This window comes from Oncorhynchus keta, chromosome 19, assembly GCF_023373465.1.
Source record: "Oncorhynchus keta strain PuntledgeMale-10-30-2019 chromosome 19, Oket_V2, whole genome shotgun sequence".
Classification (NCBI taxonomy): domain Eukaryota; kingdom Metazoa; phylum Chordata; class Actinopteri; order Salmoniformes; family Salmonidae; genus Oncorhynchus; species Oncorhynchus keta.
The window spans coordinates 72,017,442-72,084,484 of NC_068439.1; the positions used below are offsets into that span (position 1 = coordinate 72,017,442).

Below are 67,043 nucleotides of genomic sequence, written 5' to 3' on the forward strand. Positions count from 1 at the left end.
TCACTCTGGATGAACTGCAGAGATCTACAGCTGAGGTGGGAGACTCTGTCCATAGGACAACAATCAGTGGCAAGAAGAAAGCCATTTCTTAAAGATATCCATAAAAAGTGTTGTTTAAAGTTTGCCACGAGCCACCTGGGAGACACACCAAACATGTGGAAGAAGGTGCTCTGGTCAGATGAAACCAAAATTGAACTTTTTGGCAACAATGCAAAATGTTATGTTTGGCGTAAAAGCAACACAGCTCATCACCCTGAACACACCATCCCCACTGTCAAACATGGTGGTGGCAGCATCATGGTTTGGGCCTGCTTTTCTTCAGCAGGGACAGGGAAGATGGTTAAAATTGATGGGAAGATGGGTGGAGCCAAATACAGGACCATTCTGGAAGAAAACCTGATGGGGTCTGCAAAAGACCTGAGACTGGGACAGAGATTTGTCTTCCAACAAGACAATGATCCAAAACATAAAGCAAAATCTACAATGGAATGGTTCAAAAATAAACATATCCAGGTGTTAGAATAGGCCAAGTCAAAGTCCAGACCTGAATCCAATCGAGAATCTGTGGAAAGAACTGAAAACTGCTGTTCACAAATGCTCTCCATCCAAGCTCACTGAGCTCGAGCTGTTTTGCAAGGAGGAATGGGAAAAAATGTCAGTCTCTCATTTACATTTAAGATGTGCAAAACTGATAGAGACATACCCCCTAAGGTATTCGAATTACAGCTGTAATCGCAGCAAAAGGTGGCGCTACAAAGTATTAACTTAAGGGGGCTGAATAATTTTGCACGCCCAATTTTTCAGTTTTTGATGTGTCCCACTTGTTGTTGATTCTTCACAAAAAAAGACAGTTTTATATCTTTATGTTTGAAGCCTGAAATGTGGCAAAAGGTTGCAAAGTTCAAGGGGGCCGAAAACTTTCGCAAGGCACTGTAATTAGAGAAAATGGTTACACTTTGCACGCGTAAACAAACACACAACTAAATAGGTACATAACACTTACCTTGTCTTGAGGTCTTCTTAAACCTTTTTTGTCCAGGTATTTTGTGAATTATGTTGCCTCTGCTGTCCCTCTCTCTCCATTGGTCAGGGGCAAGGCTAGTGGCAGGAGCAGGTGACTGTTGCTTTGCAGCACGCTCCTTCTGATCCTAAAGTATTTATTCAAATCAAACAGAACTCGAATCTGTCTGTGATTAGAATTACAACACAATAACATTGTGGTTGGGCTTGTCACCGAAAACCCTCAAACTTTTACAGATGCACAATTGAGCGCATCCTGTCGGGCTGTATCACCGCCTGGTACGGCAACTGCTCCGCCCACAACCACAGGGCTCTCCGGAGTGTGGTGTGATCTGCCCAATGCAATACCGGGGACACACTGCCTGCCCTCCAGGACACCTACAGCACAGGAAGGCCAAAAAGATCATCAAGGACAACAACCACCCAAGCCACTGCCTGTTCACCCCGCTACCATCCAGAAGGCAAGGTCGGTTTAGGTGCATCAAAGTCTGTCACTCTGACATTGCTCATCCATATATTTATATATTCTTAATTCCATTCCTTTACTTAGATTTGTGTGTATTAGGTATTTGTTGTGAAATTGTTAGATATTACTTTGCTGCACTGTCAGAACTAGAAGCACAAGTATTTCACTACACTGGCAATAACATCTGCTAAACACGTGTGTATGTGACCAATAAAATGTGATTTGATTTGGATGTACCCACAATTCAATTGCCCTAAAAATATACTGGGGAAAAGGAAAGAAATATAACTTACAGCTAGCTACATGTTGAAAATATAATGCTGTGCGATAGCTTTCCCAAAGAGCCTCCTCAAATGCCACCCGTGCCGCATCGCGCTCTTTTGCTCAAGCTCATTTCTCTATTTGGTTGAACGTGAAATCAAATTGTATTTGTCACATGCGCTGAATACAATAGGTGTAGAGCTACAGTGAAATGCTTACTTGGGCTCCTGAGTGGCACAGTGGTGTAAGGCACTGCATCTCAGTGCAAGAGGCGTCCCTACAGTTCCTGGTTTGATTCCAGGCTGTATCACATCCGGCCGTGACTGGGAGTCACATAGGGCGGCGCACAATTGGTCCGGGTTTGGCCGTCATTGTAAATAAGAATTTGTTCTTAACTGACTGGCCTAGTTAAATAAAAAAAATAAAAAATGCACAAGCCCTTAACCAACAATGCAGTTTTAAGACAAATAAGTGTTACGAAAGTACTTACTAAAATAAACTGAAGTAAAAAATATATATATAAAAAATGTAAATAAAAACAAGAAAATAAACATTATTGTACGTTAACGTAGAAATTTTTTTTTACCAAAATGTGTGATCATATACTGTGAGACACAATCAAATATATAATAGTAGATTCACACATGATAGAAGTAAATTGGTATACATTGTGGATGGTTGGTTTTCATTATTGTGGGAACTGCGTTATATTGTGCAAAAGACAAAGCTTCCACAGTTAACGCTCAAATGTTTTTGTTAATTATCTGCTTTAATTCATTAACATCTCAGGATCGAACAAAGCTGGTATTATTATTTATGAACTAGGTGTATTCATATTTACACAATTTGGTATACAGACAGCAAAAAGATAAATACAGTTTATGGTTTAAAATGTGCAGACACCTGTGTAGCTATGTAATAATGTATATGGGACACACACACAGGCCATAAAAAAACTAGCTACACCATCAAAGATCTAATTAAAAGGCAAAATTATTTATTCCGTTATGTATTCTGTGCAGAGAAATAGTTTAAATTGGGTGCGTATTCAACACAAACACAGGTGTGATAAGAACGAACACAAAGGTCAGTTCCGGTAGAAATTATAAAACGTCAGTTCCGGTGCTACGGAATCATGCGATTGAGTTTCACAGTCTGTCACTGCCAGGCACTTTTAAATCATGAAATAAATACCTTAAATAATTCGCTAAAAAGTATTTCCATGTGCTTACACGATTGATATTATTGATGGTCTTTTTACATAATTAATAACGGCGAGCAGCTAGCTAAAAAGGTCCAATGTTCACTGGGGTTGCAACCGGCGGGAACCAAAAAGCTAACGTTAGCATACAAGCGACTGTTGTCCAGGGCGAATAAATATCACTTCCTGTCTACAAGATGAACGAATATACATAACTGATTGAAATATATTATTTAGAATTATGCGGGCCGAAAGACAGAAAATATACTAGATTGTGTAATGTATTGTCCAATAATTTACCTCGTTATAAATTTACCTCACTATAAAATAGCTAGCTTCAACCAAATAAGCATTAATGTTTATTTGTATTTATTGCACAAACTCAGGGCGCATCGAGTTTAGAGATTCAGAAGGGGCGTGGCATCAGAGGTATCTGGTGTTATTGCGCCATACATTTCTGCTATTAGTGCATACAAACATTGTACTTATTTTTTTACATATAGTACACACTTAATGAGAGACTGGGTTGCAACCCACCTATAAGTGTGATCGGGGATTTATATTGAAGAAGCAGTTTCTGTCTGTCTTTGACTGCAATGCATCATTGACACGGCATATACCTCCGCTACACTACTTTGATACGCATCCGTGGATTAAAAAGTGAGTATAAACAATGCCCACTGAAAAAAAGTGGGTATAGTATACGGCATATACTATACCTGCGTATAGCCTCCACCACACCACTGCTTCCTTTACATTATTTGTCTGTCACCTTCAGCAATGAGTTGTCTTTTAATTATAGAAAAGGCGTAGCTCCCTGTATTCATGTATGTTAGAATTTGGTTACCATAGTATTTGTCTGTGTTTGAACAGTTTGTGGCTCATTTGTGGTAATCCGAGTAGCCTGCTCTACGACGCGACCAATGGGCGCGACATCTGTGCGGTGAGGACTGCGTTTGACACGCACGTGACGTCACTTTGTAGGCGGGTTTTTCATGGAAAGTGCTGGAAAAAACGAAGTACACCCAAAAGAGCTGACTGATATTCTTCCGTGAGAGTAAAAAGACCCATCATTTCTACATTTGTATACATTTTAATTTGCGGCAATTTCTTACTCCACTGTCCGATTGATACAAAATGTGACATTATGGTTTCAAATCATATATGTTTCCCCATTCACAGTGTCCACAACTAAATGTTAAATATTTGCTTTGAATAAAGCTGTAGTCTGTCATCGTGCCATGTAATCAAAACTCAAAAACCGGCAGTTCAAACAACTATATATCTATTCCCTATCACGTCAATAGCCTTTCCCTAAGATATTTCAGATCATTTACAAAATATTCCACACGCTTGAGAATGCAGAGGCAATTCAAGTCTCAAGTTTTAATGTCACATGCACAAGTACAGTTAAATGCCTTTCTTGCAAACTCAAAACCCAACAATGCAATAATCAATAACAATGTAATACTAGAGAAAAAAACACAAATTTGAAGAACACAATAAGTACGTGTACTATAGACAGGGTAAATTCCAATACCATATGTACAATGTGCAGGGATACTGGAGTGATAGAGGTAGATATGTATAGGGGTAAAGTGACTAGGAATCAGGATTTAAGATAAACATAGCAGCAGCTTGTATGCAAGTGGGTGTGCATGGAGTCAGTCTAAATGTATGTGAGTGAGCAGATGGAGTGAGTGTGCAGGGCCCTGTGAGTGCATAAAGACACAAATATAAATAAAAATGTCAGTGAGGATACAAGGTTAACTCACAGTCTATGTAGCTATTTCATGATGGAAATGGATGAAGATCATTATGAAAGAAAGGGAAAAAATAACTATCACTTCAATGAAGTTATTCATATTTATTTTAACGTGACAAGCATTTACATGCAATTTAACTTAAGTGTTTGGTTCCTTCATAATTGTTGGAGATGCTGCACCCAAAGATGCCGCAACAACACAGCTGCGGATGGATACGTCCGCACAATCAAACACACAAGAGGGTATAAAGATATCGGTCTTTTAAAAGGAAATCCCTTTCTATTTTCCTGCGTCAGAGAGCAGAGGGGACTTGAGATATTGGCAGCATTTTATTCAAGACAAGTCAACGGAACAAATAAAGGTAGATATTTACGTCTTAACTCGTAAACGCAGCCATGTACTCATAGTTTGAATTATCAAATCACTGCTCAACTGAAGTATTATTTTTGTCTATCGTAACGCGTTAGCATCTCTGGCTTGGTCTGGCATCCATCAGTCGAGAATGTTCGATTCAGTAACTGACGTTACTGTAGCTAGTTTACATTCGTCTGCTACATTTTGCGTAGTTAGTTATATGATTAAATTCGTATTACTTACTTGTATACTAAATTATCTAACCGATCCACATATTGCGGCAATTTTGAGTCCCCACTCATTCGTCTCACCACACCTGGCTCTGTCTCATTCGTCCTCGTTGTGTACTAACGGAAGTTAGCTAGATTTGTTAACTTTTGGAGAAGCACATTTCGAGGCTAACGTGACTTTTAACTATATAATTTTAACTTGGTAACGTTAAATCGGCGTAGAACTTGACGATAACAGGATTGGCTATCGAACTAACGACTGTCAACGTTTCGCTCAGCAGCCATTTGCTAGCTTTCGTTTTCCGTCTGGCCAATGCAGCTAATGTTAGCTGGCACTGGGTAACGTTAGCTAGCTACACCTGCATGGTTTCTGATACTTTAAAAATTGTTGCAGTCAGTTTAGTGGCCATTTGACCTGCCCTGAAGTTGGCATTGGTTGTGCCATGCACCTTCTGAATGTAGTTAAACATTGTGTGCAATGGTTGACCTTGTCCTTTATGACTCCAGTAACGGGAATTGTACATTGCGGACACAGGCAGCATGACTTCGCGAGACGGTACGCTAGCTAACATTAGCTACTAACTCGTGCATTTCTAGCACTGCGGAATCGTCGTCACCTTTGATATTAGCGAGTCGATATCCACGTGCGGACTAATTCAATTTCTGTCAACGTTCTGGAAGTCAATTTGGAGTAGAATTCTTTATGCATTTCCTGAAAACCTTCCACCGAATTTGTGAAACACGTGCTGGCAACGTCTATTGTCTCCTGTATGTCGCCATGTTGGCTGCTAGTTCCTCAACCTCCAGTAGTTGGTTAATCACGATTAATTTACATTTTAAAAATGTAACTTTTTTTCAGCTATGCAAGTCCAGTTAAGAGCAAATTCCTTGTCACAATGACTGCCTACGCCAGATTTGGACGAGGCTAAGCCAAATGTGCACCGCTTTATGGGACTCCCAATTACGGCTTGTGATGCAACCTGTATTCGAACCAGGTTGTCTGTCGTGACGCCTCAAGCGCTGAAGAGCAGTGCCTTTGAGAGCCCCATGAAATGGGACTAGTTGTAGAGAACACTTGTTAATTCCCAAATTGGCATTTCTTGTATTGAGGCATTTAAGTCAATAATGCAGGCAGACTGGCATGGCCATTAACCCCGTTAGATTTGAGGACTACTATGGAGGTGTTAAATGACTAATTTGCACTGAAGGCAATGAACTCGCCTTGTTACTAATGGCACTAGAATATGCATTTAATTTAAATCTTTACTTCCTATATTTGTGTGTTTTCCATATTTCATAACATTGCTGCTTTTGCCCCCAGATGCCTGAAGAAATGCGCCAAGAGGAGGAGGCTGAGACCTTTGCCTTCCAGGCAGAGATCGCTCAGCTCATGTCCCTGATCATCAACACCTTTTATTCCAACAAGGAAATCTTCCTCAGGGAGTTGATTTCCAATGCATCTGATGTAAGTGAAGGTTGGCGTTTGGCCCCATGTTGAATATGTTATAAAACACCCCTCTTTGGACTTAGTGATATTTTTGATGCTGACATTTACTTCGTTCAATGTCTTTCAGGCTTTGGACAAAATCCGATACGAAAGTCTGACTGACCCCACCAAGCTGGACAACGGCAAGGAACTGAAGATTGACGTCATCCCCAACGTGGAGGAGCGCACCCTGACCCTTATCGACACTGGAATTGGCATGACCAAAGCTGACCTCATCAACAACCTGGGAACCATTGCGAAGTCTGGCACCAAGGCCTTCATGGAGGCCCTGCAGGTATGTCAATTGGATTACAGAAATATTTGCATATTGCATTCAAATACTATACAGGGAGAGAACATGTTGTGATTAATTATTTCCCTCTTTGCTAGGCTGGAGCTGACATCTCCATGATTGGGCAGTTTGGCGTGGGTTTCTACTCTGCCTACCTAGTGGCCGAGAGGGTGACTGTCATCACTAAGCACAACGATGATGAGCAGTACATCTGGGAGTCCTCAGCCGGAGGCTCCTTCACAGTCAAGGTCGACACTGGTATGTGACCCATTCAATGAAAGCTGGGTTCGGGGGCGTTGCGCACAACAGAAAAATGAGAAACAAAGTACATCTGCGTTGTTTTTATACAGTATAGTGGATTAAGTGTTCTTACACTGTGTATTGTAGTGGTGACAAAATTGATAAATGGATTGTATGGTGTAATTAATTTCCAGGGGAGCCCATGTTGCGTGGAACTAAGGTGATTCTGCACATGAAGGAGGACCAGACGGAGTATGTTGAGGAGAAGAGGGTCAAGGAGGTGGTCAAGAAGCACTCTCAGTTCATTGGATATCCCATCACCCTCTTCGTAAGTATATGTATGGAAGTATTTGACAAGTGTAATTAGTGACCACTTTCTGTAGGTGTGGCTGAGGGTACAGTAGTAAGGGAAAGTTTATTTTATATATTTTTATTGAATTATTCAAACTAATTTGCTGCTTTTCTTTGTGCAGGTTGAGAAGGAGCGTGAAAAGGAGATCAGTGACGATGAGGCTGAGGAGGAGGAAAAGGCAGAGAAGGAGGAGAAAGAGGAGAAGGAGGCAGAGGACAAGCCCAAGATTGAGGATGTGGGCTCTGATGATGAGGAGGACTCCAAAGACAAGGACAAGAAAAAGACCAAGAAGATCAAGGAGAAGTACATTGACCAGGAGGAGCTGAACAAGACCAAGCCCATTTGGACCAGAAACCCTGACGACATCACCATGGAGGAGTACGGAGAGTTCTACAAGAGCCTGACCAACGACTGGGAGGAACACCTGGCTGTCAAGGTATGAACATTGAAATTTATAAATTGCGACAATCAAAATGGTTTCCTGTGGTTGGCCTGGTCCCAGATCTGTTCGTGTAGCCAACTCCGGTGGTCTGTGGGAGTAACTATAAGCACACAGATCTGAGAACTGGGTATGGTGATGTGAGTATATTTAACTCTCCTGCGTCTTCCCTTCTGCAGCACTTTTCAGTGGAGGGCCAGCTGGAGTTCCGTGCTCTCCTCTTTATCCCCCGCCGCGCACCCTTCGACCTCTTTGAGAACAAGAAGAAGAAGAACAACATCAAGCTGTATGTCAGGAGGGTCTTCATCATGGACAGCTGTGAGGAGCTCATCCCGGAGTACCTGAGTAAGTAACCCAGTCTTCATGTCTTTTTCAGCCTTGGAGATCAAAAATGGCTGCCATTTTGTCCCCTGGGACATGTTTGGTTTGAGAAGTTCTTAAATGGTCAGTGGCTTCTGTAATGCAAATACCTCTGGTCACAGGCTATTGCAGGGCCACTGAATGTAAAGGCAGCACTGTCTAATGTCTTTTTGACACATATAGGATAATGGCAAGGGCTGACAATGCTACTCTGAAATAGTTGGCTACTAGTCTGTTCTCTTTAGCCATCTTATGATTTATATTAGTGTGTTTTACACACACTGAGGTTATTTCTATATTGAAGTGCTATAAAAGGGAAAATCATGTGTGTGTCCCTCCCCCCCTGCAGATTTTGTGCGTGGTGTGGTAGACTCTGAGGATCTCCCCTTGAACATCTCCCGAGAGATGCTGCAGCAGAGCAAGATCCTCAAGGTGATCCGCAAGAACATCGTCAAGAAGTGTATGGAGCTGTTCGGCGAGCTGGCAGAGGACAGGGAGAACTACAACAAGTTCTATGATGGCTTCTCCAAGAACCTCAAGGTATGTCAGTATATGGGTATGGACTTGAGAACCATTCTGATTGTCTTTTGAACTGAAGTTGTTTTGCTACCAATAACTCAACTTGTCCTCTCCTGCAATTGCTGTCATTTGGTGTTCTTCAGTGAATCAGGTGTAGCACACTGGGTATTAAACAAACACTTACCTAGAGTAGATTCCTTTCTAGCAATGTAGTTAATGTCTTGTCCTGTTCTTAATGGCAATAGTGTGATCTTGCTACCCATACCCTGTAGGGCTTGTTGCTGTACTGCATTCCAAACAGGAGCCAGCCTAGTGTTTTTAGAACCATTGATAATATTTAGACTGGCTTCAGGACCCACAAAGTTCCATAAGCTAAATGAGTGCATAACTTCCCCGGGCAGTAGTTTAATGTCTAATGGCCTCGTATTGACTACCAGATTATACTAATGGTCATTGTTTCTCTACAGCTGGGCATCCACGAGGACTCACAGAACCGCAAGAAGCTGTCGGAGCTGCTGCGCTACCACAGCTCTCAGTCGGGAGACGAGCTGACCTCCCTCACGGAGTACCTCACCCGCATGAAGGACAACCAGAAATCCATCTATTACATCACTGGTGGGTCTAGTTAGCCATTTATCCCCAATATAGTAGAGCCCCATACCCAGGGGCAGACAGTGAATTGTTGAAGTTGTATGACACTTTTTTTAAAAACATTTTTTAGGTGAGAGCAAGGACCAGGTGGCCAACTCTGCTTTTGTGGAGCGCGTGCGCAAGCGAGGATTCGAGGTCCTGTACATGACGGAGCCCATTGACGAGTACTGTGTCCAGCAGCTGAAGGAGTTTGACGGAAAGACCCTGGTCTCCGTGACCAAGGAGGGCCTGGAGCTGCCGGAGGATGAGGAGGAGAAGAAGAAGATGGATGAGGACAAGACAAAGTTTGAGAACCTCTGCAAGCTCATGAAGGAGATCCTGGACAAGAAAGTGGAGAAGGTAGGTGACTGGACCAACTTATAATTTTGGAAATTATTTAATGAATTTCTGGTATTTGCTCTATTTTAGAATGCCACAGTTGATGATTTACCTTGTATTTCTGGTTGTGAACAGGTGCCCTAGTTCATCATTAGTTAATATTGCGCCCGGTGAGTCCATGTAGTCTTGAGGTGGTCCTGTTGGGCTCCCGTGGTGTGTTGTGACACTGATCACTTTGGCATTGACTTGAGTGGGAATGCTGTAGTTTTTGTCCCTAGGTGTTCGTGTGGCATTACCCAGAGACTCTAGAATACGTTGTGAATTTTAAGCAGTGATTGCGTGTGGCGATAACATTCTAACACTACCATTCAGACTTGAGAATTTGCCCATTTCTGACTAAATTTTGATGTGCCATTTGGGTGATATCTAACCAGACTGCATGATATTTAACTGGATTTTGTCCATTTTAAAACATCTTTACTAAGTTAGGCTGCACTGGTTCTTGCCAAACTGATCTCCCATGCTGTTACCACGTGAACTAACGCTGCTTGGTGTTCCCCCAGGTGACCGTGTCAAACAGGCTGGTGTCGTCGCCCTGCTGCATTGTGACCAGCACGTATGGCTGGACGGCCAACATGGAGAGGATCATGAAGGCGCAGGCCCTGAGGGATAACTCCACCATGGGCTACATGATGGCCAAGAAACACCTGGAGATCAACCCAGACCACCCCATTGTGGAGACCCTGAGGCAGAAGGCTGACCTGGACAAGAACGACAAGGCGGTGAAGGACCTGGTAATCCTGCTTTTCGAGACTGCTCTGCTCTCCTCTGGCTTCAGCCTGGATGACCCTCAAACTCACTCCAACCGTATCTACAGGATGATCAAGCTGGGCCTGGGTGAGGATCCATTCAACTGTGGGAGGGGGCAAATGAAGGTCATTAATAAAGGTAATCTTAGTTGATTATAATGGAAATGTATGCTGATCTAATGTCCCTTCCGCTCCAGGAATCGATGATGACGAAGTGATCCCTGAGGAGCCCACCTCCGCACCTGCCCCAGATGAGATCCCACCTCTAGAGGGAGACGATGATGCATCACGCATGGAGGAAGTGGATTAAATGCCACGTAAATCTACTCCTTATATAGCCTCACGTTTTCCAATCGAACATGTTTATTTGCCCTTTTTTAAATGGGTAACCTGGTCAGTGTCCTTTATGGTATAAAAAGTCTTAATTCTAGAAATGCGGTTCATTTGTTGTACAAGCTGTATGTAATAGTTAATGGTGGGCAACGCATCTGGAAAAAACAGTACCCTGTTGCACTGAGTTTTAAATATTGGACTGGTAGATGTGTGTGAACAATGGGAAATGAAACATTCCATTACTGACACGGTGTTGGGTTGGTTCTCATGTGCAACATAACATGCACGCTGCATGGAGAGTTGACTGCAAGGTTCCTTTGCCTGAGTCCAGACCTGTCTGTATTCAGTCTTTGTTTTGCAGAAATTAAAAGATGTAATACCTTAAACGTTCTATTTTGCTGTCTGGACTACTTTGTTCTTCAAAACATTAGAAACTGCACCTGCAGGGTTGCGTTTTAAATGAGGAGCAATTAATGTCTGATCCCCAGTTCAACCACTAAATGTCACTGTTTCTCTAGGGGCTTGGTTTAACAAAAAGCATTTACACTAGTCTAAACTACTGCACGTATCAGGGGAGATTTTTTTTTAAATATTTTAATTTAGGGGAGCACAGGCAAACTGGCTTAATTTTGGCATACTTCTAATGGAATCTTTTCTTGACTACAGAACAGATGCTGGCGATTGTGATTTAGAGGTTCATTAGTGGTGAACAACCCTCTGCCTTTAAGTTGAGGTTAGAGAAATGCAACCATTAAAATTCAGACAGCTAACAATTGACCAGCCATGATATCAAAATTATAGGTAACACTGGTCTCAATGGTTTGGACATGAGTATAACAAGCATTGGGTTCTGATGGGATAAGATTTTTTTTAACTTTTTTTTTTTTTTTTTACTTCAAGCTTGGTAAACTAATGTGATTAGCATGAGGTAAGTAAAGAATTTCCCAGGACCGACAGCTGATATTGTCAGAAAGCTTATTCTTGTAAATCTAACAGCACTGTCCAATTTACAGTGAAATAATACACTATTGTAGTGCACAATTTTGAACATTGGGCATATTTGGGCAGTCTTGATGCAATGGTTCTTTGGGTCTGTCACTTTGCACATACACTGCCATCTAGTGGCAAATGTATTTTGCCCCTGGGCTGGAATAATACATTACAGCCTTTGTCTTACATTTCAAAGATGATGGCACAACTATCTTTCACCTACATTCCTTTCAAATTTCCACAAACCTGAATGTTTCCTTGCTCCAGGAAGTTATATCCTTGAGGTTTTAACTGACTTGCCTAGTTAAAGGTAAAATAAATATAACTATTTCTGCTTTGTCATTGGGGTATAGTGTAGATTGTCCCAATTTTAGAAAGGTTGTAACATGTTAAGTCACAGGTCCAAATACTTTCCGAAGGCACCCAGTGTTTCTCAAAAAAAAATGCCACTGCCTCGTGCTAAGTTAAGAACAAATTCTTATTTTCAATGACGGCCTAGGAACAGTGGGTTAACTGCCTGTTCAGGGGCAGAACGACAGATTTGTACCTTGTTAGCTCGGGGGTTTGAACTTGCCGGAAGGTTGCAAGTTACTAGTCCAACGCTCTAACCACTAGGCTACCCTGCTATAAACTCACATTTTACGTTAGTATTCCAGACCCTTCACTCAGTACTTTGGCAGTGATTACAGCATTGACTCTTGGATATGACGCTACAAGCTTGGCACACCTGTATGAGGAGTTTCTCCTATTCTATGCAGATCTCAATCTGTATGGTTGGATGGGGAGCATTGTTACACAACTATTTTCAGGTCTCTCCAGAGATGTTAAATCGAGTTCACATCCAGGCTCGGCCACTCAAGGACTTGGTGCCCTTCTGTGCCTGAACACAATCCTGTCTCAGAGCTCTATGGACAATTCTTTGACTTTGTTTTTGCTCTGATGTGCACTGTCAACTGTGGGACCATATATAGACAGGTGTGCCATTCCAAATCATGTCCAATCAATTGAATTTACCACAGGACTTCAATCAAGTTGTAGAAACAGGATGCACCTGAGCTTAATTTTGAGTCTCATAGCAAAGGGTCTGAATACGTATGTAAATAAGGTATTTCATTTTTAATACATTTGTAAAAAATGTAACCTGTTTTTATTTTGTCATTATTGGGTATTGTGTGTAGATTGCTGAGAAAATGTATTTAATCCATTTTAGAATAAGGCTGTAACGTAACAAAAATGTGGGGAAAAAATCAAGGGGTCTGAATACTTTACAAAGGCACTGTAAATCAGTGGATGAAGCAACTTCAGATTGTCTCTAAGTTGGACCTTGCATAAAACTGTCTAGAATATATGTTTTCAACTTGAACCATAATGGTAGTGGTTCACACCCTGCAAATGTCTCCGTTGTCACGCAAGGCATTAACACACAAAGATATGTTATTGAGGTTACGAGTTATTCATACAATCAGTGAGAATCATGAAAAAGTCAGGGTGAATTCTTTGAAATCACATGGTTTGTAGTATATTGCAGAGGCCTAGTGAGGGGGTGGAGATAAATTTAGATTTGCAGTTTTCAGCTATTGTATGGAGGAAATGTGTTTACTTGTGTGGGTGTCTTACTCGCGTCTGACCCCTGGCCACTTCTGTCATTCTGATACTGAAGGGTCTAACCAAGCGAGTGACAGAAACAATGGAGACCCTCTGCTAGGCTACTATGAATATCAGTGGAGTGAAAAGATAACGCAGTAGTAGATTAAAAGTTTAAATGGACAGTACATACGGATGGGGAGGGACTTTTAGACAATGTTTTAATTAGCCTTTTACTACTGCAACTAGAGATTTCACATGTAAAGATTAAACTCGTGTGACTTCCCTGCTTCAACAAATGACTTCCTGTGGAACTTGTTCTTCTAAAAGATCTGTGGTTGTCTTCACACTCTTGGTGGTGACAAAATGTGTCCCCAAGTAGGTGATTATGTTCATTCACACTGTACCACACCTCCCTACATGATCTATAGAAATGATAAATCAAGATCTGATTAAAGAAATGTCATCATGGGGGTGATGAAGGTCAAATATGTCAGGCAATTGATGAGCACACTGTGGTTGATTCTGAATGGCATGATTTAAAAAACTGCTCAAAGTAACGTGTGTGATATTTGCTTTACAGTAAATTGAAACCACAAGATGCAATATAAGGAGCACAACCTGCACCCCACAAGATTACAATTAGTCTTTGTCAATGTACACGGTATCTTCACTGCGGCTCTCTTGCACGATACCAGTGTTGTATTTAGGTTTTCATTACGTTTATGAGCCCTGAGAATGAGTAGACCTGAAAGGATAGAGAATCTAAATAGAATAGCTTAAATCAGATATTACTATCTTCAATATCTGAAGGAGGAAATATTTGTTTACGCACGCTTATAAGTTATCGAAAACATCACAGACAGGAAATTGATCAACCCTAAAGAAGTGGCTGGAATTCAGATGACATAACCAGAGGTGACCTAAAATAAATGACAAGAACTGGACCCACCAACTAATAACCTTTATAGTTGGGTGGAAGGAGATGTAGAACATTACACACAGAGCATAACACTTCACATCTGTTTTGTTCCACTACTACAGTAAGCATTATCACTAGTTAACCCTTTCCTGCCACTCACAGTGAAAGCTTGTAGTGACTGGTTGGTTTCCCCAGGAGTGGGAAGGTTGGCTGAGGGTTGTGTGTGTGTGTGTGTGTGTGTGTAGCCTTTTGCCCCTTTACACCAGTGAAGATGCATGGAGATGCTCACGTCACCACACACTGATCCGGACGGTTTGGGAGTAGGAGGTGTTGTAATGACAGCCCGGGGGTTCCCCCCATATGGCTGTATGTATATGTCTATGTCACACTGATAAAATAATGTGACAAATATCACACACTACCATAATAGCTTTAAATCAACACCACACACTAACAGCCAGCTTCTGGAGAAGATCATTCTGTTCTAGTTCACACACAATGACCACATTTTACTGACTCCTTGACGTGAGAACTACACTGGATCAGGATAGCACCACATTTTCCTTAGGTTATAATAGTTTAATATCAAGAGGTCATGACCTTTTAAAGGTCAATAATCAATATGTGCAAGAGGAAATAATGTATCACTAGTGTAGTCACAGCTACATCTCATAGCCCCCTCTGACCTTTGACCTTTTCACACAAAAAACAACCCATTCAAGGTGGAAATTACACATACATCCATTCCAAGTGTTAACTTCATGTATTTAAATTCATTTAAAATATTTTAATGATCAATCCAGCCTACTAGTTAAAATACTACAAAGGATAAAAACAGAAAGTACCGGTTACATTTAGTTCTACGCCAAAGCCCAAGACTGTCCAATCCATCCTTCACATTCCTGAGAGAGAACATCAACCACCATCACCATCCATTCAGGCCACATTAAAACATTCACACATCAAAAAGCAGATATCAACAGCGCAGCTCTCCCCAAAATAAGCACATCATTACAGACAGATTTTTTTTAAATGTATGACTCCATCATAAGAAACATGTACTGTATTCGACTACGCACCATGTGTCCAAAGACAAATTTTTACATTGCATTCTTCCCTAGACAACATTCAAGGCTCTGTAAAAACCATTGAATTATCTTGAATATGCCACATCCCATGACCCATTCTATGACATTTGCTTTGCTACTAGTATATTAGTTGTTCTAACTATAGTCTTTGTCTAGGCCGGATAGAGGTGGGGCAAACAGTCTATTCAAACACCACCATAAGCCAACTGACATCTCAACAAAGGTGTCAAGCTAATGTAAACAGAACATAAAAATATAAAATTTGTACAGCCTATACATAGGGCATTGATATTGTTTTGAGTCATATTCATCTCAAGTGTTGCAGCAAGAGCAAGATTGGCTTCTGGACCATAGTTAATGATAGTGCCGTATATTTGAAAGTTTTATATTTCAACTTCATGAAATGATTGCAATTTGACAAATAAACACCCTTAATTGACAGTGTCTGTACATGCTACGCCCTATGGGTGATTACTGACAATGGCTTGTTTGAATATAAATTAAAATGTTGATAATACCAGTATAACAGGTCCAAGTCCGGTTCCAAGTTATACACCGAGTGTACAAAACATTACAAACACCTGCTCTTTCCATGATGGATCGACCAGGTGAAAGCTATGATCTCTTATTATCTCGATGATACTTGATAAATCTTTTGAGGGCAAAAGTGGGGGGTGCAACTCAATATTAGGAAGGTGTTCTTAATGTTAGGTACACGCAGTGTACCACGAAAAAGTTTGGACACACCTACTCAATAAAGGGTTTTTCTTTATTTGTTTCCATTTTCTACATTGTAGAATAATAGTGAAGACATCAAAACTATGAAATAATACATATGGAATCATGTAGTAACCAAATAGGTTTTTTTTAAATCTCAAACATATTTTGATTTGTTTAAGTAGCCAAACGCTGCTGCATTTCAATTAACAGATGTGCCTTGTTAAAAGTACATTTTTTAAAATGTTTTCCTTCTTAATGCGCTTGAGACAATGAGTTGTGACATGGTAGGGGTGGTATACAGAAGATAGCCCTATTTGGTAAAAGACCAAGTCCATATTATGGCAAAAACAGCTCAAATAAGCAAAGAGAAATGACAGTCCATCATTACTTTAAGACATGAAGGTCAGTCAATCCGGAAAAAGTTCAAGAACTTTGAAAGTTTCTTCAAGTGCAGTCGCAAAAACCATCAAGCACTATGACGAAACTGGCTTTCATGAGGACCGCCACAGGAAAGGAAGACCCAGAGTTTCCTCTGCTGAGCACATAAATTCATTAGAGTTAACTGCACCTCAGATTGCAGCCCAAATAAATGCTTCACAGGGTTCAACAAACAGACATGTCAACAACTGTTCAGAGGAGACTGCATGAAATCAGGCCTTCATGGTTGAATTGCTGCAAAGAAACCACTACTAAAAAGGACACCAATAAGAAGAGACTTGCTTGGGCCAAGAAACATGAGCAATGGACATAAGACCGGTGGAAATCTGTCCTTTGGTCTGATGAGTCCAAATTTGAGATATTTGGTTTCAACCGCCGTGTCTTTGTGAGACGCAGAGTAGGTGAACGGATGATCTCCACATGAGGGGTTCCCACCATGAAGAACGGAGGAGGTAATGTGATGGTGCATTGAAGGTGACACTTAGTTATTTGTTTAGAATTCAAGGCACTCTTAACCAGCATGGTTACCACAGCATTCTGCAGCGATACGCCATCCCATCTGGTTTGCGCTTAGTGGGACTATCGTTTGTTTTTCCGACAGGACAATGACCCAAAACACACCTCCAGGCTGTGTAAGGGCTAGTTAACCAAGAAGGAAAGGGATGGAGTGCTGCATCAGATGACATGGCCTCCACAATCCCCCGACCTCAACCCCAATTGAGATGGTTTGGGATGTGTTGGACTGCAGAGTGAAGGAAAAGCAGCCAACAAGTGCTCAGCATATGTTGAAACTCCTTCATGACCGTTGGAAAAGCATTCCACATGAAGAATTTCAAATCTATTTTGATTTGTTTAACACGTTCTTGGTTACTACATGATTCCATACACTACCGTTCAAAAGTTTGGGATCACTTAGAAATTCCCTTGTTTTTGAAAGAAAATACATTTTTTTTGTCCATTAAAAGAACATCAAATTGATCAGAAATACAAATAGTACCTGCAAAACACCAGTCTCAACGTCAAAAGTGAAGAGACAACTCTGGGATGCTGGCCTTCTAGGTAGAGTTCCTCTGTCCAGTGTCTGTGTTCTTTTGCCCATCATAAACTTTTATTGGCTAGTCTGAGATATGGCTTTTTCTTTGCAACTCTGCCTAGAAGGCCAGCATCCCGGAGTCGCATCTTCACTGCTGACGTTGAGACTGGTATTTTGCGGGTACCATTTCACCTGTTGAGTGTAGGGGGCAGTATTTTGATGTTTGGATGAAAAACGTACCCAAATGAAACTGCCTATTTCTCAGGCCCAGAATCGTGAATATGCATATAAATTGTCAGATTGGAGTGTTTTCTATCCTAAAGTTTCCAAAACTGTCAAAATATTGTCTGTGAGTATAACAGAACTGATATTGCAGGCGAAAACCTGAGGAAAGTCCAACCAGGAAGTGCCTAAGAGAAACGAATCTCCCTGTTCCATTGCATGCCTTCCCTCCATTTAAAGGGATATCAACCAGATTCCTTTCCCTATGGCTTCCACATGGTGTGAACTGTCTTTAGACATAGTTTCAGCCTTTTATTCTGACAAATTAGATAGAACAATCACATCATGTCAGTGGATGGCTGGGTGCCAGCAGAGTTTTGCATGTGCAACAGCTTGGAGCAGACATTTTCTCTCTCTCCTATTGACAAAAGCTACGGTCCGGTTGAAATACTATCGATTATTTATTGTAAAAACAACCTGAGGATTGATTATAAAAAAGTTTGACATGTTTCTACGAACTTTATGGTTACTATTTGGAATTTTCGTCTGCCCGTCATGATCTGCACGAGCCTGTGGATTTCTGAACAAAACGTGCCAACCAAATGGAGGTTTTTGGATATAAAAATAATCTTTATGGAACAAAAGGAACATTTATTGTGTAACTGGAAGTCTCGTGAGTGCAAACATCCGAAGATCATCAAACGGTAAGCAATTCATTTTATTGCTTTTCTGACCAATCTACTTTACTGCTAGCTGTTTGTAATGTTTTGTCTGCTGAGAGAGATGTCCTAACATAAATGCTTGGATAGCTTTTGATGTAAAGCTTTTTTGAAATCTGATATGTCAGGTGGATTAACAACAAGCTAAGCTTTGTTTTGCTATATTGCACTTGTGATTATGAAAATTAAATATTTTGAGTAATTTAATTTGGCGCTCTGCAATTCAGTGGATGTTGACGAAAATGATCCTGCTAACAGGATGGGTGCGTCAAGAAGTTAATGAAGCTGCCAGTTGAGGACTTGTGAGGCATCTGTTTCTCAAACTAGATGCTAATGTACTTGTCCTCTTGCTCAGTTGTGCACCCGGGTCTCCCACTCCTCTTTCTATTCTGGTTAGTGCCAGTTTGCGCTGTTCTGCGATCTTCAGTTTCTTGGCAATTTCAGCATGGAACAGCCTTAATTTCTAAGAACAAGAATAGACTGACATGTTTCAGAAGAAAGTTCTTTGTTTCTGGCCATTTTTAGCCTGTAATCAAACCTGCAAATGCTGATGCTCCAGATACTCAACTAGTCTAGTCTAAAGAAGGCCAGTTGTATTGCTCATTTAATCAGTACAACAGTTTCCAGCTGTGCTAACATAATTGCAAAAGGGTTTTCTAATGATCAATTAGCCTTTTAAAATGATAAACTTGGATTAGCTAACACAACGTGCCATTGGAACATACGAGAGATGGTTGCTGATAATAGGCCTCTGGACGCCTATGTATATATTCCATGAAAATAAAATGTTTCCAGCTACAATAGTAATTTACAACATTAACAATGTCTACACTGTATTTCTGATCAATTTGATGTTATTTTAATGGACAAACATTTTTTGCATTTCTTTCAAAAACAAGTAAATATCTAAGTGACCACAAAGTTTTGAATGGTAGTGTGTGTTATTTCATAGTTTAGAAGTCTTCACTATTATTCTACAATGTAGAAAATAATACAAAATTATGTAAAACCCTCGAATGAGTACGTTTGTCCAAACTTAACTGGTACTGTATACAAACATATAGTGTATCAATTAATGATAATTAGTTTATATACATAGCGCCGATTCATTTGCCTGGCTAGGCAAACTGGAAGTCCTTCCCTCTCCATACACACTTCCTGGGTCAGCCAGGCCACTAAATTAATGCCACAAAACTTTTAACATACAGCATAAAGATTGATGGCATTTATGCTAATCAAATATGTCACTATGGTTTTCCAAGTTGAATCCTAAACTAACAAAGCAGAGAGCAAATAATTGTGCAGGCTGAATGTTCAAATAAATCCGTCTCGCTGCAACTCTTGCTGGCATTTGACAGTAAATTGTCTTTTGCATGACCCAACGTTAGTGTGTCCTATTTAAAAATAAGATGGGCATCTTGAATAAGCATCTGTTGGCCGAACACACACACACTGCAGCGGAAAGTATTCAGATCCCAAGCCTTTTTCCACAGTCACGTTAGCCTTTTTCCACAGTCACGTTAGCCTTTTTCCACAGTCACGTTAGCCTTTTTCCACAGTCACGTTAGCCTTTTTCCACAGTCACGTTAGCCTTTTTCCACAGTCACGTTAGCCTTTTTCTAAAATTGATTCAATTGTTTTTTTTTGCTCGTCAATCTACACACAACACCCTATAATTACAAAGCGAAAACAGGTTTTTAGAAATGTTTGCATATTTATACAACTTTAAAAACAGAAATACCTTATTTACCCAAGTATGCAGACCCTTTGCTATGAGACTCGAAGTTGAGCTCAGGTGCATGAATGAACAGGGTCTGCAAACTTACGCAAATATAATATTTTTTTTAATTACATTTGCAAACAATTCTAAAAACCCGTTTTTGCTTTGACATTATGGTGGAATTGTGTTTAGATTGAGGAGGGGATAAAAACGATGCAATACAGTTTAGAATAGGCTGTAACGTAACAAAATGTGGAAAAAGTCAAGTGGTCTGAATACTTTCTGTAGGCATTGTGTTGGTGACAGACACAGTTCCAGGTCCATATAATATAGAACATTAACTGCTGCAAAGTTATTTTTGATGGTTTGCTGGTAAGCTGCGCATTTATTCTTGTGATACTGTGAGGAAAATGGTTTAGTTCTCTCTGTGGGGACACGATCAGTAACATTCCTTATCAGACATACTCTGGTAAGCCACGAGGGTCAAAAAACATCAACTTTCTATGATCTGTATTTTGACTTGAGATCTGGGTTTGCACAGCTCGAATGTCCGCGTAAATCCTTCATTCATGTCAATGATAGACTTCTGCGAAAACGTAAGTTAATTGGGCAGATCTCAAGTCAGAACAGTGCCCAAAGTGAATCTTCTTTATACAGAAGAAATAAAATATTCAAACAGAATTACCTGATCATTGACTAGTAATGATCACAGAACATTTCTCTCATGCCATGTCCAAAAAGTAGAACAATGCAATAATGACATCGTTTTTAAACTAAATTGATCTAGTATCTAAACCGAGATGATCCCCTGCTCCGCTCACCACAATATCTCATGTTCTCTCACTGTCAAAGTAACTTTTCATAGAGGCCTTATAAACCACTTAATATGGTGCCATTCGCAATGTTACATTACCAAGAGCTGGAGTCTTGCAGTACACAGCTCATGTACTAGCGCCAACACTACACCTCAAATGTCAAATTTATGTTCCGAGTGCTGCTCCAGAAGCATATCATGGAGGCAGAAATCAAAAGGCGTCAGCCATTATCAGTTATTTACATTTCACATGCCAATGTGGTATGCTTTTGAGCTGGGTTTCAGATACACAAATGGACAAGCGACGGTTGCCGTGTAATTTAAAACGCCTGTGACTGCTGATTGTTTTAGCCGAATGACCTCCGACAACAGCTCAGTTCGTGTCAAGGCAAACACCTTTAAAAGGCATTAAATCCCTTTCTGTACCTTTCTATACAAGTAGAAACCCATAAAATGAACACTTAAAAAGTCAAACTGGACATACAGATGAGAAAAAGCGCCACCGAAAACGTGGCTTTAGTTCATTTTCCAGTTCCCTCCAATTCCTCCTCCTAGACCTTCTGCACCTGTGGCTGTGGTACCTTGCGTCCCGCCTTCATGCGGCTGCGGGCGTAGACACGCAGGAAGAGGGAGAGGAAGACCACGGCCATGCCCAAGCCCCCCACCATGGTGACGGCGTGGCCGTACAGGAAGCAGGAGAGCAGGATGGCGATGGCCTGCCGCAGGGTCATGATGATGGTGAAGACGGCGGCGCCGAACTGCGCGATGGTGTAGAAGATGAAGAGCTGGCCGCACGCCGAGCACACCGACAGCAGCACAGCATGGAATGCGAACTCCGAGTGGCGCGTCATGAAGGCCAGCGAGTCGAAGAAGGCGCCCTGCTCCAGCAGCGAGCCCACGGTGAAGAGGCAGGAGAAGAGGTTGACCCCGAACATCATCTGCACAGATGACATCTTGTGCTTGAACAGGTTGTCCTGCCAGTTGGACGTGAAGCTGTCGAAGACTATGTAGCCACCCAAGATGACCACGCCGCTGAACGTTGTGACCGTAGATGGGTGCTTATCTGCCGTGCTCGTCAACAAGAACATGCTGACACCCAGAGAGATGAGTGCCGCCGTCAGGTACTCCCAGTACTCGTAGCTCTTGTGTGACACAATCTTGCCCATGAGCATGACAGGGATCACTTTAGAGGCCTTGGCCAGCACCTGGGTGGGGAAGCTGATGTACTTGAGGGCCTCGTACTGGCACCAGCTGCTGAGGACGTTGGAGAGCGAGGCAAATGAGTACTTGTACATGGGTGCGCCGTGGCGGGGCTGCTTAAACAGGACACACCACAGGCCTGACACGGTCAGCGCCAGGATACGGTTCATGAACACCAGGAACTGGGAGTCCTTGAAGTGTTCGCCCTCCTCCTCGGGGGTGGAAGCCCCGTACGAGCGAGTCATCACCCTCTCCTGTAGGACACCCCATGTCAGGTAGGACACCTGGAGAGACAACAGGATAACAGAGAAGGAGACTAAACAATACAAAGTACATAAGATATAAATAAGTCAATATGTTTGCATTGCAGTTTAAATATATAGAATCTAGCCAATCAAATGTATTTACAGTGCCTTCAGAAAGTATTACACCCCTAGACTTTTTCCCCATTTTGTTAATACAGCCGGAATTTAAGTGATTCAATTGCGATTTTGTGTCACTGGACCCTACACACACACACACACACACACACACACACACACACACACACACACACACACACACACACACACACACACACACACACACACACACACACACACACACACACACACACACACACACACACACACACACAATACCCGATAATATCAAAGCGGAATCATGTTTTTAGAAATGTGTGCAAATTAATAAAAAGTTGAAATGTCGTGTCAAAAGGTGGCATAAAAATTTGCTTAACAAGTCACATATATTTTTGAATGACTACCTCATCTCTATACCCCACACATACAGATACAGGGATGTTTTCCAATGCCTCGCAAAGGGCACCTACTGGTAGACAAAAAAACAAAAACATTGACTATCCCTTTGAACATGAAGTTAATAAATACATTTTGGATGGTGTATCAATACACGCAGACAAAGATACAGGTGTCCTTCCCAACTCATTTGCCATAGAGCAGGTATTGGGGTTAGGCCAAATAAAAATGTAATTCACATTTTTTCCCTCACAAACAGTCCATTTATATTTTCCAACTGGTCTATACATTCCTCCCCCCCCTCCCTCCCCTCTCCTGAGTAGCCTCATTTCATTGCCAAAAATATAATTAAACCACCTAGTGTTCAGTGAAATAACAACACAATGTCAAATACAGGCAGCCTAGTCAAATAATTAATATCCAATCACATTAACCGTTATTCTCTCGCAGGAATCCCACTAACGGTCTGTATGAAGCCAAACGTAGCTGCTGCTCATTCCGTTTGATCGAAACTGTATAAATGGTTCAAAGAAAGTAAGGCCCGCGTCCATAGAGACACATAGCAGCTCTACCAGTAGTACTGCTACTACCAGCACTACTACACCTGCACCTGTCGACGACACAAGTTGTTCTGCTTCCATGAGCACATCAATGCTAGTATCAGTAATTCTACATTTGTTGTTAGCCCAGCTAGCATGGCCACTGACATGGCCACTGACAGTTGTGAATCTGATTCAGTCAAAGAGCTACTGCCCATTTACCCGGGAAAGCGCCGAACAACAGACGGACGTTGGACCATCAGAGGCACAAATATGATGAGAACTACATTGATTTGGGGTTCACTTATATTGGGAGTAGTGCCTTTCCTCAGCCACAGTGTGTTAGATGTGCGAAAGTACAATATCACAACTCAATGAAACTTCCACTCTTGTGCACAGAGATTTAGAAACAAAACATGCCCATTTGAAAAATAAGCCGCGGGAGTTTGAGTGAGAATTAAGACGACTTTCTAGAAGTAAGACATGTATAAAAGGCAACAGATATCATTAATAAGAGGCTACAAGCGTCTTATATGGTGAGCTACCGAGTGGCTAGGACAGGCAAGCCCCATACTATTGTGGAGAATTTGTCCTGCTGCCACAGATGTGGTTGGGACAATACTGGGGGGAAAGGACAAAACAATCAAAAAACTATACAGACAATGACTTCATCAAACAACAGATGTTTTGAAACAACTACTGCTTCACATATAAGCCAGTGAATTCTATGCGTACAGCTGGATGAGTCAGACGTAGCGGGCCTGGCACAGTCCATGTCACTAGCATGAAAACGAAATAAAAGTTTGGGAACCACTGCTAGAGGAAGGAAACTGCTCAGGGATTTCACCAGGAGGCTAATGGTGACTTTAAAACAGTTAGTTTTCTCCTAACACAGCCATTTAAACTAAGGATGGATCAAGAACATTCTGGTTACGCCACAAAATTAACCTAAATGACAGTGAGAAGGAAGCCTGTACAGAATAAACGCATTTCAAAACATGCATCCTGTTTGCAATAATGCACTAAACTAAAACTACAAAACATGTGGCAAAGAATTTTTTTTTTTTGTCCTGAATACAAAGCATTATGGGGGCAAATCCAACACATGACAGAGTACCACTCTTCATATTTCCAAGCATGGGGGTAGTTGCATCATGTTCTGTGCATGCTTGTCATCGGCAAGGAATAGGGAGTTTTGTAGCATAAAAAAAACAAACAGAATACAGCTAAGCACAGGGAAAATCCTAGAGGAGAACCTAGGTCAGTCTGCTTTCCAACAGACACTGGGAGGCAAATTCACCTTTCAGCAGGACAATAACCTAAAACAAAGCAAAATGTAGACTGGAGTTGCTTACCAAGAGTTTTTTGTAGTTTTTTGAAGAATTTAAAAAATAACAATACTGTACAAATATTGTACAATCCAGGTGTGCAAAGATCTTAAAGCTGTCCGATCGAAGGGAGATGCTGTTATTTTATCTAAAAGATCAGGTATACACCAACCCAGCTAAGTAGCTCTCGCAAACATTTAAAGTGCAATAATCCTTTTTAACTCCAGCACATTGCCACGATTGTCAGCTATGTACAGAATGTAGCTGATCTACTGATAATCTCAGTGTGTCCTTGCTGGGATGACAATCTACAGTCGTGTTCTTCTAATTTAGAATTCTTCACAACCCGGCTCGTGGGAATTATTCCTTGGCAAATTGGAGAAATTTGGAAACTGATGAAAGAATGAGATCATACTCGAAAAACTGCCCTGAAGTCCAAATTAGAGCACGACAGAGATAGGTTTACCATGTTGAGAAATAAGGTGATGAAAGAAATCACAGGCCAAGGAAAACTTCTTTTTTTTTTTTTATCAACATAATTGGTAAAGCTAAGGAAAATTCTAAATTGATCTGGGAGAATCTAAAGAAGTTGACAGGGAAAGACCATAGTAACACTGCAAAAACAGTCTCTCAAAGTGCTTGATAGACATCATCACTGTTACATCTTCAGAAAGCATGAGATCCTGAGCTTATATTCAAGATCATAAATGGTCTGGCACCCCTCTGCCATGAGAGGTGACTGCATAGTTCCCTTAAGGAATAACACCTTTAGTCAAACTGCTTTCTCTATGAGAGCTTCCCATGTCTGGAACACACTGCCATCAGACACACAACTGCACCACCTATCACACCTTCACAAAAAACGAAATCATGGCTAAAGGCCAATTAGACTTGGGAACATAATCCCTAGCTGTGTATTACTGCTTTCCATGTTATCTGTAGCTTGTGAGGTGTGGAAACACTGTTTGTTACTTTTATACATTTTGTTTTGTTGCTCTGTTTGTCTGCGTGCTACTTGTCCTATGTTGCTCTGTCTGTCTGCTACATGTTTCTTGTCCTATGTTGCTGTCTGTCTGCTACGTGTTTCTTGTCCTATGTTGCTCTGTCTGTCTGCTACGTGTTTCTTGTCCTATTTTGCTCTGTCTCTCTGCTGCGTGTTGCTTGTATTATTGGTTAATGTAAAAAAATATATATTTAATACATTTTTGAATTCAGGCTGTAACACAACCAAATGTGGAATATGTCAAGGGGTATGAATACATTCTGAAGGTGCTGTATACAGCCATTTTAACTACATGTCACAAAGTGCTCTACCTGAAGTCCTGCAGCACAGAAGACTAACTTGAAGGCTTGTCTGGCCGACGAGCCCGAGTCCGCATCATTTCTGGGAGCTAGCGACACATCGTCTAGGAGACCTGTCTTCGTTTCACTTCCAAACACACAGGCCTTTATGACAGGATAGAAAATGCCTCGGCCTGGGAGGGGAATAAACAAGGTCCAGAACACATCAACCATTCACTGATCCATCCAATTCAACATACTGATTATGTTATGTCAACAGAGAGAACATGGGATTTGCAACTTGAAGGACACTAAGTCATATCGGATAGATAGGTAGATGTTAGTCATGTGAAGAAAGGGTGTAGGCCTGTGTGTGTATGGGTCTGCGTGTATGCCAGCGTATAAGTGCAACGTGTGTGTAATCACCGGTTTGTAGATCATCCACACCTGTTTGGAGGTAGTTGATCCTCTTCAAGTAGGTGATGAGGAAGTAGCCGGGGATGATGATGGTGGTATAGCCCAGCACGTTGAGGAAGAAGCGGAACAGCCACACGTCATGCCAGTCCTGCAGCAGCGACGACACTTCGTCCGCCGCCAGCGAAGATGGGAGGATCAGAACCAGGCCAAGCCAAAGCCTTCAGCACACACACACACACACACACACACACACACACACACACACACACACACACACACACACACACACACACACACACACACACACACACACACACACACACACACACACACACACACACACACACACACACACACACACACACACACACACACACACACACACGGATTAGTACCAGAGACATGGCAGGTAAATTACGTAGCCATTGAAGCAGCATGTTTTTCCCACATTTTTAGAGTGATGGATTGAAGTACTGCAGACTCATCTCTGATGAGATATCCAAACATTTATTAATATTGGAAGGTGGGACACTGTCATTTAAAGCACAAAACACCCATTGAGTCAAGAGAAGAGACCATCCATCCCTTTTCATACAACAGCCCCCTACTGGTCGAGGTGGCAAGACCAGTTTCCACCTGTCATGTTCTCTAATCCTGTACACTAGGATCCTTTTCCACAGATACACAAGGGATGGGTGTAGGTAGGTTAGTAGTATGTATGTGTGTGTTGGGGGGGGGGAGATTGTAACCTAATCAGGCTGTGTGAAAGGTGTGTTCCCAGCCTGCCTGGATACTTCTCTGCTTGACAGACAGAGGCTCTTTGTGTGCACCTCTACCCCAGGCCACTGCAGCTTCTCCCAGTGCAACCTGGGCTGTGAACAAGCAGCTCACTATACGCAGGAATGCAGTCCTCTCTGCACTTTAACCAACCAACCTGCAGGCCGAAGCTGTTCACATCAGGGCAGAGACTGAAAAATGGCCACGTTTAGGCTACTGGAATGGACAGTAGACCAAATCGTGCCCCAGTGGCCGGGATTTAATCTACTTATCACATGGTTCATATTTGACTGTTACACAATTGCAAAGAGGGCCTTGTTGCTTTTATATAAAGTAGGTACTCTGCAACAGTTAGCCTAATTATTGTAATGGTTAGAATACACACTTGTATGACGAGACTAAGATGTCAGCACGGACCCATAAACGCCTTGGCGTTTACATGTTGTTTTTCACAGACTTGACAGGGATGGACTACATTACACAGGCTTGTCCATGAAAAGCTGAACTGTCTCCATTGTAATAATATACAATAACAGCAACCACATACTACTATTTACTCAACCCAAAGGAATGGACTAAAAGCTGAACTGTCTCCATTGTAATAATATACAATAACAGCAACCACATACTACTATTTACTCAACCCAAAGAAATGGACTAAAAGCTGAACTGTCTCCATTGTAATAATATACAGTAACAGCAACCACATACTACTATTTACACAACCCAAAGGAATGGACTAAAAGCTGAACTGTCTCCATTGTAATAATATACAATAACAGCAACCACATACTACTATTTACTCAACCCAAAGAAATGGACTAAAAGCTGAACTGTCTCCATTGTAATAATATACAATAACAGCAACCACATACTACTATTTACTCAACCCAAAGAAATGGACTAAAAGCTGAACTGTCTCCATTGTAATAATATACAGTAACAGCAACCACATACTACTATTTACACAACCCAAAGGAATGGACTAAAAGCTGAACTGTCTCCATTGTAATAATATACAATAACAGCAACCACATACTACTATTTACTCAACCCAAAGAAATGGACTAAAAGCTGAACTGTCTCCATTGTAATAATATACAGTAACAGCAACCACATACTACTATTTACACAACCCAAAGGAATGGACTAAAAGCTGAACTGTCTCCATTGTAATAATATACAGTAACAGCAACCACATACTACTATTTACTCAACCCAAAGGAATGGACTAAAAGCTGAACTGTCTCCATTGTAATAATATACAGTAACAGCAACCACATACTACTATTTACTCAACCCAAAGGAATGGACTAAAAGCTGAACTGTCTCCATTGTAATAATATACAGTAACAGCAACCACATACTACTATTTACTCAACCCAAAGAAATGGACTAAAAGCTGAACTGTCTCCATTGTAATAATATACAGTAACAGCAACCACATACGACTATTTACACAACCCAAAGAAATGGACTAAAAGCTGAACTGTCTCCATTGTAATAATATACAGTAACAGCAACCACATACGACTATTTACACAACCCAAAGGAATGGACTAAAAGCTGAACTGTCTCCATTGTAATAATATACAGTAACAGCAACCACATACTACTATTTACACAACCCAAAGGAATGGACTAAAAGCTGAACTGTCTCCATTGTAATAATATACAGTAACAGCAACCACATACGACTATTTACACAACCCAAAGGAATGGACTAAAAGCTGAACTGTCTCCATTGTAATAATATACAGTAACAGCAACCACATACTACTATTTACACAACCCAAAGGAATGGACTAAAAGCTGAACTGTCTCCATTGTAATAATATACAGTAACAGCAACCACATACGACTATTTACACAACCCAAAGGAATGGACTAAAAGCTGAACTGTCTCCATTGTAATAATATACAGTAACAGCAACCACATACGACTATTTACTCAACCCAAAGGAATGGACTAAAAGCTGAACTGTCTCCATTGTAATAATATACAGTAACAGCAACCACATACGACTATTTACTCAACCCAAAGGAATGGACTAAAAGCTGAAACGCGTGAACATGACTAGACCTACATCATGTCAATGGCCACAGCAAGGGTCTTTATTCTGCATTTATTCATTTGGACGTAAGTAACTAGTTAAACTGTTGTCATAACAGCTAACGTTAGCTCTAGAAACTAAGTACAATGTTGCAATCTTCCTGAAAACATAACGTCGCGTGCACAGTCCGACTGTTGTTTACAAAGGCGCGCTCACATTGACAACTAGCAGTTTGCTGTGTCAAATCAACAAAATAATGCTTTACGTTGGGTTTAAATTGAATGCATTCTCAAAGGAAAATTAAGAGGCGACCGCATCAGCACAATGTGTTCCTACCTCCATGAAAAAGATGGCATTTTCCTCCCACTAAACAACTGGCGTAGAGAACACGCCGAACTTAAATGCTTTCGTTGCAATGAAGGATGTAGCGACGCAAATCAACTGTTGGAATCGTTATTATAAAAGCAATTTCGCCCCTGAGCTAACGGTTTTCTTTCCCAGTACCTTTACAACTTATCAATTGCCTATGTGTTCACTTCAAGAAAGAATCCCCCCCTTCAGTGGAAAATTAGGTTGTAGTCCTCTTTTGCGACATTGCCATCTGTAGGGCTGGATGAATACATTTACGAATCCACTGCACTGTAGTACAGCACAACTATTGTGCACAGCACAGTACTTACTGTAAGTATCGCTACAATATGTACAGTAGTTTAAATTAATCAAGAAAGTCAATCAGAAATGAAACCTTGGAAGAATTAAGTTGATTCACAACAACAGAATACATGCCTGTCACCCGTTAATGTAATAGAAACAATATTATCAACATAGTTTTTCCAAAGCATGAACAATTTATCCAAACAAGGAGTTTTAATTTATCCACACTGAAAACCAAAAGTTTGGAAAGATGCATGTCCCTCACAAAAAAAAAGGAAGCTAGAACAGCCAGCACGTTTCTCAGCACACCAGCAAGCAAATGCTGTTCTCTTGACAATGAGGAAGTGTTGCTGTCCAAAAACACAGACATGACTGTCATTGAATAAGCCCATGCCATGATTAGATAGCGGAAAAACCCACCAATCTCTTTTACAAGTTCTTTAAACAATTAAAGTTAATTTACCAACATTTCTGAAAATGGACATATATTGAACAAAAATATAAACACAACTTGTAAAATGTTGGACCCATGTTTCATGAGCTGAAATAAAAGATCCCAGAAATGTTCAATACACACAAATTTGTTTACTTCCCTGTTAGTGATAATTTCTCCTTTGCCAAGATAATCCGTCCACCTGACAGGTGTGGCATATCAAGAAATGGATTAAACAGCATGATCATTACACAGGTGCACCTTGTGCTGGGGACAATAGAAAGTCATTCTAAAATGTGCAGTTTTGTAACACAACACAAAGCCACAGATGTCTCAAGTTTTGAGGGAGTGTGCAATTGGCATGCTGACTGCAGGAATGTCCACAAGAGCTGTTGCCAGATAATTGAATGTTAATTTCTCTACCGTATGCCACTTCCAACATCATTTTGTAGAATTTGGCATTACATCCAACCGGCCTCACAACTGCAGACCGCGTGTATCCACGCCAGCCCTGGGCCTCCACTTCCAGCTTCTTCACCGGCGGGATCGTCTGAGACCAGTCACCCGGACAAGTGACTGAGGAGTATTTCTGTCTGTAATAAAGCCCTTTTGTTGAGAAAAACTCATTCTGATTGGCTGGGCCTGGCTCCCCAGTGGGTGAGCCTATACCCTCCCAGGCCCACCCGTGGCTTATCAGTGATGTCTGTTGTACTGTTATGCTGGGTACAGTATGTGCTGCACACTGTCTGTGCAGTACACATGCTGCGTAGCATGCTACACAATGGCCTTTTCCGACAGCTATCATCTTATTAGCCAAGGATGGCCTTATGAGACTATTACCTTATTAGAAAAGAGAATGTGCAAATACTGTATCTGCTCAAATTGCTGATTTTAAATGCCACATCACCAACCACAGAGGAAGTGCCTACCTACCTGCCCATCATGCTCCATTCTCATGCATGCTTTCATGCAATGTTGGGGTGGTTGGGTAGAGAGGAAGTAGCCTTAACCAGGGGTTGTAGGTGTCATAAAGTAGGAGTGCTGATCTAGGATCAGTTCAGCCTTTTAGATCATAATGTATAAGATTATATGGACTAGTGGGACCAGGGCCCATATCCACAAAGCATCTCAGAGTAGGAGTGCAGGTTTAGGTTTTACCAAGTCCCATCTGTCCATGTAATCTTATTCATTATGATCTAAAAGGCTAAACTGATCCTAGATCAGCACTCCTCATCTGATATGCTTTGTGGATAGTGCCCTGATCCTAGGTCAAATGAAATCAAGCTGTATTTATACAGCACATTTAAGACATGGTATGCAAAGCAACGTGCTTTACGGGGGAAAAAAATAAACAACTATGAAAATAAAATATGAAAATATTAGAGCTCAAAATATTAATAATTTCAATACAGACAGGCCTTGGAGTCAGTCTCTTTGTCAACATGAATATTAACATCACCCAACACAATGATTTTATCATCGTTGTCAAGGACAATAGACAATAGTTCAGATAAGTCAGTAAAGAAAGTGGGGCAGTGCTTTGGTGGCCTATACAGGGTTATAGCCAGCACTGGTGGCTGACATTTAAACAGTGTAGCAAGATGCTCAAAAGACCCAAAGTCGCCAAATGAAATGTCCTTACAACTGAGAGCATTAGTAAAATTAGAAGCTGTCCCCCCCCACCCTTTTCCCTTTTCTGATAGAGTATGAAAAGCTGTAGTCTGGGGGTAGGTTTCAATAAGAGCGCCATTACAGTCTGACTACACAGTCATGTTTCAGTGAAAAACATGCAATCAACTTTGCGCTCAGTAATGAGGTCATTCAAGAGAAAGGTTTTACTGGTGATTGTTCTAACATTTAAAACCTCCATATTCAATGTGTGCATCGCTCAGCCCCTGGGGCATCTGCCTCGAGGTAAACCAATGGAATAACAACCAAATTAAATTATTAACATTACAACCACGGGCCTCCTGGGTGGCGCAGTGATTAAGGGTGCTACATGGCCAGCTGTGCCACCAGAGACTCTGGGTTCGCGCCCAGGCTCTGTCGTAACCGGCCGCGACCGGAAGGTCCGTGCGGCGACGCGCAATTGGCAAAGCGTCGTCCGGGTTAGGGAGGGTTTGGCCGGTAGGGATATCCTTGTCTCATCACGCACCACCAACTCCTGTGGCGGTCCGGGCGCAGTGCACGCTAACCAAGGTTGCCAGGCTTCCGGGTTGGATGCGTGCTGTGTTGTGTCTTTGGATGCATGACTTTCAACCTTCGTCTCTCCCGAGCCCATACGGGAGTTGTAGCAATGAGACAAGATAGTAGCTACTAATTGCAATTGGGAAGAAAAACAGGTGTAACATTTAAAAAACATTAAATTTTCTGACAGTCTCAAATCTACCAGAATGGTAGATAAAAGTTTGTATAAACTGCAGAGTTATAGGAATATTAATTAGGTCACTCACAACAACCATAGTTCAATTTCTGCAATTTCTGCATATTTCCTCTGTTGCTTATTCTGACAGGGAGAACTGGGGCACTGTCAGACCCTGTCCGTCAGTCTCTAAAACAGTTTGATGTTGCACTGAGATGCTTGATACATACAGCCCCCGGAGTCTTGTCACAGGACACAGGACACAAAAGCAGCCAGGTGTGTCTACTGACAATAGTGTCATTTTAGGGAATTCCTTCACTCAAAAGGGCGTCGGCCATTAGGTTCACAACATTGTGTCCTGGTTGGGGCAAATAAATAATTGTTTGTTCAGTTACAGTGTTGAGAAAATATAATTTGCATAACCCCTGCCAAAACAGTGGATTCCCAATCATCCGGAAAAACAAACTAGTTTATCTGGCTTATATTTGAGTATTAACAAGTTGTCAAAGAATACATCAGATAAATGCCCAAATAAAGGCTCAAATAAGTTCCTCCCCACCAGGCACACTGGTAGAAACAACGTTGTTTCCATTTCAATGAAATTGCATTGAACCAATGTGGAATAGACATTTTCTGTGACCAGAGGGTAAAATGCTTGTGAAATAAAATATGCCAACATGCAAATAGAAGATAAAACATTCCCCATCAACAAAGACAATAAATGAATCCCTCACCTCATTGAAAGGCTACTTTATACTTGGGCCCAGTCTTGCCTTAGGCCTGTGCCTGAATATTAAATACGGGCAGAGAACAGGTAAGTTATCCGGCTGAATGGAATTTCCAGACTCATTGTACAAAGGGAAGAACCCAGCAACAACAATAAATAGGATTTACCAAAAGCAGCAGACAGGAAACTGAGAAATAAGGGGGTTTGCCGTTATCAAGGAGGCTTTGTTCTCCCGAGTCAGCATCCCACAATGTTTACAAAAATTAATTGGATGGATTTGCAGTACATGCTGAGTCAGCAATTGCCTGCAAGAATGTCTCTATCAAGAAAACATCTATTCGACCTCTAGTCTATATTAATGACAAACAGTGCATTCGGAAAGTATTCAGACCCTTTGACTTTTTCCACATTTGTTTGTCACATTACAGCCTTATTCTTTAATGGATTAAATATTTTTTTCCCTCAACAATCTACACAAAATACCCCATGATGACAAGGCGAAAACAGGTTTTTGAAAATGTTTGGAAATGTATTAAAAAAATCAAAAACAGAAATACCTTATTTACATAATTATTCAGACCCTTAACTATGAGACTCGAAATTGAGCTCAGGAGCATCCTGTCTCCATTGATCATCCTTGAGATGTTTCTACAACTTTATTGGAGTCAACCTGTGGTAAATTAAATTGATTGGACATGATTTGGTAAGGCTCACACCTGTCTATCCAAGGTCAGAGCAAAAGCCAAGCCATGAGGTCGATGAGGCCAAACTAAGCAATCAGGGGCGAAGGGCCTTGGTCAGGGAGGTGACCAAGAAACTGATGGTCACTCTGACAGAGCTCCAGAGTTCCTCTGTGGAGATGGGAGAACATTCCAGAAGGACAACCATCTCTGCAGCACTCCACCAATCAGGCCTTTATGGTAGAGTGACCAGACGGAAGCCACTCCTCAGTAAAAGGCACATGACAGTCCACTTGGAGTTAGCCCAAAGGCACCTAAAGACTCTCTGACCATGAGAAACAAAGTTATCTGTTCTGATGAAACCAAGATTGAACACTTTGGCCTGAATGCTAAGCGTCACGTCTGGAGGAAACCTAGCACCATCCCTATGGTGAAGCATGGTGGTGACAGCACCATGCTGTGGGGATGTTTTTGAGCGGCAGGGACCGGGAGACTAGTCAGGATCGAGGGAAAGATGAATGGAGCAAAGTACAGAGAGATCCTTGATGAAGGTTCACCTTCCAACAGGACAAAGACCCTAAGCACACAGCCAAGACAATTCAGGAGTGGCTTTGGGACAAGTCTCTGAATGTCCTTGAGTGGCCTTGAATGTCCTTCAGCTAGAGTCCGGACTTGAACCCGATTGAACATCTCTGGAGAGACCTGAAAATAGCTGTGCAGCGACGTTTCCCATCCAACCTGACAGAGAAGAATGGGAGAAACTCCCCAAGTACAGGTGTGCCAAGCTTGTAGCGTCATACCCAAGAAGAATTGAGGCTGTAATTGCTGCCAAAGGTACTTCAATAAAGTCCTGAGTAAAGGGTCTGAATACTTATGTAAATGTCATATTTCATTTCTTTGTTATAAATTAGCAAAGATTTCTGAAAACCTGTTTTTACTTTGTCATTATGGGGTATTGTGGGTAGATTGATGAGGGGGAAAAAGGTATTTAATTCATTTCAGAATAAGGCTGTAATGTAACAAAATGTGGACAAAGTCAAGGGGTCTGAATATTTCCTGAATGCACTGTAATTGACTAAATCCTAATTCCATATACCATAATTTTTGTATTATCCCCTTTGAGCTTAGAGGGCCTGCTCAGATAGTATAGGTACATTACTTATAAACAATTAATATGACACACATCTATGACACACATCCATGAAATTATCAAGGAACCTACCAGGTACAACCCAAAATCTGTAATCACGGGCACCCTCATAGATATCATCCTGACCAACCTGCCCTCTAAATACACCTCTGCTGTCTTCAACAAGGATCTCAGCGATTACTGCCTCATTGCCTGCGTCCGTAATGGATCCGTGGTCAAACGACCACCCCTCAACACTGTCAAACGCTCCCTAAAACACTTCGGCGAGCAGGCCTTTCTAATCGACCTGGCCCGGGTATCCTGGAAGGATATTGACCTCATTCAGTCAGTAGAGGATGCCTGGTTATTCTTTAAAAGTGCTCTCCTCACCATCTTAAATAAGCATGCCCCATTCAAGAAAATTAGGACTAGGAACAGATATAGCCCTTGGTTCACTCCAGACTTGACTGCCCTTGACCAGCACAAAAACATCCTGTGGCGTACTGCATTAGCATTGAATAGCCCCCGCGATATGCAACTTTTCAGGGAATTTAGGGAACAATATACACAGACAGTTGGGAAAGCAAAGGCTAGCTTTTTCAAACAGAAATTTGCATCCTGTAGCACAAACTCCAAAAAGTTCTGGGACACTAAAGTCCATGGAGAATAAGAGCACCTCCTCCCAGCTGCCCTGTTCAACCTCTCTTTCGTATCATCTGAGATCCCCTTTCCAAGATTGGAAAGCTGCCACGGTAATGGCAGGGGGAGACACTCTAGACCCAAACTGTTACAGACCTGAATCGATCCTACCCTGCCTTTCTAAAGTCTTCGAAAGCCAAGTTAACAAACAAATCACTGACCATTTAGAATCCCACCGTACCTTCTCAGCTATGCAATCTGGTTTCCGAGCTGATCATGTGTGCACCTCAGCCACACTCAAGGTCCTAAACGATATCATAACCGCCATCGATTACAGACAATACCTTGCAGCCGTCTTTATCGACCTGGCCAAGGCTTTTGACTCTGTCAATCATCGCATTCTTATCGGCAGACTCAATAGCCTTGGTTTCTCAAATGACTGCCTCGCCTGGTTCACCAACTATTTCTCAGAGTTCAGTGTGTCAAATCGGAGGGCCTGTTGTCCGGGCCTCTGCCAGTCTCTTTGGGGGTGCCACAGGGTTCAATTCTCGGGCCGACTCTTTTCTCTGTATACATCAATGATGTCGCTCTTGTTGCTGGTGATTCTCTGATCCACCTCTACGCAGACAACACCATTCTGTATAGTTCTGGCCCTTCTTGGGACACTGTGTTAACAAACCTCCAGACAAGCTTCAATGCCATACAACACTCCTTCCGTGGCCTCCAACTGTTCTTAAATGCAAGTAAAACTAAATGCATGCTCTTCAACAGATCGCTGCCCGCAACCGCCCGCCGAACTAGCATCACTACTCTGGACGGTTCTGATTTAGATTATGTTGACAACTACAAATATCTAGGTGTCTGGTTAGACTGTAAACTCTACCTTCAGACTCACATTAAGCATCTCGAATCCATAATTCAATCTAGAATCTGCTTCCTATTTCGTAACAAAGCATCCTTCACTCATGCCGCCAAACATACCCTCGTAAAACTGACTATCCTACCAATCTTTGACTTTGGCGATGTCATTTACATAATAGCCTCCAACACTCTACTCAGAAAATCGGATGTAGTCTATCACAGTGCCATTAGTTTTGTCACCAAAGCCCCATATACTACCCACCACTGCAACCTGTATGCTCTCGTTGGCTGGCCCTCGCTTCATATTCGTCGCCAAATCCACTGGCTCCCGGTCATCTATAAGCCTTTGCTAGGTAAAGCCCCGCCTTATCTCAGCTCACTGATCACCATAGCAGCACCCACCCATAGCACGCGCTCCAGCAGGTATATTTCACTGGTCATCCCCAAAGCCAACTCCTTGTTTGGCCGCCTTTCCTTCCATTTCTCTGCTGCCAATGACTGGAGCAAATTGCAAAAATCACTGAAGCTGGAGTCTTATATCTCCCTCACTAACTTTAAGCATCAGCTGTCAGAGCAGCTTAACGATCATTGCACCTATACACAGCCCATCTGTAAATATCCCACTCAACCTCATCCCCATAGTTATTTTTTCTCTCCTTTGCAACCCAGTATCTCTACTTGCACATTCATCTTCTGCACATCTATCACTCCAGTGTTTATTGCTAAATTGTAATTATTTCGCCACTATGGCCTATTTATTGCCTTACCTCCCTAATCTTACTACATTTGCACACACTGTATATAGATTTTTCTATTGTGTTATTGACTGTACTTTTGTTTATCCCATGTGTAGCTCTGTGTTGTTGTTTGTGTTGCACTGCTTTGCTTTATCTTTGCCAGGTCACGGTTGTAAATGAGAACTTGTTCTCAACTGGCTTACCTGGTTAAATAAAGGTGAAAAAATAAATAAAAAATGAACAGAAATTCTGAACATATGTTTAGGAATGACAAGGAAAAAAGTGAAATGGTGTTGATTATATTCTGTTTATTACAAAATATAAGAGTTTGAAACTGTTAAGAGAAGGAGGATTGTTAAACAGGGAAAATAGAACTGTATTGAAAATACATCTATTATGATCAAATGTGTCTTACCAACAAAGATACTGGCAAGGCAATACATTCAAAGTATAAACCAATAAATGAAATATACAATGAAAGATATTAAGTTATGATAATAGATAAAGAACCTCTTTATGATAACAGATTTACAGTGACTAAAGTTTTTTTTAAATGTAAAGTTCCATTCTGAGAGCTTAAACTATTTTCACTTACAGCATGACAGCAATGCATTGTCTTAATCAGTTAGTATACACATTTGATAGAGGTAGATTCCTTGTATTTTACAGGGAAATGAAACATTGGAATTCTTCCCACTCATAATCATCTGTTTTTGATAGTAAATTAATGTAGTTCATTTAGTTTCCAAGTGAGATTTAACTGCTCCTAGTATTGGATTATGGGTATAGAACTGATTCAGTAGATATACATTTCCCCCTTTGTACCTTTTGCTAGTGGAGAAAAAGCTACTTTTCAATGTGAATTTCTCATGCAGAGGGATCAATCCTAACTTTGACTTTTCATGCACAACTCAATCTTACATTGATTGACTTCAATGCATGATTAACACAAAAGGCACGCAGATTGCAGATTAGTATTCATCCCATATAGTATATAGTCATGATGTACAAAACATTAGGAGCACCTTCCTAACATTGAGTTGCACCCCCCCGCCCCTCCCCTTTGAACTAAAAACTGCTTTAATTCATCGGGGCATGGACTCTACACGGTGTCCAAAGCGTTCCACAGGGATGCTGGCCCATGTTGACTCCAATGCTTCCCACAAATGTGTCAAGTTGACTGGATGTCCTTTGGGTGGTGGGCCATTTTTGATACACACAGGAAACTGTTGAGCATGAAAAACCCAGCAGAGTATGCAGTTCTTGACACCCTCAAACTGGTGCACCTGGCCCCTACTACCATACCCCATTCAAAGTCACTTAAATATTTTGTCTTGCCCATTCACCTTCTGAATGGCACACATACACAATCCATGTCTCTTAGGTCTCAAGACTTAAAAATCCTTCTTTAACCTGTCTCCCCCCCTTCATCTACACTGATGGAAGTAGATTTAACAATAAGGGATCATAGCTTCCACCTGAATTCACCTGGTCAGTCTATATCAGCAGGTGTTCCTAATGTTTTGTTCACTCAGTGTACACACAATATAAATGAAAGTAAACCATCACACAATAAGAAACATGATTGAAGTAAAGCTACAGTTTTCCGATGATGAGGCTCAAGATGTTCAAGATTGAAAATGTCTCCAGCTGTAGAGTATATTCAGGTGGTGAGAGTACACTCAGAATGGCCCTCCAACCACTGACCTGCCCTGGATTTGAATGTCATCAAAAGGGAAAAGAGCAAGGATCTGAAAGGAAGCCATATGGTGGGGGTTTATTTTTCACATATTTTATACCTCTGATCCAGACAACAGTCAGTCTCTTTCATAACAATAAATACATTGGGAATGTTACAATTTCCCCCCAAATCCTCACAAATATGTATTTATAGCATTTTCAGTGAATATCAGCGGACATCGAGTCAAACGCCAAAAACACTTTGAACTGATTTCCCAGACACAGATGAAGTTTATATCTATAGGTATATCTATACTAAAAAAAGCATTTTCAATGGAGAATCTTTTTAGTCCAGTACAAGGATTCATTTGTGTGTGGGAAACTGACCCTTCCTGTATAACTCACATCATCATTGCCGTCGGCTAGATCCAGTGCCGTCTCATCCTCCATGTTCCTCAGCATCTTGTCGGCCCCAGACTGGCAGAGCAGGTTGGCGATGGCTGCGTCCTGCCGGCCCACCGCCAGGTGAAGTGGCGTGCAGCCGTTGAACATGGCAGCGTCCATGTCAGCTCCCTTGTTCAGCAGCAGAGTCACAGAGATTGCGTCATGGAGCTCCACGGCCAGATGGAGAGCTGTCTTACCACTTGTACCTTCCTGGGGGACAGAGAGAAGACAGGCAAGGGTAAGGGAATCTGTAAATACAATTTCCCCTCAAAAAAGATAGGGTGAGGGAAAGGCCACCAGGGGGAGCAAAGGACCAAACAATCTGTCCTCATCAATCAAGTAGCTATTCATTCTAAAACTGAAAATGTGCCAATGTCTTGAACACATAAAATGAGGCATATTATATATACTGTATAGCAAGCTTATTTCCCCCAGAAATATATCTGGGGTAGGTAAGGTCAGTCTGCTATGTTGTGTTCTATATCCATCTATATGTGACTCAGACTTGCTGGCCAGGGCCTATTCTCTGACACGTCAAGCATCTCCAGAAAACCCCCTGGTTCCCAGCCAGCCTCATCACAACCCAACTCTAATTACATGAATCCATCAGAATCCACTGAGCTCAGACCGTATCACTATCAGTACAGTAAAGTAGTAAAGGACATAGCTTGAAAGAGAAAGTCTGTACCTCTAAATATATATATGTTTAAATACCATGTGTTCATTAATATATCACATTTGCTCATATCATGACAGGATACATTCCTTTAAAGACAGTCCTCAAAGGTGCAGCTTGATCATCTAAATTGAGGTAAATGCATATCTGCCCTACTACAAATTAAGAGGATTTAGGAAAGACACAATGTTATGAAGTACTAACTACAGTATTACCACACAATGTAATGCAGTACTTGAGTAATGCAAGGTTATTGTAAGGGAGTACACCCAGGGACGTCATTAGGCAAACCTGGATGTTGAGGTCTGCCCCTTTCTTCATCAGTAGCTTCATCAGACAATGCTGTCTGTTCACAGTGGCTAAGTGGAGACAGGTGAGACCTGAAAACAAAGACACATTACTTTAAAAAAATAGCACCTGTCAAAAATCACCTTTCTGAATGAGGGATTAGATTATTTTGACTACATGTTATAGCTAGTATCAAACAAGCATCAGTAAGGTCATGCCACGTGACACACAATAACATACATAAGCTACATATCAAACAAAATATACAATTGTTTACAACAAGCTCGCACAGATGCCGACATACTGTAGACGCCAACACAACAACAGGAAGTGGCACTACATAAAGATATTCAGTAGGCACACAGCGTGCAAGGAGGCAACAGCTGATCATCCTGGGCTCTGTTCAGTAGGCACACAGCGTGCAAGGAGGCAACAGCTGATCATCCTGGGCTCTGTTTAGTAGGCATACAGCGTGCAAGGTGGCAACAGCTGATCATCCTGGGCTCTGTTCAGTAGGCATACAGCGTGCAAGGTGGCAACAGCTGATCATCCTGGGCTCTGTTCAGTAGGCACACAGCGTGCAAGGAGGCAACAGCTGATCATCCTGGGCTCTGTTCAGTAGGCACACAGCGTGCAAGGAGGCAACAGCTGATCATCCTGGGCTCTGATTAGTATGCATACAGCGTGCAAGGTGGCAACAGCTGATCATCCTGGGCTCTGTTCAGTAGGCATACAGCGTGCAAGGTGGCAACAGCTGATCATCCTGGGCTCTGTTCAGTAGGCACATAGCGTGCAAGGTGGCAACAGCTGATCATCCTGGGCTCTGTTCAGTAGGCACACAGCGTGCAAGGTGGCAACAGCTGATCATCCTGGGCTCTGTTTAGTAGGCACATAGCGTGCAAGGTGGCAACAGCTGATCATCCTGGGCTCTGTTCAGTAGGCATACAGCGTGCAAGGTGGCAACAGCTGATCATCCTGGGCTCTGTTTAGTAGGCATACAGCGTGCAAGGTGGCAACAGCTGATCATCCTGGGCTCTGTTTAGTAGGCATACAGCGTGCAAGGTGGCAACAGCTGATCATCCTGGGCTCTGTTTAGTAGGCATACAGCGTGCAAGGTGGCAACAGCTGATCATCCTGGGCTCTGTTTAGTAGGCATACAGCGTGCAAGGTGGCAACAGCTGATCATCCTGGGCTCTGTTCAGTAGGCACACAGCGTGCAAGGTGGCAACAGCTGATCATCCTGGGCTCTGTTTAGTAGGCATACAGCGTGCAAGGTGGCAACAGCTGATCATCCTGGGCTCTGTTCAGTAGGCATACAGCGTGCAAGGTGGCAACAGCTGATCATCCTGGGCTCTATTCAGTAGGCATACAGCGTGCAAGGTGGCAACAGCTGATCATCCTGGGCTCTGTTTAGTAGGCACACAGTGTGCAAGGTGGCAACAGCTGATCATCCTGGGCTCTATTCAGTAGGCACACAGCGTGCAAGGTGGCAACAGCTGATCATCCTGGGCTCTATTCAGTAGGCATACAGCGTGCAAGGTGGCAACAGCTGATCATCCTGGGCTCTGTTTAGTAGGCATACAGCGTGCAAGGTGGCAACAGCTGATCATCCTGGGCTCTGTTCAGTAGGCATACAGCGTGCAAGGTGGCAACAGCTGATCATCCTGGGCTCTGTTTAGTAGGCATACAGCGTGCAAGGTGGCAACAGCTGATCATCCTGGGCTCTGTTTAGTAGGCATACAGCGTGCAAGGTGGCAACAGCTGATCATCCTGGGCTCTGTTCAGTAGGCATACAGCGTGCAAGGAGGCAACAGCTGATCATCCTGGGCTCTGTTCAGTAGGCATACAGCGTGCAAGGAGGCAACAGCTGATCATCCTGGGCTCTGTTCAGTAGGCATACAGCGTGCAAGGAGGCAACAGCTGATCATCCTGGGCTCTGTTCAGTAGGCATACAGCGTGCAAGGAGGCAACAGCTGATCATCCTGGGCTCTGTTCAGTAGGCATACAGCGTGCAAGGAGGCAACAGCTGATCATCCTGGGCTCTGTTTAGTAGGCATACAGCGTGCAAGGTGGCAACAGCTGATCATCCTGGGCTCTGTTCAGTAGGCATACAGCGTGCAAGGAGGCAACAGCTGATCATCCTGGGCTCTGTTCAGTAGGCACACAGCGTGCAAGGTGGCAACAGCTGATCATCCTGGGCTCTATTCAGTAGGCATACAGCGTGCAAGGTGGCAACAGCTGATCATCCTGGGCTCTATTCAGTAGGCATACAGCGTGCAAGGTGGCAACAGCTGATCATCCTGGGCTCTGTTTAGTAGGCATACAGCGTGCAAGGTGGCAACAGCTGATCATCCTGGGCTCTGTTCAGTAGGCATACAGCGTGCAAGGTGGCAACAGCTGATCATCCTGGGCTCTGTTCAGTAGGCACACAGCGTGCAAGGAGGCAACAGCTGATCATCCTGGGCTCTGTTCAGTAGGCACACAGCGTGCAAGGAGGCAACAGCTGATCATCCTGGGCTCTGTTCAGTAGGCATACAGCGTGCAAGGTGGCAACAGCTGATCATCCTGGGCTCTGTTTAGTAGGCATACAGCGTGCAAGGTGGCAACAGCTGATCATCCTGGGCTCTGTTCAGTAGGCACACAGCGTGCAAGGTGGCAACAGCTGATCATCCTGGGCTCTGTTTAGTAGGCATACAGCGTGCAAGGTGGCAACAGCTGATCATCCTGGGCTCTGTTCAGTAGGCATACAGCGTGCAAGGTGGCAACAGCTGATCATCCTGGGCTCTGTTTAGTAGGCATACAGCGTGCAAGGTGGCAACAGCTGATCATCCTGGGCTCTGTTTAGTAGGCATACAGCGTGCAAGGTGGCAACAGCTGATCATCCTGGGCTCTGTTCAGTAGGCATACAGCGTGCAAGGTGGCAACAGCTGATCATCCTGGGCTCTGTTTAGTAGGCATACAGCATGCAAGGTGGCAACAGCTGATCATCCTGGGCTCTGTTTAGTAGGCATACAGCGTGCAAGGTGGCAACAGCTGATCATCCTGGGCTCTGTTCAGTAGGCATACAGCGTGCAAGGTGGCAACAGCTGATCATCCTGGGCTCTGTTTAGTAGGCATACAGCGTGCAAGGTGGCAACAGCTGATCATCCTGGGCTCTGTTCAGTAGGCATACAGCGTGCAAGGTGGCAACAGCTGATCATCCTGGGCTCTGTTCAGTAGGCATACAGCGTGCAAGGTGGCAACAGCTGATCATCCTGGGCTCTGTTTAGTAGGCATACAGCGTGCACGGTGGCAACAGCTGATCATCCTGGGCTCTGTTTAGTAGGCATACAGCGTGCAAGGTGGCAACAGCTGATCATCCTGGGCTCTGTTTAGTAGGCATACAGCGTGCAAGGTGGCAACAGCTTTGCAAAGAAGGGCACCTATTGTTAGATGGGTAAATATAAAAAAGCAGACATTGAATATTCCTTTGAGCATGGTGAAGTTATTAATGACACTTTGGATGGTGTATCAATACACCCAGTCACTACAAAGATACAGGCGTCTTTCCTAACTCAGTTGCCGGAGAGGAAGGAAACCGCTCAGGGATTTCACCATGAGGCCAATGGTGACTTTAAAACAGTTACAGAGTTTAATGGCTGTAGTTACTCCACAATACTAACGTAAATTACAGAGTGAAAAGAAGGAAGCCTGTACAGACTAAAAATATTTCAAAACATGCATCCTGTTTACAACAAAGCATTAAAGTAATACTGCAAAAAATGTGGCAAAGCAATTCACTTTTGTCCTGAATACAAAGTGTTCTGTTTGGGGCAAATCCAGTACCACTCTCTATATTTTCAAGCATAGTGGTGTCTGCATCATATTATGGGTATGCTTGTAATCGTTAAGGGCTGGGGAGTTTTCAGGATAAAAAATAGAGATTAATTCACCTTTCAGCAGGACAATAACCTAAAACACAAGGCCAAATCTACACTGGAGTTGCTTAGCAAGAAGACAGTGAATGTTCCTGAGTGGCCGAGTTACAGTTTTGACTTAAATCTGCTTGAAAATCTGTGGCAAGACTTGAAAATGCTTTTCTAGCAATGATACGTTTTGAAAAGAATAATGGGACAATATTGTTCATTCCAGGTGCAAAGCTCTTAGACAGTTACCCAGGAAGACTCACACCTGTAATGGCTTTCAAATGTGATTCTAAAATGTATTGACTCTGTAATGAATATTTAAGTAAATCAGATATTTCTGTATTTCATTAACAAAAATGTTTTTGTTGTAACACAACAGAATGTGGAACACAACAGAATGTGGAATAAGTCAAGGGGTATGACTACTTTCTGAAGGCTCTGTACATTATGTAGAACACACATGTAGAATAAGGAAAGTAACAGCTCTATTTATGACATTCATAGCTGTAATATTTCATGTTTGCCTACTGTAGCGGGCCCAGGGTTGTATTCATTACTGCACACATAGAAAAACGAAAATTGAGTGTTTCTTATATGGCAAGTCCAGGTAGGCTCCCTGTTTCAGTCAGTTTTTTCCCCATTTGGTGCCTAATGAATATGGGCCCTGCTCTCTCACCTCTCCAGTTCTGGGTCTCCAGCACGGAGCCCAGCTTGCTGGGGGAGACATCCCGGGTCATCTCGGTGGCGCATTTGGCCTGGCCCTGCTCACAGGCCACATGGAGCGGCGTGTTGCCCTCCTGGTCCTGCAGCTCCAGGCTGGCCCCGCTCTCCACAAGGGCCCGCACCACCGAAGACAGGCTCAGGTAGGTGGCAAGGTGTAGCGGCGCCTAAAGACCACGCATAAAAATATAATTACTTGGGTACACTCAATATCCAGTCCACCCATCACAGAACATTGACTAGGATGGGGATCCCCTTTCTAGTATTTCTATTTCTATGGAACCACATACCAATCCAAACAAACAACCAACAATGGGTTAGTATTACAGGTTGGTGTGATATCTGACTTGGAGTCAGAATGGGCCCTCTTTTAAAGTGAATTTAATACAATCAGGGTTGCTAAGAGCTGATCAAGGATCTGAACTTAAGTACAGTTGCTAGTATCTACACTGAGTGTACAAAACATTAGGAACACCTTCCTAATATTGTGTTGCACCCCCTTTTGCCCTCAGAATAGCCTCAATTCGTCAGGGCATGGACTCAAAAGCATTCCACAGGGATGCTAGCACATGTTGACTCCAATGCTTCCCACAGTTGCATCAAGTTGGCTGGATGTCCTTTGGGTGGTGGACCATTCTTGATACACATGGGAAACTGTTAAGCGTGAAAAACCCAGCAGCGTTGCAGTTCTTGACACAGTCAAACCGGTGCACCTGGCACCTACTGCCATTCCCCATTCAAAGGCACTTTGCTATTTACCCTCTGAATGGCCCTCATACACAATCCATGTCTCATTTGTCTTAAAACTCCTTCTTTAACCTGACTCCTCCGTTTCATCTACACTGATTGAAGTGGATATAACAGATGACATCCATAAGGGATCACCTCGATTCACCTGGTCAGTCAATGTCAATGTATTAACTAAAATAAATCAAATGTAGGCCTAAGGCATCAATGTGGAACTGCTGGTTGAACTGTGTAGGGGGGGAATATAATGACTAATATAACCAGTAGGGCTACCACTGCTTACGTGGCTTTTGGTAAACTCTAACAGAACAGAGAAAGAACAAGGCTATGTGTGTGTGAGTCATGGTGTAAAACGCTGACTGTGTCATTTCTGCTCTCTCCGCTTTCCTCTCCGACCCATCAGGATTTCTCCAATGCCACGTCAGCTTGCCCCCCTGCATGTTCACTCAAACCTCCTCTTAAATCTGCCCTGACTAGCTTAAATGTTTTTATCTATGAGACAGAGAAGATTCCAGATACGATTCCTCCACTCTTATTCGTTTTTTAAAGGCGGGAAAGCAGGGGAGTTTCCAATTTCATTTAAGCTCCCTTATGAAATAACTGTGGAACCACCCACCGAACCGTTACTGTGGGAGGATGCACTACTGGAGAAAGGGGAAGAGAATTTCTCTTGAATTACACGATGCAGAAATAACATTATCACCTCTGTCGTCATAAACATTGGCAATTGCAATCATCAAGAGGAAGTCTCATGAAGGTTAAGTCAGTTTCAGTACACCAGTATAACCAGTGCTGACGGTGTAAAGGGAGGACTGTTGCTTTGTTTACTGTACCTGGTACAAGTTGTTCTGGATGTCCAAGACATCTTTGGGGAACAGCTGTACCAGTTGGTTGGCAAAGTGTTCATCTTCATGGATGATGGCTAAATGCAGGACTCTAGAAGGGAAACAAAAACAAAACAACTTTTATCATTATATTTCTATAATAAATCAGACTGATTTATAAAATACCTTTTTTCATTAAATGTGTCATGAAGTGCTTTTACGGTAACCCGTCCTAGGCCCCACAGCAAGCAAAAGCAGTTGAGTTACTGTCACTTTCCAGTTGAATGCAACTGGAAAGTGAGCCGCCCGAGGAGAGTGGAATCATTTCTCATTCAAAATGTCCAGTTACTTTCCTTCAAAGTAAGCAGCCTCAGGAGATGAGAACAACATGTAATTTGATGGAAAGAATTACCTGCTTGAGCATTCTTAGAATGATATCCAGACCTACCTGGAAATGTAAGACATTGCATTAATGTCAACTGTTTGCTTAGCAGGCCACACTCATTGGTTGCGAATGTTGTGCAATAATGGAACTTTTATGCAAAGAACAGTCATGTCAGAAGGATGTTTCATTCCGCAAAGCACTTTTCAAAATAAGTATCTTCTTGGGTATCATTTACCACTAGAACAGTAGTTACTTGAAGAAGAACAAACAAAACTATCGGTTGATGAAGGGATGTTTAACATACACAAACCGCAGACCTATGAACTTTAACTACACAGTTAAAATGCAAATGCAATGAATTTAGTTCTTTACTGCACCCCATTCACGCTGTCATCACATTTGGTTCATACAGTCAAAGTGGAAAACAGCCACACCAAGAAACACTCACCCCAAAAGCTAAAGGGGAAGTTCTAGCAGACAAGAGTCAAATGCAGGAAATGGGCACAACAGTGCTTTGTTTAACCTACATCAAGGCTTTCCAAAACACATTGTTCACACACTATTCCCTACAAAGTGCATTACTTTGGACCAGAGCTACATTTTCAACCTAACTAACTGATGTGAAAGTAGTGTAGAAGGCCGATAAGGCCAAAAGTCTGCATGTCTGTGTGTCTGTGGTAATTGTATGAGTTTCATTAATCAGTCTATTCTTGGGAGATAATTACTATGTGAACATGTGCCCTGCCTCGTCTATCATGGGGAATTTCCAGTGCTGTGTCTTTTACACTTCTGCTTTCCAATCGAGGCACCTCACAGAAGTTCATCCGCAGCTTTCACACAAAGGCCTGAGAGTATGTATCACTCCACACTTACTCTCCTCTTAGTTGACATCACATGCCATGATTATTGGGATTAGGATAAACACGCAAAGAAAGAGCTGTGCAGGGCAAAACTACAGGTCATTCCCCAAACCTTGATTTATTCATCCAGACAGCAACAACAGGTGGTTGTTCTGATTGTTCGCTGCAAATTGGTGCAGTAGGCCTGATCTACGAAAACGCATCAATCTTCAAATTGTTATTGCGGTTAACACACTCAGACATCCAGTCATTCCATCAGACATGACGGCATCAATGAAAACGTCACCTGTTTGTTGACAGTGGTCATTTTAGTTTATGCTTTCATTGCCAGATGAAACCCCTAAGAGGACAGCCAAAGAGTAGCACCCATCCAATTCTGTAAGATCTACCAGGTTGAATCTGGACGGGTCTCTTGGTGCTTGGGGCAAAGAGTTGTTTTTTGGATTGGGCACAAATGTATGGGGCAGGACAGACACCATCTTGTGCATTAGAATTGAGTTGATAGACATTTGCATGGCCCAATTTGTACTTAATATAGCCTATGCTATGTATTTTAGACAGGGGAAAGTCGTATTATGTATACAGATACTAAGGACACCGCTGCTGAGACTGTTCTTTATTCTTACTCTGATTATGATCTGTTCTGATGCCTAGTCACTTTAGCCAGCGTTTATGTACATATCTACCTCAAATATCTCATATTCCTGCACATTAATCTGGTAGTGGTACTCCCTGTATATAGCCCCATTATTGTGTATTCTATTTAAGCAATAAGGCCTGATGGCGTGTGGTATATTGCCAATATACCGTGGCTAAGGGCTGTTCTTACCACGACACAACGCTGAGTGCCTGGACACAGCCCTTAGCCGTGGTATATTTGCCATATATCACAAAGCCCAGAGGTGCCTTATTGCTATTAAAAACTGTTTACCACCAGAATTTGAGGAGTAAAAATAAGTGTTTTGTCATACCCTCGATATACGGTATAAAAGCTGTCAACCAATCAGCATTCAGGGCTCAAACCACCCAGTTAATAATTCTCTTTTTAACTCTGCATCTTTAGGGAGGGGTCATAAACAAACATTTCAAGGTAGTCTACATCTATTGTTTTCGGCGCATGTGACAAATATAATTTGATTTGATATTGTCAAATTAATCTAAAATTAGCCGACTGTTGTCCATACTTGAGTCTATACTGAAAAATGTGTCCATTTCTTTTCACAATTTCCTTCTGGCTATTTGTGTCCAACAAGAATTGTGGGCGGATCCCAATGTAATTAATTAAAATGCAAAGTTAACCATGCCTTGGCTTGCACACACATACACGCATGCGTGTGTTTCTTGAAACGTTGTTCACCAAAATTTCGTCGCCATGACAAGAACACGTTTGACCTTTTCAAAAACACAGCCATAGGGGAAATTAAAATATGAGTTATTTAAAGATGTTAAAACACGTACGTGTCTCCATCTTCAGTGATGGTGGTGAGAAGGTTTTCTTCATGTTCACTGCATTCTGTGTTCTCTGCGCTGTCATCTTTAGACTTCGAAATGTTGCAGCCCCCTATAATCTCACTCAAACTCTCAACATTTAGTGACGATGAGCCATAAGCAGAATCCAACCGCTCCTCTGTGCTGGTGATAGTCAATTTATCCCTGGATTCACTGGGTTCAGAAGTCGAATCCTGATCTGTTTTGATAAAGGGGTCATCTTTCATTAACGATTGGAAGGATTCAACACCAGAGTCCATTTGGTTATCCTCCAACAAATCCAATTTCCGCTTCGCATCTTCGGCGCTTTGCATGGTGGCCCGCGATCCACAGTCACTCCAGGTAGTCTTGACCGTTTTAATCCCCGAGAGGTCTATATGTTGCTTGATGGTGCGAGCAGTTCTCGGGAGGAAAACTCGATCACACCTGAGTAGGAATTCACTGTTCCCTTCTGAAACCAAAGGTAGCGTTTCATGCCATCGGATCGAGCGCGTTTACTTTCCCCCACACCACCAGTTTAGGCTACACGAAAATAAGTGGAGTCATCTTGCAACAATGCATAAATGGTATAAACGCTTCCCTACACGCAAAATGGGGCATTTTACTTCAAAACATCATAAGAGTCTTAACATCAGCAACAGGCTTCAAAATAACGTTGGCACAGTCATAACCTGTGGTAAACCTGCATAGTTGAGAGCATGTGAGCGATGAAACGCGATAGGGGAAGCGCTCTGCGCTTACGTGAAAAGGCGGACTGTTTTTGTCTGGAGATGCGGATGGGGAATCCCCGAAGTGCGTATTATGCACTTACATTACAACCACCCCCAACGCTGTGGAGTGTCCCTGGTTTTACAGGATAGGTTTGAACGACACTCCCCGTACCATGCATACATTTCTGTTTCTTTCTAAACGAGTGTGTCACAATGTTTCAGTGAGTAAAGACCATATGATAGGCCTAAAACAGCATAGCCTCGACCTGTACTCTAAATGTTGCAATATGGGGACATGTAACTTTTTGTAGATACACTGCCTTCACAAAATTATTCACACCCCTTGACTTTTTCAAAATGTTGTTGTGGTACAGCCTGAATTTAAAATGGATTCAATGTAGATTGTTTTGGTCACTGGCCTACACACAATACCCCATAATGTCAAAGTGGAATTATGCTTTTAGAAAAAATAAAAGTCAATAAGTATTCAACCCCTTTGTTATGGCACGCCTAACTGCGCTAAGGAGTAAAAATGTGCTTAACAAGTCGCATAATAAGTTGCATGGACTCACTCTGTGTGCAATAACATGTTTAACATGATTTTTGAATGACTACCTTATCTGTTTACCCCACACATACAATAATGTGTAAGGTCCCTCAGTCAAGCAATGAATTTCAAAACAGATTCAACCACAAAGACCAGGGAGGTTTTCCAATGCCTCGCTAAGAAGGTAGATGGGTAAAAAAAAGAAGCATATATTGAATATCATTTTGAGCATGGTGAAGTTGTTAATTACTCTTTGGGTGGTGCATCAATACACCCAGTCACTACAAAGATACAGGCTTCCTTCCTTACTCAGTTGGAGGAAGGAAACTGCTCAGGGACTTCACCATGAGACCAATGGTGACTTTAAAACAGGTACAGAGTTGAATGGCTGTGATAGGAGAAAACTGAGGATGGATCAACAACATTGTAGTTACTCCACAATACTAATCTAATTGACCGAGTGAAAAGAAGGAAGCTTGAACAGAATAAAAATATTCCAAAACATGCATCATGTTTGCAACAAGGCACAAATGTAATACTGCAAAAAATGTGGCAAAGCAATTCACTTTTTGTCCTGAATACAAAGTGTTATGTTTGGGGAAAATACAATACAACACATTACTGACTACCACTGTCCATATTTTCAAGCATAGTGGTGGCTGCATCATGTTACTGGTATGCTTGTAATCATTAATGACTAGGGAGTTTTTAAGGATAAAAATTAAACGGAATGGAGGTAAACACAGGCAAAATCATTGAAAAAAACCTGGTTCAGTCTGCCTTCCTTCAGACACTGGGAGATTAATTATCCTTACAGCAGGACAATAACTTAAAACACAAGGCCAAATCTACACTGGAGTTGCTTACCAAGAAGAAAGTGAAAGCTCCAGAGTGGCTGAGTTACAGTTTTGACTTAAATCTACTTGAAAATCTATGGCCAGACCTGAAAATGGTTGTCTAGCAATGACCAACAACCAATTTCACACAGCTTGAAGAATTTTGAAAATAATAATGGGCAAATATTGTACAATATTGTACAATCAAAGTGTGCAAAGCTCTTAGAGACCCAGAAATACTCACAGCTGTAATTACTGCCAAAGGGGATTCTAACATGCATTGACTCATGGGTTTGAATACTTACAGTGAGGCAAAAAAGTATTTAGTCAGCCACCAATTGTGCAAGTTCTCCCACTTTAAAAGATGAGAGAGGCCTGTAATTTTCATCATAGGTACACTTCAACTATGACAGGCAAAATGAGAAAAAAATCCAGAAAATCACATTGTAGGATTTTTAATGAATTTATTTGCAAATTATGGTGGGAAATAAGTATTTGGTCACCTACAAACAAGCAAGATGTCTGGCTCTCACAAATCTGTAACTTCTTCTTTAAGAGGCTCCTCTGTCCTCCACTCGTTACCTGTATTAATGGCACATGTTTGAACTTGTTATCAGTATAAAAGACACCTGTCCACAACCTCAAACAGTCACACTCCAAACTCCACTATGGCCAAGACCAAAGAGCTGTCAAAGGACACCAGAAACAAAATTGTAGACCTGTACCAGGCTGGGAAGACTGAATCTGCAATAGGTAAGCAGCTTGGTTTGAAGAAATCAACAGTGGGAGCAATTATTAGGAAATGGAAGACATACAAGACCACTGATAATCTCCCTCGATCTGTGGATCCACGCAAGATCTCACCCCGTGGGGTCAAAATGATCACAAGAACGGTGAGCAAAAATCCCAGAACCACACAGGGGGACCTAGTGAATGACCTGCAGAGAGCTGGGACCAAAGTAACAAAGCCTACCATCAGTAAAGCCGCCAGGGACTCAAATCCTGCAGTGCCAGACGTGTCCCCCTGCTTAAGCCAGTACATGTCCAGGCCCGTCTGAAGTTTGCTAGAGAGCATTTGGATGATCCAGAAGAAGATTGGGAGAATGTCATATGGTCAGATGAAACCAAAATAGAACATTTTGATAAAAACTAAACTCGTCGTGTTTGGAGGACAAAGCATGCTGAGTTGCATCCAAAGAACATCATATCTACTGTGAACCATGGGAGTGGAAACATCATGCTTTGGGGCTGTTTTTCTGCAAAGGGACCAGGACGACTGATCCGTGTAAAGGAAAGAATGAACGGGGCAATGTATCGTGAGATTTTGAGTGAAAACCTCCTTCATTGAAGATGAAACGTGGCCGGGTCTTTCAGCATGACAATGATCCCAAACACACCGCCCGGGCAACGAAGGAGTGGCTTCGTAAGAAGCATTTCAAGGTCCTGGAGTGGCCTAGCCAGTCTCCAGATCTCAACCCCATAGAAACTCTTTGGAGGGAGTTGAAAGTCCGTGTTGCCCAGCAACAGCCCCAAAACATCACTGCTCTCGAGGAGATCTGCATGGAGGAATGGGCCAAAATACCAGAAACAGTGTGTGAAAACCATGTGAAGACTTACAGAAAACATTTGACCTCTGTCATTGCCAACAAAGGGTATATAACAAAGTATTGAGATAAACTTTTGTTATTGACCAAATACTTATTTTCCACCATAATCTGCAAATAAATTCATAAAAAATCCTACAATGTGATTTTCTGTATTTGTTTTCTAATTTTGTCTGTCATAGTTGAAGTGTACCTATGATGAAAATTACAGGCCTCTCTCGTCTTTTTAAGTGGGAGAACTTGCACAATTGGTGGCTGACCAAATACTTTTTTGCCCCACTGTATGTATCACGCCTGCTCCCGCTCTCCCTCTCTGGCGCTCAGGGGCGCCAGGCTGCCCTTCATTAGGCACACCTGTCACCATCATTATGTGCAGCTGCGCAATATTGGACTCCATTACTTTGTTGATTACCCCCTCTATATTTGTCTGCTCCTCAGTTTGTTCCCTGTGTCAGCGTTGATGTCGTTATTTTTTCCCTGTCCAGACGCTGTTCCTGTCCGATGTTTATTAAATGTTCACTCCCTGTACCTGCTTCTCGTCTCCAGCATCGATCCTCACACTTATGTAAATGTAAATATTTCTGTGTTTCATTTTCAATACATTTGCAAACATTTAAAAAAACATGCCTTCACTTTGTCATAATTTTTTTTTTTTTTTTTAATGGGATAGTATGTGTAGATGGGTGAGGAAAAAATGGATTTAATCCATTTTGAATTCAGGCTGTAACACAACAAAATGTGGAATAAGTCAAGGGGTGTGGATACTTTCTGAAGGCATTCACAATAGGCCTAATACAAACATGGAAATACAACTGGTGGCCTATAGTATATATAGACTACTAATGCTTACTCACTGTAAACACAACTTCAATGGCCAATATAACCTACTAGGCTAATGCTTATTCACTGTAAACATGATTTTAGTGGCCTATAGAAAAGCCTACTAATGCTTAATCACTGTAAACCCAACTGCAGGAGTTTCAGTGCAAGACTTGTAGCCTAATTTTCCAGCAGAGAGCACTGGTCAGCTTTTTTTAGTCCAACCCCAAAAGGTTCAATATGTCTCCTGTAGGCTATTTCTCCTATCTGGGGGTTCTCTCTGATTTAGCTCATGGTATCACAATTAAATAAAGAGGTATCATCTCATCTGTAGCCTTTTCTTGGTAACAAAAGAGAAAAATGTGTTCATGGGTAGACAGAGGGTAGTCGTCTGAAATCTGCCAAAACTCCACACCGTTACATAGGAGTCAAACCTGACCGTAAATCCCTTTCCCTTGTTCAAATTAAGCCTAATATCAGTATGGCCATTAGGGGGCAGAATCAGCCATGTTATAGCAGATTATGTACCTTTGAGAGTTGATACCACTCTTTACAGCCTACAGTACAGGCATTACATTACATTACATACATTAGATGTTACATGTTTGACTACAGCATTATTGAAGAATTACTACAGCATTACTGCATAATTACTACAGCATTAGTACAACATTACTGCAGAATTACTACAGCATTATTGCAGACTTACTACAGCATTACTGCATAATTACTACAGCATTAGTACAACATTACTGCAGAATTACTACAACATTACTGCAGAATTACTACAGCATTATTGCAGACTTACTACAGCATTACTGCATAATTACTACAGCATTAGTACATTACTGCAGAATTACTACAGCATTATTGCAGACTTACTACAGCATGAATTACATTAGTACAACATTACTGCAGAATTACTACAGCATTATTGCAGACTTACTACAGCATTACTGCATAATTACTACAGCATTAGTACAACATTACTGCAGAATTACTACAGCATTATTGCAGACTTACTACAGCATTACTGCATAATTACTACAGCATTAGTACAACATTACTGCATAATTACTACAGCATTAGTACAACATTACTGCAGAATTACTACAGCATTATTGCAGACTTACTACAGCATTACTGCATAATTACAACAGCATTAGTACAACATTACTGCAGAATTACTACAGCATTACAGAAACACAGTGCTACAGAGGATTACTTGAATAATATGAACTATAGAAGCCCTAGTCATGCCCATAGCATGAAGAGCGACTCAGCAGATTTTCTGTGCATTTCAACTTGCTGTCAAGAGCCGCTGATGCATATTTTGGCCTGCAGTTAATGTTATTAATGTTCCAAGTGCAATCATATCTGGCCATGCTTTTTGAATGATCAGATACAGTTGAAGTTGGATGTTTACATGTTTACAGGTTGGAGTCATTAAAACTTGTTTTTTCAACCACTCCACAAATTTCTTGTTAACAAACTATAGTTTTGGCAAGTCGGTTAGGACATCTACTTTGTGCATGACACAAGTCATTTTTCCAACAATTGTTTACAGACAGATTATTTCACTTATAATTAATTCATTGTATCACAATTCCAGTGGGTCAGAAGTGTACATACACTAAGTTGACTGTGCCTTTAAACAGCTAGGAAAATTCCAGAAAATGATATCATGGCGTTAGAAGCTTCTGATAGGCTAATTGACATCATTTGAGTCAATTGGAGGTGTACCTGTGGATGTATTTCAAGGCCTTCCTTCAAACTCACTGCCTCTTTGCTTGACATCATGAGAAAATCAAAAGAAATCAGCCAAGACCTCAGAAAAAAAATTGTAGACCTCCACAAGTCTGGTTCATCCTTGGGAGCAATTTCCAAATGCCTGAAGGTACCACGTTCATCTGTACAAACAATAGTACGCAAGTATAAACACCATGGGACCACGCAGCCGTCGTACCGCTCAGGAAGGAGACGCATTCTGTCTCCTAGAGATGAACGTACTTTGGTGTGAAAAGTGCAAATCAATCAAGGAACAACAGCAAAGGACCTTGTGAAGATGCTGGAGGAAACAGGTACAAAAGTATCAATATCCACAGTAAAACAACTCCTATATCGACATAACCTGAAAGGCCGCTCAGCAAGGAAGAAGCCACTGCTCCAAAACTGCCATAAAAAAGCCAGACTACGGTTTGCAACTGCACTTCAGGACAAAGATCGTACTTTTTGGAGAAATGTCCTCTGGTCTGATAAAACAAAAATAGAACTGTTTGGACATAATGACCATCATTAGGTTTAGAGGAAAAAGGGGGAGGCTTGCAAGCCGAAGAACACCATCCCAACCGTAAAGCAGGGGGTGGCAGCATCATGTTGTGGGGGTGCTTTGCTGCAGGAGGGACTGGTGCACTTCACAAAATAGATGGCATCATGAGCGAGTGATGATTATGTGGATATATTGAAGCAACATCTCAAGACATCAGTCAGGAAGTTAAAGCTTGGTTGCAAATGGGTCTTCCAAATGTACAATGACCCCAAGCAAAGTTGTGGCAAAATGGCTTAAGGACAAGAAAGTCAAGGTATTGGAGTGGCCATCACAAATCCCTGACCTCAATCCCATAGAACATTTGTGGGCAGAACTGAAAAAGCGTGTGTGAGCAAGGAGGCCTACAAACCTGACTCAGTTACACCAGCTCTGTCAGGAGGAATGAGGCCTACAAACCTGACTCAGTTACACCAGCTCTGTCAGGAGGAATGGACCAAAATTCATCCAACTTATAATAATAATAATAATATATGCCATTTAGCAGACGCTTTTATCCAAAGCGACTTACAGTCACGTGTGCATACATTCTACGTATGGGTGGTCCCGGGAATCGAACCCACTACCCTGGCGTTACAAGCACCATGCTCTACCAACTGAGCTACAGAAGGACCAGAACTTATTGTGGGAAGCTTGTGGAAGGCTACCCAAAGTTAAACCATTCAAAGGCAATGCTACCGAATACTAATTGAGTGTATGTAAACTTCTGACCCACTGGGAATGTGTTGAAAGAAATAAAAGCTGAAATATATCATCTCTCAACTATTATACTGACATTTCACATTCTTAAAATAAAGTGGTGATCCTAACTGACCAAAGACAGGGAATTTTTACTAGGATTAAATGTCAGGAATTGTGAAAAACTGAGTTTAAATGTATTTGGCTAAGGTGTATGTAAACTTCCGACTTCAACTGTACATTGATTATATCATGCTCACGTAATCACTGTGCCATCTAATAACATCACTTTGGGGTGAGACATAAAACTGGCTAAGGTCAAACTGGCTTACTGGGAACTTGTGTTAAAGGCTTAAATCTTCACTGAGCCAAGGATGGTTTTCATTGAGTAGGCTATGGAGGTTTATACCAGTTCTGTCAATCAATTGGTCTTCATCAGTGGACAATCAGACTATATCAGTTGGACTTTGAGTAAAATCTCTTCAATCAGAGGCCCACATCAGCAATGATTTGTTCACTTGGTGTTGTTATTCTCTAAAATGTATGAATGTATGTTTTTCTTGTGTTCGTGATACAGATGTGTGTGTGTGGGTGTTAATACAATACAATAAAATCCATCAATCTCAATCAATCAGTTTGGGAAATATGACTAGATTGTTCTGGCACAACAGTCTGCTTAAAGTGGCACTTCAGTTTCCTTTTCACCTCATTTAACATCTGATTTACTTAACAAAAGGCACATCTCAATAGGTAGTCCAGGTAAGTCATGGCATAGCACAAGTAGGGTAATGGGGTGCTTGCTCCTCTATTGTTCCTCAAGCAAGGAGGAGGCCAATGACATCACTACTTCCCACCAAACCAACTCCTTGAATGCCCTAGTCCTTGAAATTAGTTTGCAGTTGTGTAAAAAAAACTATATTTTGCTCTAAACTTGCATTTTTTTGTACCGTTTATTGTGTGTAATTTACTGTATCTATATGCCTACTTAGGATATCACTTTTCAACAGGAACAGTAAAAAACTTTTCTAATGACATGGAATGGGGAATAACCCACCCATACCAGACAATTTCACGTATCCCTTCCCTGCAGAGACCAATGGACACTGAAGGGGAACCTTGCTGTGCGCCGTCTACTGCCGTCTCATCACAGATACCTGGAGAGGATTGCAATCACCACGAGCACACGCAGGCGCGCTCTTATATCTATCTACATTTTGCCTATGCCATATCGTGTAGAATAGTCTACAGAGTATTTGACTTTGTCCTATATAGCCCAGTAGTGCACTTGTTTTTTCATTTACTGAGGCTAATTTATGCAGCTGCCATGACCATTTTATCCTGACGGGGACTGACTGATGTCTTTACCATTTCCCACTACTCTATCGCAAGAGCCTTTCGGAAGCACCTGCATCAACGCGCAAAGGAAGGAGCCCGTTGTTTTCTACCGCGGACATATGAACTCAGGACATTACGCTTTGGATAAAGGCTGCCCGTAGCCATGCAACGGCACCTCACATCAAAGATTCTGTGGGGAAGAAGATGCTGCTTTGAAACTGGAGCATTGTTAACCGTGATGTAGAGGTTCCTTCCGGCTAAATCGGGTTGGATTATGTATCCCGCGATAGGCTTGCTGGCGAGTTTACGTTGCACTGTGATTTGAACCTCAGTTTTCCATGCCTCTGTGTTTTTGCCTTTGTCAATATGTCCCCAGCATCGGCTGCCACGGCCAGTGAGAGCAGCACCACTACGGTTCCAGAGGAGGACACAGAGGAAAGCCCCCGCGAGGAGGTGAGAGAAGAGAACCGCGTTGTATACCTTCAATTTTGCGCCTGCGGCTGCACGAGAGCGGCTAGGCGAATCGTGCAATTGGCAAAATAGTTGATATTCATATCACAGCTAAATCACCCATAACCTGAGCCCTAATCTGATTCAGAGATAGCGGCTCAATTACCCACGTATAATAACCGCATTACGCGCTGCAGCAATACGGTTTTTACCGTTTATCATGTAAATTATAAATAGCCTATAATTTTGACCATATTATTAATTCAATATGTTGTGTTAGCTGTGCGTGAGTTTTCGCTTGTTTTTGTCTCGTCTCCAGCCACTGTAAAACATCCCCGTTATATGGTCCCTTTCTGGTGGGTATCAAAATGATTGACAGCTCTCTGAGGAGATATCGTAATGACAGGCTATAGGCCACAACTCCTGTCAAGGCAAGGGAATATTAAAGCCCTTTAAATATTCATTTATACAGCAATAGTAACATTCTGGACGCATTTCACAAACTATTATTATTTGTAATTGCTACAATGAACCCTTGTTTTTATAGTGTCCTTCTGACCAGGGAACACTATTGTATAATTGTTTTTAACTGCTGGTGTTTTATATTTTGAGGATTTAATAGGGTTTATTATCAGTTGATAGGATGTGTCACTAACCATTTTAATATATTCATTAGCTTACATTCACAATTCCCGTTACACTTCTGGACTAAACATAAGACTGAAGAGCTGACAATTCCAATCAAGTAGTAGGTTTAAGTATCAAGATGTGCTAATGTTTAGTCAAACTTTTGTTTTAGTTGGGCATCTCGTCCATGAGCCTTTCTATTACACTAAATTATTTGTATGTACCACAGAGCCAGTCTTAACAAGAGAGAAGTGTCAGCTTGACAGAGACTCAATTGGGGGTAATTCCACGGTAACATAGTGATGCTGACACTCCGATTTTTCACTTTAAAATGTATGTAAAACAAAAACCAATGATTGCAAAATTAAACAATAAATACAACTCTTTGCACAAGGACTACCTTTAACAATTTCCACTGAACATTTGACAAAAACGCAATTTACTTGAAGAACAGTGCAGATGCAAAGTTTGGTAACAGAATGAGGGTTTGTGCTGTTGATGCCATCATTCTGTTACCAAACTTTGCATGTGCAACGTTTTCTGGTAATTTCACAAAATGGTTGTTTTATAACATATTGTACCCTATAAAAATAAGTAATTTACAAGTGGAAATGCCATGTCACAGGTAGTGTGAATGAAAGCTTGTCAATCTGACAGTGTGAACCCAGAGAAACCCTAAAGTAATCGGGTAGAAAGTGGGACTCTTCTTTACCCTCACTTTGTGCTTCATCAACACCATTTGTTGAACACACCTCTGGTGAAAATCAGACCACCTGAGAGTGTCATCATTATGGCTGTTTTCAGCTCCTACAGAATTCATTAGGAAGTAGGCATTATCCACAAAGAAGACATTATCCATGAAGTAGGCATTATCCACCCACACAGCAAGACAATCATTTTTCATATCATTATTTCATTGTATAGTATTAATTCAGCTGCCTCCATTTCCCCTAGCTTCACCATTTTACCATGAAGATTCCCACAGCTTTCATCAAATGAAGCTTAAAATGTCAGGCGAAATGACTGCAATGCCTTCCTAATAAAAAATATTCATCAAGTTACATCTAGAATTGACTGAAAAATGTCTGTACCTGCTATCCTCTAAGGTTTCCCAAACACTCTATAGCCTGTTTCTGCATTGTTGAGGCAAGTGGTCATGATCAATATACGATGTATTGATTTTTGCTATGCATGATATACATCGGACCAGAATAGATCATAAGACCAGATGGTATCTTTCCTCAGGCACCTCGAGATACTCAGAGCTTGAACATTCCCTACTGCCATAGGTAAGGGCAGGCATGCTGTATAGCACAATGTGAAACATTATCTGTTGGACACCAGGCAAATGCACAAAAATAGTAGAAGAAATAAAAGTATTTCCTTCAAATTAAAAGTCTAAAAGAAAATGTAGTGCAATATCCACTGTGCAAACACAATGTGTATCCCTTCAAAACTGTAGAATGTTAGATGAGTACCAAAGGACACCCCCATCCTCTACAATCAATCATGATCTCATGTCATGCTGCTTAAACTCATATTACTTTATGCTCAATTCAAAAAGAGGGCACAACAGCTCCATGCAACAGGAGCTGGAAAGTGTGTTATGTTAGATTGATTACGGTGCTGGCTAGAGTTTATCCACTGCTATTGAGTGAATAATATTCCATTGCAGTAGCATATCAACAGAAGGGGAAGTTCAGTGCTAAGCCCTCTGCCCTGTGGGGCGTCATGTTGACAGGGGGCATAGGGACCATGTCATGTGACAAGGTAGGGGGAGGATAATTATGGAGAAGGAACATCTATTATTTACTCAGTGCTGTCATGTTAGGAGCACGGCTTGCTCATTTGTTTTTCTGCTCACGACATATCAGAGATGGTCTTTTCTAAAAACCTGGAATATAGTTTGGCGAAAGCTGTATTTAAATCCCCAAAAAGGTTGTCTATACAGTACTATCCTGTATTATACACTGGGTGGTTCGAGCCATGAATGCTGATTGGGTGAAAGCTGTGGTATATCGTATACCATAGGTATGACAAAACATTTATTTTTACTGTTCTAATTACATTGGTAACCAGTTTATAATAGCAATAAGGCACCTCAGGGTTTGTGGTATAATATATTCCACGGTTAAGGTCTGTATTCAGGCACTCTGCATTGCTTCGTGCATAAGAACCACACCCCCTCGTGCCTTATTGCATAAATAACCTATGCAACGAAAAATAACCATTGAAGCATGATGCCTCCTCTTCATAGCTGGTTGCAATGTCCTGCCTACCCTCTGTAGGCTACTGTTTAGTTCCAACAAATTAATCCACTGCCAAAAGTATCACCCCATGATGTCCAGGCAGCGAGCCTCCTGTACTATACACCATTAAGCCAATCAATCTCTGCCCCCTGTGTGATGACTGATATGCAAATGTAGGAATGGACTGCGCTATAATCCAACCATCCTGAGGCTTTTGGATCCCTTTCCAAGCGTGTGGGCAGGCTGCACTCCCATAAGGCGTGACCAGCTCCTGATGCAGGCACTGGAGCTTGCGGTGCCCTGGGGTGGAAAAGGTACCACCAGCTTCATTGTGCCTGGATGAAATGGCTGCATGATTTCTTCTGGATGGTTTGCTCTCTTAACGGTTCACAATTTTGGAATCCAAAGTGTTTTAGATATCTGTTTAAATAAATACTATTTATACGAGTAAAACATTATTTTGTAGCTAATATAGCTAATTTCACTTGTATTATGCTATTGTATATTTGATCAGAAGACTCCTATATACACAAACATAGGGCCATAAAGTGTGAGTGCTTCACACTCATTTGAAGTTGCTGGTAGTATCTGTGAGATACTTCATGGCGACAAACGCATTACATGTTTTCTCAATGGCCTGGAATGGAAACAAGCAGATTCTCATGAAAAGGTTAAGAGTTCAGATGAAGTGTGTGAGCCTTTTGATCTTAACAAGCAAAGACATTTACATTTACATTTAAGTCATTTAGCAGACGCTCTTATCCAGAGCGACTTACAAATTGGTGCATTCACCTTATGACATCCAGTGGAACAGCCACTTTACAATAGTGCATCTAAATCTTTTAAGGGGGTGAGAAGGATTACTTTATCCTATCCTAGGTATTCCTTAAAGAGGTGGGGTTTCAGGTGTCTCCGGAAGGTGGTGATTGACTCCGCTGTCCTGGCGTCGTGAGGGAGTTTGTTCCACCATTGGGGGGCCAGAGCAGCTAACAGTTTTGACTGGGCTGAGCGGGAACTGTACTTCCTCAGTGGTAGGGAGGCGAGCAGGCCAGAGGTGGATGAACGCAGTGCCCTTGTTTGGGTGTAGGGCCTGATCAGAGCCTGGAGGTACTGAGGTGCCGTTCCCCTCACAGCTCCGTAGGCAAGCACCATGGTCTTGTAGCGGATGCGAGCTTCAACTGGAAGCCAGTGGAGAGAGCGGAGGAGCGGGGTGACGTGAGAGAACTTGGGAAGATTGAACACCAGACCAGACACCAGACATGATCAAGCAGCTCTCTGCTTAGGCATAAGATACGTTAATGCACTTAGAATGCGGACTATTTCTCTAAATATTTCATGTGTTGCAAAGAGCAGGTGCTTTTAGTGTTTCTATAGAGTTATTTCAAAGATAGCTATTATTTAAAAAATCCATTGATTCATTCTCATCAGGTATTTTAAATGTATTTTGTCCACAATGCTTGCAGGTATGTTTTCACAGACTCAGATTGGTATTTTCTCTCTCTGTTTCCCTCTGTGCAGCAGCGGCCCCTGAAGCAGTCACTCAGTAAATCCCTGTGCAGGGAGAGCCACTGGAAATGCCTGATCCTGTCCCTGCTCATGTACGGCTGCGTGGGGGCCATGACCTGGTGCCACGTGACCAAGGTGACGCGCCTCTCTTTCGACAGTGCCTACAAGGTCAAGTCCATGATGTACCACGAAAGCCCCTGCTCCAACGGTTACATCTACATCCCTGTGGCCTTCATGGTCATGCTCTACGTGGTCTACCTGGTGGAGTGCTGGCACTGCCACACCCACAACCAGCTACAGCACAAGGTGAACGTGGAGAGTGTGGGAGAGCGTGTCGGGCGCATGCAGCAGGCCACGCCCTGCATCTGGTGGAAGGCCATCAGCTACCACTATGTGCGGCGGACACGACAGGTAACACGCTACCGTAACGGAGACGCATACACCACCACGCAGGTGTACCACGAGCGCGTCAACACGCATGTGGCCGAGGCGGAGTTCGACTACAGCAACTGTGGTGTGAAGGACATATCCAAGCAGCTGCAGGGCCTAGACTGCTTCCCTGTCACAAAGCTGAGGTTCACCAAGTGCTTTAGCTTCGCCAACGTGGAGTCGGAGAACGCCTACCTGACTCAGCGGGCCCGCTTCTTCACTGAGAATGAGGGCCTGGACGACTACATGGAGGCCCGCGAGGGAATGCACCTGAAGAATGTAGACTTTAAGGAGTACATGATTGCCTTCTCGGATCCGGACCACCTGCCTTGGTACGTGTCCAACTACGTGTTCTGGACAGCCGCCGCTTTCACCTTCTCCTGGCCGCTGCGCGCGCTAACCGAGTACCGCACGGCCTACGTCCATTACCACGTGGAGAAGTTGTTCGGCTTCGATTATGTCCCTGTCACACCATCTGAGGAGCGACCATACTGCCGCCACATCCCTCGGGTCAACACCATCGACAGCACCGAGTTGGAGTGGCACATCCGCTCCAACCAGCAGCTGGTGCCCAGCTATTCAGAGGCTGTACTCATGGACCTGGCTCAGCTCTCGTCAGGTGGCGGCGGCAATGCCAACACCTACTCAGTGTGCGGCGGCTACGGCAGCTATCGGCATAACTGCGAGCGCTGCCACCGCACAATCAGCAGCTCGTCCATCTTCTCGCGCAGCGCCCTGAGCATCTGCACTGGGACTAGCCCGCGCATCCCCTTCAGCGGCAGCCGCTTCTCGCTATCGCGGCTGTACGGATCACGGCGCAGCTGCCTGTGGCGGAGCAGCGGCAGCCTCAACGAGACATCGTGCCCCACAGAGAGCACGCGCTGCCTGACACCGTCGGGCCAGCTGACTAGCGAGGAGAATCCGCCGGACTACCAGGACGCGCTCTACTTCCCTGTGCTCATCGTGCACCGCAACGAGGGCTGCCTGAACCACTCGCTGCACAGGAATGGATCCTGCGTGGAGACCTTTATATGACGCAGCACTGGGCCTCCCAGTCCAGACCTGAACAAGGAATGTAATGTTACTGTCCTTTCTCTGGGAGGACACTGACTGGATAATGAACCTTCCTTTTGGATCTTTTTTTCCTCTCCATTAGACCACATGACACACCAGTGGCATTCCGGAACCCTTCCAGACCTCTTCCAACACTGTTTATCAAAGACAGTACTGAGTTAAATGCACACTTTGCAGCCCAGCTCATCTCACATGAGATGCCCTCCAGTGATATGTTCATCATAGTAAGTAATAGACTATGTAACTATCTCAAAGCATGTATGAAAAAAACACATTCATAGGCAAAATCAGACAGTCTGCGACAAATGGACATAATGATCTGAGAATGATATTTGGAACGGACATATGTTGCGCGGAATGCACACCACCACCATTCTGGACCAATCACAATGCTCTGTTCATATCAGTTTGTGTTTCCTTAACCAAAGTGTCATGTTAGCTTCCACACTATCTATAAATAGAGAACATGAAAAAGCAAAGTACACTAACAGACATTTGGCCAGAGAATAAACTCCACCTTAAATCGTAGTGCATTTTGCTGTTGTCATAACCAGGTAGAAAAGAACTTCAATTGGAACATCTGTTTTCAAAGTTGGATAAAATGTGTTATTTTGTAAGAGTCTTAGAAAGGATGTCTTGTGACTGAAAATCCCCAACACAGCTCAATACAGCTCAAGACAGCTCAATGGTAGAGGCCTCCAACACAGCTCGACTAGAGGCCTTCATTGGAGATGACTCATAAGTGGGGCATGAGTTTAAGGAACATAAACATGATTTATTCAAGCCTTAGAGAGCAATTTGGAGATGGGAAGGAAAACCATGATGCCACATTAAATAATTGAGAGCAAGAAAAGTTTAAAACATCTGACTTATTTTTCTAGTAAATGCATTACTGGATAATTTAAATTGTGTTGCAGATATCAAAGTAAATTCATACAGTCCATAATTTGTTTCCCCTCTAGCTCATGGTTCTCAATGAAAAGCCTTAGACGCAGATCTACATTTTTTATTAAAACATTACAATTTTAAACACATTTGGGGCTATGTGATGGTGTAGTTGTTTGTTTTGAGGCCAACAAGAGATCTTGTTAAGAAATTAATGTTATTTCAAGATAATGATGATGAGAGATACAGCAGTTACAACATCCAGTTAATTAGCAACGGGAATCAAATATCACAGGATGCAATAACATTCCCACTTCCTGACCCTCTAAATATAGTAACATAGTCAGATCCATGAATAATTTAGATCAGGAGGACTAAATGGTACAAACACTTCAAACTGAATCCATGAGAGAAGTCTTTCATCGCATAATTTTCCTTACTGTCAAAAGGACTGTCACTCTTCACTACATGTTAATGCATTTCTGATTGACTTAATACATACAACATCAATGTGCTTATATCATGTCAGCTCAGCTGTCAATAATAACCTCAGCATTGCATATCTCCTATTTCCAATTAATATTTGAACACAAAATTATTATTAATTACTCTATGAACAATCATTTCCTTCAAACTACCTCTTCTTTGTTTTTGTGATTTAAGTGCCTGACTGTGGGTGCTTTAAAGTTTGGCTTAAAACCACACCTAAACCACATAGCACACCTACCAATTCATCCAAAACTACACCTTAACAACATACTGTAGCTCACCTACCCATTCATCCAACCAACCAACCAACCAACCAACCAACCAACCAACCAACCAGAAATACAAAGGCAGCAACAGAGCAACTCAACTTTCACTGCATCTCTTCTAAGTAGCAATATACTGATGAGACAGGACATTTAATTGAGGCTGGCACCAATGATCAGGCCCTGAAAACTTCAAAATGTGCTTTGTCTATTGTCAGAAAAAGTAGGTTTAAAAGCAAGACCAAGTGCTGATTCTGATGACGCCTATCAGAAACA

General features: G+C 42.2%; 4 protein-coding genes and 2 long non-coding RNA genes across 32 annotated transcripts; 3 read left to right on the forward strand and 3 right to left on the reverse strand.

Moving 5' to 3' along the window:
* Nucleotides 1-722: 722 nt before the first annotated feature.
* LOC127909636 (uncharacterized) lies at nt 723-4,129 on the reverse strand. Its single transcript, XR_008072234.1, has 3 exons — nt 3,668-4,129; nt 1,967-2,151; nt 723-1,398 (listed from the first exon to the last, which is right to left on the reverse strand). It is a non-coding gene; the product is annotated as an uncharacterized LOC127909636 (long non-coding RNA).
* Nucleotides 4,130-4,907: 778 nt separating this feature from the next.
* On the forward strand, nt 4,908-11,488 carry LOC118372421 (heat shock protein HSP 90-beta-like). Its single transcript, XM_035758289.2, has 12 exons — nt 4,908-5,075; nt 6,620-6,763; nt 6,873-7,079; nt 7,175-7,334; nt 7,511-7,644; nt 7,790-8,104; nt 8,287-8,452; nt 8,817-9,007; nt 9,454-9,601; nt 9,708-9,976; nt 10,519-10,852; nt 10,962-11,488. The coding sequence occupies exons 2-12, from the start codon at nt 6,620-6,622 to the stop codon at nt 11,072-11,074; spliced, it is 2,181 nt and encodes a 726-aa protein (XP_035614182.1). The 5' UTR covers nt 4,908-5,075; the 3' UTR covers nt 11,075-11,488.
* A 3,849-nt stretch (nt 11,489-15,337) lies between these two features.
* Nucleotides 15,338-30,269, reverse strand: LOC118372422 (adenosine 3'-phospho 5'-phosphosulfate transporter 1-like). 2 transcript variants are annotated; one of them, XM_035758290.2, is made up of 4 exons: nt 30,038-30,269; nt 26,880-27,088; nt 26,487-26,647; nt 15,338-22,831 (listed from the first exon to the last, which is right to left on the reverse strand). In XM_035758290.2, the coding sequence occupies exons 1-4, from the start codon at nt 30,055-30,057 to the stop codon at nt 21,899-21,901; spliced, it is 1,323 nt and encodes a 440-aa protein (XP_035614183.1). In that variant the 5' UTR covers nt 30,058-30,269; the 3' UTR covers nt 15,338-21,898. The 2 variants fall into 2 exon arrangements, with proteins under 2 accessions (XP_035614183.1, XP_035614184.1); XM_035758291.2 differs by having other exon boundaries at nt 26,901-27,088; nt 30,038-30,268.
* Nucleotides 30,270-38,211: 7,942 nt separating this feature from the next.
* Nucleotides 38,212-50,714, reverse strand: nfkbie (nuclear factor of kappa light polypeptide gene enhancer in B-cells inhibitor, epsilon). The gene is made up of 6 exons (XM_035758292.2): nt 49,911-50,714; nt 47,217-47,319; nt 45,593-45,803; nt 41,015-41,103; nt 40,009-40,257; nt 38,212-39,674 (listed from the first exon to the last, which is right to left on the reverse strand). Exons 1-6 carry the CDS (start codon nt 50,252-50,254, stop codon nt 39,606-39,608), a joined length of 1,065 nt encoding a protein of 354 aa, XP_035614185.1. The 5' UTR covers nt 50,255-50,714; the 3' UTR covers nt 38,212-39,605.
* On the forward strand, nt 41,110-44,841 carry LOC127909469 (uncharacterized). 26 transcript variants are annotated; one of them, XR_008071320.1, is made up of 9 exons: nt 41,658-41,755; nt 41,809-41,861; nt 42,180-42,391; nt 42,445-42,656; nt 43,293-43,398; nt 43,611-43,769; nt 43,823-43,928; nt 43,982-44,087; nt 44,406-44,841. It is a non-coding gene; the product is annotated as an uncharacterized LOC127909469 (long non-coding RNA). The 26 variants fall into 26 exon arrangements; XR_008071319.1 differs by lacking the exons at nt 43,823-43,928; nt 43,982-44,087 and adding an exon at nt 44,194-44,246 and having other exon boundaries at nt 43,611-43,822; XR_008071333.1 differs by lacking the exon at nt 43,982-44,087.
* Nucleotides 50,715-58,784: 8,070 nt separating the features above from the next.
* On the forward strand, nt 58,785-65,982 carry LOC118372424 (transmembrane protein 151B-like). Its single transcript, XM_035758293.2, has 2 exons — nt 58,785-59,248; nt 63,640-65,982. Exons 1-2 carry the CDS (start codon nt 59,162-59,164, stop codon nt 65,089-65,091), a joined length of 1,539 nt encoding a protein of 512 aa, XP_035614186.1. The 5' UTR covers nt 58,785-59,161; the 3' UTR covers nt 65,092-65,982.
* The last annotated feature ends 1,061 nt before the right edge of the window (nt 65,983-67,043 follow it).

Coding starts and splice junctions, on each gene's coding strand:
- LOC118372421 (XM_035758289.2), top strand. CDS start 6,620: ATGCCTGAAGAAATGCGCCAAGAGGAGGAGGCTGAGACCTTTGCCTTC. Junction 7,645..7,789: donor GATATCCCATCACCCTCTTC/GTAAGTATATGT, acceptor TTCTTTGTGCAG/GTTGAGAAGGAGCGTGAAAA. Junction 9,008..9,453: donor GCTTCTCCAAGAACCTCAAG/GTATGTCAGTAT, acceptor GTTTCTCTACAG/CTGGGCATCCACGAGGACTC.
- LOC118372422 (XM_035758290.2), bottom strand. CDS start 30,057: ATGCCATCTTTTTCATGGAG. Junction 27,089..30,037: donor ATGCCATCTTTTTCATGGAG/GTAGGAACACAT, acceptor TGTGTGCTGAAG/GCTTTGGCTTGGCCTGGTTC. Junction 26,648..26,879: donor TGTGGATGATCTACAAACCG/GTGATTACACAC, acceptor TTCCCCTCCCAG/GCCGAGGCATTTTCTATCCT.
- nfkbie (XM_035758292.2), bottom strand. CDS start 50,254: ATGCAAAGCGCCGAAGATGCGAAGCGGAAATTGGATTTGTTGGAGGAT. Junction 47,320..49,910: donor ATCACTGAAGATGGAGACAC/GTACGTGTTTTA, acceptor TTTCCCTTCTAG/AGTCCTGCATTTAGCCATCA. Junction 45,804..47,216: donor TCCAGAACAACTTGTACCAG/GTACAGTAAACA, acceptor CGTGGTCTTTAG/GCGCCGCTACACCTTGCCAC.
- LOC118372424 (XM_035758293.2), top strand. CDS start 59,162: ATGTCCCCAGCATCGGCTGCCACGGCCAGTGAGAGCAGCACCACTACG. Junction 59,249..63,639: donor AGGAAAGCCCCCGCGAGGAG/GTGAGAGAAGAG, acceptor CCCTCTGTGCAG/CAGCGGCCCCTGAAGCAGTC.